Source organism: Equus przewalskii, chromosome 32 (genome assembly GCF_037783145.1).
Source record: "Equus przewalskii isolate Varuska chromosome 32, EquPr2, whole genome shotgun sequence".
NCBI classification, from domain to species: domain Eukaryota; kingdom Metazoa; phylum Chordata; class Mammalia; order Perissodactyla; family Equidae; genus Equus; species Equus przewalskii.
This window is the reverse complement of record NC_091862.1, coordinates 257,911-312,260: the sequence shown is the minus strand read 5'-3', so window position 1 is coordinate 312,260 and position 54,350 is coordinate 257,911. Positions and strand designations below refer to the sequence as shown.

Genomic DNA, 54,350 nt, shown 5'->3' with positions numbered 1-54,350 from the left:
TTACACAGAGAATCCTTAATTTTTTAAAGACACGTGGGATGATGGGTTAGAATATCCCATAATTAGTCATTTACTTGATCTCACATTATACATGCATCAGTCTTACGATAGTCTAAAGCATTTAAACATTTTTTTGTTGTGATCTCTGAATTGTCAAAGGACGATGAGACGAGCACTCGACATCTGAAACACAAGGACCCGTGAACGTGTTGCTCTCCACAGTAGGACAGCTGTCTGGGCAGGCAGCGTCTGGGCCCAGCGGAGGTTTTGGGTGTCAGTGGAATGCATGATCGGCAGTGGTGACTGAAGTCCTCTGCAGGAGCAGTTCCTGGGGGATATGTCAATCATTCTGTGGTGTTTTTAAGATTGTCTTGCCATTTCAACAGGCAGCTGAGTTGCTTGATGTATTTAATTATTTTGTGGGGTTTTTTGGTATTATTTTCAATATAGTTTCTACTTTAGTTGGTGCTCTGGCATTTTCTTTCTGGTGATCTGGACCAGTCTGTCTCCAAGTGGAAAGGCCCTGTGAACTCTTGCCATCATCTCCAGAGCTTGGTGAACACACCTACCTAAAGGACAGTGTGGCTGGTTACTACCAACATGCCTGCGAGAATGTCCACATCATCTGGTGATGGCACCAAATAGACACACCCTATGAATTTGCTTAAAAAGTCCTTAGCAGTCAGGATGCTGTTCTGCTTTGGAAAACTGACTATAACGTATCCTGACTACAAGAGTTACGATTTGGGATATAAAGGTCCCACTGTTGAGTTTTGCAGAAGCCAGAGCTTCCTACCAAGTGTGTGACTCTTGCCACTGGTTGATAACTTTTATTGTGTCCTCCAGTAGTCCCGGGCTCCATCACCAGTTTTAGGGGAATCTCACTAGTTTTGTGCTAACTATCTTATATGTACATTTTTATGAACTACATATACATACACACAAGACGTGGACTAACAGGCTAGGACTTTCCGATATAAAAGTATAGTAAAATGACCATGTAGTCAGTGACATTAGCAAATGATGTTACCTTCAAAAAAGATGTGTTTGCTGGCAGTGTATTCCAGGGTTAGCAGGGATGTGAATGGGAGGATGTGAGCCCATGTAGATTGAAGACATAATCATGAGAAAGTTACCAGAATTAGCTGTTGTCTTTCAAGCACTGATCAACAGCAGTGTCTCTTCAGATTTACCTTAGTGCTGGGCAGGCAGCGCTGGTGTTGAGAATTGCAAAGTATCACAAGATGACTGTTAAACAAACGCTCCAGGCTGGAAGGAACCTCAGCATGGTTAACAGCACAGATTTAGGAACCACTTGCATAAACAGATGCTTCAGAAACAGAATATCCCACGCTTGAAAGCCGGCCTCAGGGCCCGCCCTCAGGCTGCTGCCTCCTGGGCCAGATGGTCCTGGGGCTGACCTAGGGGAACTCAATGCTGATTCCTGCATCTTTACTCAGGTTATGTCCCTCGTGTATAGCAGTCCCCCATGTGTAGCAGTATGAGATGCAAAGGGAAGACCATCAGTTGCCTTTCAGTCTCTCCTCTATAAGCAGCACCACCGGCTCACCCAGATCAGTTTTGAAGCAGAGCTGCTCTTCAGGGTCAGGTTTTCTGATCACAGATCTACTGTTTTTCTTGATCCAGCCAACTGTGCTGCTGCTGCTGCTTCAGAATTATTGGGTATCCCATTCATCGTCCTCACCAGCCTAGTGGGGTTCAGAATGTTTCTCATGTTCTTGGCTTCTATGTATGCTGGAGCCTGTGATAATGACCTGATAATCAGACAAGTCTCTTGGGGTTTACCCAAATATTTGTGTCAACTTTGCAAATTTCAGGGGAGAAATGCTGAGTGATAGTTTGACTCAATTAGGCACATAACCTATTTTTATTGTAGAAATGTGTATTTAAGTAAAAACATCAATTTTCTTAGTCCCACCATTCAGTTAACCCCTTCACACCTAGTGTGTATCTTTCCAAATTTATTCCTGTGCACATACACATGTATAAATAGTTACAAAAATATGATCATACCTTGGTGTCAGTTTAAATCTGTATCTTATTTGGTATGCATATAAGTCTATATCATTAAGACTGCATAGCCTTCTGCTGTATAGGTCCACCAAAATTTACTTAACTCCTTGTCACTGGTCATTTTTTTCCACTAATATTTAGATGTTTTAAACAACACCTAAAACAACATCTTTGTACCTCTATCTCTGGTATAATTATTTCCTTAGGATAAAGTCTAGAAATGGAATTGCAAGGTCAAAGAGATTATGAGCATTTTTAAGGCTTTACAACATTGCCTTTAGGGTGTATCTGTTATATCTTGCTTCCAAACAAACTCTTCTGCATAGCCAGTGCCCAGCCTACAGCTTTCAGCACAGGTGAAGACAGCCAGGACCCCCCAGTCGACGCTCCTGCCCAGTCTGTCAGCCTTTAGGTAGTTGAGCAGCTGTGGCATGACCTGAGAAAAGGCAGACACAGTTAGAGCCCTGCTTCAAGGCAAGGAGCACTGTCTGCTCCCTACAGACCTTCCCTGCCGGGGCAGCTGTAGGGAGCCTGCTCTTTCAGTCTCCATATCACACAGGATTATAGACCCAATACAGTTTACATAATTAACAACCTAAAAATATTTTGCAACTGTTTCTTCAAAACTCCTCTCTACTTCATTGTGTGTCTTTCCATTTGAGAAGTTCCCAAGTATAAGAAGATCAGCTGGTCTATTTGGTCTGCCTGTTACCTAATCTTTTAAAAGTATTAACATGCTACAAAATAGTGCTAAGGCTTCTATTTGATCAACTTTTATTCTCTGTGGTATAAAACCTGAATAGCAGATGCTATTACTATGACTCTGAAGAAACACTATCCAGTAGTAATGAGGATAAAAAGGAAACGTACCGATTTATCTGTACAGAAAGGGATGGTGGAAGTCAAGTGGTCTAATAGGAACTGCCAGCACAGACAGGAAGTCGCTTTACACACACACTGTCGGCTCCTCTCAGGGGTCAGGAGCTGTGGTACTAAAGTAACCAGTGCTGGATACAGTCCTCCCAATTCCTTTTTTACTTTAAGAAACGAATGTTACCTACCACTCTGCGAGGTTATGAATCCACAGCTTAAGAGCATTTCCGCGCAACCCAAATCAATTTTGACGCTAACGCTTTTCTTTTGAAAAAACATTTACCTTAACGATTACATCCATTTGTTTTGTTAACAAATCTACAAACCAAGATGAACAGAGGAAGGGTTCTAAAACACTCCTCTCACAAAGTACAGTCAAAAACCTTAATTAGTGGAACTGAAAGGCCTATTATAATCACGCTGGGAGGTGGGGGGTGTTCTAGATGGTATAAGCAACTACATTTAAATCCTTATTATTGCAGAAGTCAGTCAACAGATAATGTCTAAAAACGAGAAAACTGAGAAATATCAGGAAAAGCATGTTATTTACAGAGAGAAGTAACTACCAGAGAAAGCAGTAAAAGACAGTGCCCTCCAGGGAACAAGCCCTGAGATGGGGCAGGACACTGCTGCTCATTATAGGGCACCCTTCCTGATACCAGATGGACCCATATGCATTTATTACTTTGGTAAAGTTTCTTAATGTTTAAAAACAAAAATCTAAGGGTGTTTTATTTACGGTCATACCTGGAATTCAAATATTCTCTTGGCACCACAGGGGCAATCTGGAACATCCTCCTCTTGAGGGATATTTTCAGCAGAGATCCAGATGGGAGCAGTCCCTCTGCCATATCTGAGAATCTGAAAGCAGTCAGGATCACGTTCACATCAGCTCCTTACCTGCAAGTTTCCAGTGGAAGCATGTGACCTACACTCGTCTGGAGAAGCTCTGTCCATGCGCCTACACTGGATAGAACACCATTCCCCCTCAGACCCGACATTTCAGCTTACCTGACTCAGGATATAAAAAATACATTTCTTAGATGATAACATGGTCAGAATCTAAACCTATGACTATTCTGTGAAGGACTAACAATAACCCTGTTTCCCCATTACTAGGTTCTGAATCCAAAATGCAGCCTAGAGTCTGTGCTTACCTTTACACAGACAGAAGGAAGCTCAGTTAAAACTTTCAAAAGGCACAAATACCAAGTGAAGCACAGTGTCGAGATAAATACTAGACAGTTAGATCTAATATAACAAGTGAATGAGTTTCCTACATTTTGTTAAAAGCATATGCATTGCTAAAAACCACCTTCTTTGTCTTTAGGACCTGGATGTATTCTTCCTCTAAGCCCGTGGATGTTTATTTCATCCAGTGACTGGGTTATGGGAATTCAGCTGCGTTTTCTTTAGCGATCATGTTTGTGGCGAGGGAAGTTAGGGGGAAAATGTTGGTGGCAGAACAGAGATGAAGGAGGAAAACATTTACTGAACACTGTGCCTAAGTCTCCGTGCTCCTCACCACCACCTGTTCTTTTCACTCTAGATGTGCTCACAGCAGAAGCTCATCATGTAACTCAAGGATCCAGGGTTCCTCCCAACACCAAAGCCCAATACTCTTTTCACAAAACCAGTATCTTGTGTTAACATGACATATTGGTTTTACAAGCCAAAGGTCCCTGTTGGAAAAAAGGGCAAAAATATCTTTTTTCTTTTTCTTTCTTTCTTTTTGCTATTGGTGCCTAAACTCCAAGTATCACAGGCAATGTCTTACTCATCTGCTATCACTGAGGCTTTCTTTAGAAAATGCATTCTCTATAGTAAGTGTTAGTCTTTCAATGAAAAGGATCAGCACCTAAAAAACGCCTTTCCACAGGGACCATCTGTGTGAAGCACTCTTTATTATAAAGCTTAGTACAAAGAGTTACTTCTTCTCAGGGATTATACCCCTGAAGCCCCACCTGAAAAGAACACAAGGAGGAGCTATGTGAGTTCTGTTTTACCTGTTCTGGTTCAAGGGCTACTTTAGTTTTAAACTTCTGGAAAACTTTATCTTCCCTGGATTCATGTTTTGCCATGGAATCCAATTCTTCCTCAGGTGCTTCACCTGAAAAATCATCAACATAACTGTTAGGGCTTGATCCCCATGATCTGACAGTTCACGCGTGCTCAGGGAAGACAATTTTAAACAACCAACTTAGTGTTAAATCAGATGGTGAAGGCCAGACGTTTGCACAGCTTTCCCTGTCTGACTTCACTAAAGTTGAGGTTTTACGACCATGTGATTTGCAAGTACTCATGAAGCGTTATTTACTACACAGGCTTCAAGTGAGCGCTTCTCTTCAAGGCTTCAAACTAAAAGAACAGGCCCAAGTCTCGAGCTCAGGACTCGTGCCCAGCACTTGACATGACACCCAACACACGTGAGCCCTTATCACTGCTGCCCTTATGCCGTCCTGCACTCCTATTGAGATCTCTCCGTGGTGCAGACATCTCTCTCCCCACCTGGCACCAGTCATCACACACTGTCTGGGGACCGACCAGCCCGTTCCTTGTCCACACTCATGTCCTGGAATTTGCATTTGATACTAAACCCATTCCTTCAAGTGATATGTTTAATCACTTAATCAGTGAAGTTCTGAACCTGACTCCTTACCCATGCTCCCTATAATCTCTGATTCTTCCTCTTTTTCTACAACTTCAGGCGTAATCTCATCTTCTGTTTCTATTACAATTTCAAATTCTGGAAAAAGGAAGTTGTGGTCTGGAACTGTATTGTCCAAATTATCTGAAAAAAAGAAAACATGACATCCTTAGTAATCTTTGAGTTGTGAAGATGGTCTAAGAATTTCCTGTTTCTAAAGTATACTACATGCAGTAAGTTTTCCACAATAAATTAATATATGCAGCTTTAGCATTTTGGGTTGCAGGTCATGAATTTAATGCCTATCTTAAGTCAAGGCTGGGACATAACCGAGTGGGCAAGATCTCACAGCTCCTCTTTCCTACAGGTGTTCACGTTACCAGTTACCAAAACTTTAGAAAGTATTATACCTTTCCTAATTTTAATTTTTATCCTCAAAAGATTTGGGTTGGTAGACACCATGAAACTGAGCTGAAAATTAAGAAAACAAGAACTGACCTGCTTGCGTACAAGCCTGCTTATGCCCCGACCTCCAGTCGAGAGTCTGATGCTCCTTACTGCAGTAATGTGCCCTGTGACACCGCGAGCACGTTTTGGGGCCTAAACAGCCGCACACCCTGCAGAGACGAGCCCCGGACTTGAGCTGCAGGCACACGGGGTCTCCTGTCGCCGCAGGCGGCTCCTCAGAGGGCGGCTCATACGAGTAAAAGTCATTTTTCCTGGGTAGCTGATTTCTAAAAACTGAGACAGTAAAAAGAAATGAAAATGCCTGAAACACAACATAGCAATTCAAATCTTTGAGCCTCGCTCCACACAAGACTGAAAAGACATTTCTTAAAGACAAAAACAGAGGAAAGTTTCTGCTTTCAGGGAGCTTATTTTCTGGAAGGGGAGTAAAGAAAGAAAACAAAAATTAAGGGAATTTCAGAGTCCAGAAACCGGCTTGGTGCCCACACCGAGTGGGCTCTTCGAGCTGGTCCACGGTGACCACGAGGGAAACGCTGAGGCCGGAGGCGTGGACAGGCTCCCGGACCAGCTCTCTGAACCCAACACCGGCCCGGTTTGCGGGCGGGAGGGCGCCCTGGAGACGCCGGGGAGCGCGGGGCACGGGCGGGAGGGCGCCCCGGAGACACCGGGGAGGGGGTGGCAAGACAGGGGGAGAGGGTGCCCTGGAGACGCAGGCAGGGCGGAGGGGGCGCGGGCCCGGAGTAGGGGTCGGCGTCGCCCGGCCGCCCGGTCCCGCTGCCCACTGCCGGGCGTGCTCACCCCGCAGGCCCGCGCAGCACGGCGGCGCGCGGCAGCAGAAGAGGAAGAGGCCGCGGTGGAAGGCGTCGGCGCGGCCGGGCAGCGGCGCGTAGAGCTGCAGCAGGAAGGCCAGCGGGCGGCCGCACAGCGCGCAGGACAGCTCCGCGGGCCCCGGCAGCCCGGCCGCGCTCAGCCACGCCGGCCGCCCGCCCACCTTGCTGGGGAACTGTTCGCTGCGCAGCCGCCACGCCGGCGCCTCCTCGGCGAAGCCCAGCTCCACAGAGCCCGCGCAGGCGGCCGCCATGGCGCGCCAGAAGTGGGCGGTTACTTTCCCGGCCGGAAGGCGGGAGTCGAGCGCCGCAAGGCGCGGAGGACGACGGGCCGGAGGCGATTGGACGACAGGGGCGACGGGGCGGGACTAGTGGGGGAAACAGCGGCTTTGCCCCGACCCCACGTCCTGCCTTCCGGCCCCGTGACTGGGGCGGGGCGGGGCGCGCCCACCCACGTGGGGCCGCAGCCCGCGTGGGTCGCGGGAGGGCCAAGTGCGGGGAACCGCTGGCTCTCTGGCTTCGGGACAGTCTGGGCCATCCCGTGGCCGCCACGCTTCCGCTGCCCTCGACGCCGACGACCCCGGGCCACTCTGCGCCCTGGGGGTGGGGCTCTGCGGTGGCGGGGCCAGGGCTGGGGCAGAGCTGCTCTTGGTCCCTAAGTGTGCACAGTCCACCGCATGGTTGTTGGGGTGAGGGGTGACGTGAGGGGCGGTTAGGATGGGGTTAGGGCGAGGGGGTTAGCAGGGTTATGGTTTGGGATTTGGGCTCCCCATTAGGAGTTTGCGGCTCACGGCTAGGGTTTGGGGGTTGGAGAATTGAGCTTAGAGGATGAGGGGTGAGTGGATCAAAGTCAGGATTAGATGGTCAGAGTTAGAGGCTCAAGGTCGGGGTCGTCTGGGCTGGAGTCAGGATTGGGGCTGTCAGTGATGAATAAATGAAAAGCAATGCGGATATGGGAGGACATGAGGAAGCAATTTGGTTTAAAACTTATTCAGCCTGACCTTGTTTTTCCAAAAGGCCTGACATCTCTTGTAGAGCATGCGTTGTACATCTGCTTTGTATATTCACAATGTCCCAAAGACAAGAATGATGCACAAAGATAGGGATATAGCTTCCCCCGTATCATTTCTTGAAAGGTAAGCATTTCTTCCCAGAAACAAAGGATTAATTACTGACCTGCTTTAACTCACCTCATGACTGCTGACCTGCTGATCACCAACTTGCTGTGCTCACGTTGTGACACTGACCCGCTCTGTTAGAAAAGCACTTATAGACTGTAGTGAGATATTCTTGTTGTATGTGGTGGATGCTCTTTATTACGAGCCCATTTGAAGACTAACTCCCTGGAGAACTTTTCCACCAAGGAAGGAAGCTCTCTGAAGAAGTGGGGTGTACAGAATGGTTATATACCATCTTGGAACAAACTCACCCCGATTTTGACTTATAGATTGATCGTGGATTATTTGTGTCGACATCGACTTAAAAAGTAGATTGGCCAGTTATTTTACCTGCAAAACTTGTTAATTTGAGAATGGAAAAAAGAATTGCTATTCAGGATGTGCATGCTGTGGCTAACCATAGTCAAGTCTGTGACAAAATTTTGCTCCTCTTCGTGGTTTGATTATACCTTGTTTACCAAGAAATCTGAGCTTCCTATGAGAAGAGGTCGAGATAGTGCTCACCTAGATAAATACATACTCTCAAATTCCAAATTGAGTGACAATTGTGACTTCATCAGCTTCATTCCAACTGGCAACTGTTGCAGGAGAGCATACCAACATTATTGCAAGGCTTTAAGCTTAGCAAGAACAAATTACAAAATGGGTGACTGAGAAATATGCAACTTGCTGATTCTCATAAATTACTGTTAGATTGTTTGTGGTTTGGAATCAAAGGCTGGAAGGTAAGTATCTTATCAAACATGAAGGCAAGGGGCTTACGAATGCTGGGCCCTTGCAGGAACGGAATGCCGTCTGCATAACTTGCCAGATTGTTTGTTCCCAGGATACTCCGTCAGAGAATGACCTTGCATAGGGCCGGGGTACATTGAAGGGGGGAAGATTAGAACTGCTGAGCTTTGACTTGCATATTCCTGCTGGCATGAGTTCCTGCTATGCTTGTACTTCTTGGCCTGCAAATAAATACGTGGCGATCAGAGGGATGTCACCTCAGTCCTAGAGGCTGATGGTCCCCTGTCCCATTAAATAATGTAGAGTGTGTTGTGTCTATTATATAGACGTGTTCTGTATATTCATTCCATCCGCCCCTTCACCTGGCTGCCCAGTTGGTCTCGGCAGCGGGCAACCTGGTTCCAAGCTTATCACTAGAACTGGTCTAAATCCTAGAATGCAGCCAGATTCTATTTCCAAAGCAGTAGATATGATGTTTTCAGTTTGCAGAACTCTTGAGAACTAGAATCTGTTATTGAAACAAATGGCCATTTATCACCAACAGATATAAAACCAAAGAAGTTCCCTGCTCTTGGGTCACTGCTTTTTAAGTGAGATTAATTTCTGTTAGTTATTGTATGTTATAGGCAAAGGAAAACAAATGGGTGGGGCTCATTGGAAATGGATAAACAAAAGAATTAGACTGCTGAGGAGCAGAAAGAAGAGTGAAGAAGAGGAGAGAAATGGTTGGGTTCTTGGCCACAGCTCTTTGTTTTCACAGCTGCACATCCCCCCCGTCACTTCTGCCGTCCAAAAATCTGTCAGTGACTAGTTCAGACAGGACATAAATACCAGGAAATCCAACCCCTACTATCAGTGGCCTTTGGCTCTCTCTATAGAATCCTAGGGTAGTTGTCACTTTCCTGCTTCTGGAGGAAAACAAATTTACAACACTCTCCTGAACCTCATCAAGAGCTGAGTTCCCTTCCAAGTCACCTTATTTTCCACTGGAAGGAGATCAGAGTAGGGGGGTGATGAAGAAAGTGTCTTCTGCTCACTATTCCAGCATGGAGAATGAGATCCTGGAGTCTAGTGCTCCAGGAGACCTAATGGGATAAAAGAATGGGATGGGACATAGGCTATTTGCAGGAATTGTAGAAGTCGTCCAAAGAATTGTAGAATTCATCCAATGCAACCTCCCACCAAATAAGATAATCTTTGCCAACAACAGAACCAACAAAGCAAATGGTAAGAATTCATATGAAACATTAAATAACACTAGAAATACCACAAATACTAATTCAAGAAATAGGTTTATAATGTTAGTACTCTTTCCATTTTGCAGAAGTAAAACATAGGCACAGTGAGGTTATGTAATTTCCTATACAGCTATCAGGGAACAGAGGTTTCAAACCAGGACTGCTGGCAGCTCCACAGCCAGGCTCTGCTGCCTCTCAAATGCCTAAATTATCCCGGGGATAATTTACTTCTTATAAATTGCCATCACAAGGGCCCACAATGTGAAGAAACATCAAGACAGAAGGGTAGGAAACTAAGGTTCTGGGAAGGTAGGGTGTGCTACGGGATGGTTAGAAATAGCAGAGATATCAACAGTGGTGCCCAGGGTTGGGAGTGCAGGAATAGGATGGTGAAAACAGACACAGCACTGAAGTGGGACAGAAGTAAAATTGGAAAGACTGCAGAAATATTGATAAAGGGCCTTAATACATGGCTGAAAGAAGGAGTGATTGTGCCTGCCAATGTGAGAAATCAAGAGTTACCTAATATTTACATAGAAGTTAACAGCTTTTAAGCAGTCCTTTGTAATTTTTCATTATTCTCACCTCTTTGAATTTTAATTTCTATGAGTATATTTGTCTCCACCACTAGCCCATGAGTTTCTTGAGTACTATAAACATGTCTCATACCTTCCTGGGACATAGAAGGTACTAATAAATGACTGAAGAATGAATAAAACACAACTCTGTAAAAAATCTCTTTTCTTCAAAGAAAGTGATGCTGAGGGGCTGGCCCCGTGGCCGAGTGGTTAAGTTCGCGCGCTCCGCTGCAGGCGGCCCAGTGTTTCGTTAGTTCGAATCCTGGGCGCGGACATGGCACTGCTCATCAGACCATGCTGAGGCAGCGTCCCACATGCCACAACTAGAAGAACCCACAACGAAGAATACACAACTATGTACCGGGGGGCTTTGGGGAGAAAAAGGAAAAAAATAAAATCTTTAAAAAAAAAAAAAAGTGATGTTGAAAGATTCAGAGATTTGCCCAAATTTTGACAGAAGTGAAAAAAAAAATAGGCCTGCATCAGACTAAAAAGCTTCTGCAAGGCAAAGGAAACCATCAACAAAATGAAAAGATACGTGTGTGACATATCCTGAGTTCGAAGAAGCCCCTCTCCATGATGAGGGACACCTTTCTCAACACAAGAACGGCAGAAGACCTTATCAGGAACTCCTCTGAGGCTTGGAGGAAGGGTGCCAAAAGAGGTCCAAGAAGGTGTTCACGTGTCTGATGCCCCCGCTTCTGATATGGGCCCTGACATCAGTTTCCCTACATCAAACTCAGCATATATGGGGTTAAAACCAAAACACTCATTCCCTGCTTACTTCCTGGCTCCAGAATCCACTATGCTCCATGGAGACAGACACTGTCAAGGACAAGCACCTGGATTCATTATCTCCTCCCCAAAAAGAGATACAGGCTGGTGGGAAAGCTGCTTACCAGCAAGGTCACAGGCTCCCTCCTCTCTGTAAGTAGTCTCAAGGCCAAATACAGGCTGGTGGGAAAGCTCCGACCAGCAAGGCGGTATGCTCCCCCTCCCCTACATAAAACCCCAAATAAAAACACTTCCTTTTAGCTTTTTGGGGAGTTTGGGATTTCAGCATTAGCTGCCCTCTCTCCTCGCTCAGCACTGTGCAATAACAAAATTCCTACTTTCTTCCACTGCACCTGGTGTCAGAGATTGGCTTGCTGCGCAACGGGTGATCGAACTCACTTCAGGTTCAATATCACTTCCCTCAGTGCTAACATCTGATCACCCCGTGGTCCCATGATCAAGAGGAGGAAAGTCAATTTTGGGACAACAGGACCCACTCAATGAAGACTGGGTGGGAAATTCATCAGTGATCCACATGCAGTTTAGCGGGCTTTTTTGGCCTTCCAGCGTTTCATCCTCTGGCTCCCACTCTTTTGACTGGGGAGTAGATACCCCGGCAGCGGGATACAGTGGAGGGACTTCAGGACAAGGGGTGCTCCTTGGAAGGCCCTCTCTCTATCTTACTCTCTTTCTTGGCTTTTTCTTACTTCTTATCCTGTCTTGAAGCTTCTCAGACTTTGGAGTGGCACTCAGCACATTTCCTTTGGTGGTGCCAGATAGGATATTCTTTTTTTTTTTTTTAAGGAAGAGTAGCCCTGAGCTAACATCTGCTGCCAATCCTCTTGTTTTTGCTGAGGAAGACTGGCCCTTAGCTAACATCCGTGCCCATCTTCCTTTACTTTATATGTGGGACGCCTATCACAGCATGGCATGCCAAGCGGTGCCATGCTTGCACCAGGGATCCGAACTGGCGAACCCCAGGCCGCAGAAGTGGAACGTGTGCACTTAACTGCTGCACCACCAGGCCAGCCCCTGGATAGGATATTCTTGATAGTGACCCCTCTGGGGGTTCTTCTTGTGGTCCAAAACATGGCTTGGGGTCACTGTCAGTCTTGGAACTTCCAAATAGTGCCTTGGAAACACACAGTCTCTCTCTCCATCTTTCCTTGTCAGATGCAGACCTGCCGGTGCCTGTCTTGATCTTTCTGTTCTCGGTGCTCGTGTTTTCTGCTCACTCTTTTCCGTGATTCTCTCCTCCTACTTGAGGGTGCATGTGTTGTAGGGCACTGGGTTCAGTTTTCCTTCAGCAGTGCTTCACCTCCTCTTAAGCCCTTCTGCTCGGGTCGCTGCTTCCATTCTTTGGAAATCAGTGTCTGGACCTGCTTGTCAACTCTGGTCTTGGGAGGAGACACACACTACCCCTCTGACAGCTGGTTCCACACAGGCCTCATTTCTTCCTCAAAATACAGGATCTCAAATCACAACATGAACCGTTCATGTCCAGATGAGAAAAAACCTTGTCAAGTCAGAAGGGTGAGAAAGACGTGCCAAAGGAGTGTGGCCAGACTAGGCAGGCCACCGAGGGACTGAGGAAGCCATGAGGCAGCCTCTTCCGTCAGCTGGCAGGCCCCACCCTCTTCTCTGAAGTCAGGAAAGCCAGGCCTTCCTACAGCCCAGGACACTCTTCTGGGGAGAAATCCACCACTAGGGGCTTGAGAAGGCCCCCTACCCATCTCCCTAAGTGCACAGATGTGGGACAGAGAGAGAAGAGCACTCTACTGCTTGCTGCCTTGTCCAAAGGAGGATGGCCATCACTGCCCCTGTGGCCAAGACTCTGTCAGTGGGACAACCATGGAGGAAAGAACCACGAGTCCTGACAGTTTTCTGGGAGGCATCATCGCCCCTCTGTGAAGGGGCATGCTGCTGGGCTACCTGTGTACCCAACCAGGGAGGATGCATGCTTTGTATCCAGGTCCTTGCCCAGCAATGCCAATGTACCGAAGGGAGGATGATGATCCCGAGAGTGGCTGGTGGAGGGACACCATCCAGAAGGGGGATATTCAAGATTCCTGGAAGGCACTGGCAGAAGCAGGGACCCCTGTGTTGTGGTGCCAGGAACTGGCCCTCCTCTGCCCAGGTCTAGTGAAAGGACAAGGATCAGGAGATAGGACTGTCTGTGTGCTTCTGGGTGGCTTTGCTCAATCAGGGGCTTCAGTGCCTGGAGCCACAGCCTGAGCCCCAGGAGCTGCCCCTGCATGTGCAGGGATGGGATTTGCAGGCTTGGCTTGGGCCTCCCTGAAGTCCCCATTCCACCCGGTGACCTTGTGTCTGTGTGCAGCTCTCTGGCTTTTCTTCCCTCGGTGTTGTCTTTCCTGGGTGTTCTGAAGGTGTGCCTGTCTTGGCCACGGATTCGGACCACCAATTGGAAGAAGCCCTTCTCCATCTGGAGGACACCTTACCAAACACAGGAACTCCAGAAGACCTTATCAGGAGCTCATTTGACACTGGGAAGAAAGGAGCCAAAAGAGGTCCAAACACGCTCATGACAGTTCTGCCCCCGACCCGCCTTCCCCCAAGGCTAAAATCTGACCTCGCCTTGGTGCCATGATCATGAAGAGGAAAGTCACTTCGGGACGACAGAACCGATTCAACTGCTACTGGACAGCAGATTCATCGCTGGTTCTCTTGCAGTTTGGCTGTCTCTCTCCTCCTTCTGGCTTCAACATCTGGCTTCCATGCTTTTGACTGTGTGTTCCGTCAGACAATTATCAGACAAATACTGTATGATCTCACTTATATGTGGACTCTTCAGAAAAAGCAAAGCCAAATCAATAAAATTAGATATCAGATTTGTTTTTACTGTAGTTTGGTGTTGGGGGAGAAGGAATTGGAGGAAGTTGGTCCAAGGGACAAGGGATGTAATGCACAACATGATGGTTATAGTATACACTTCTGTACGATGTATTTAAAAGGTGTCAAGAGAGTAAATCCTAAGAATTCTCATCACAAAAAACCTGTTTTTTCCTTTTATTAGTTTTTAAATCTATATGAGATGGTGGATGTTAACTCAACTGATTATGGTAATCATTTCACAATATATGTAAGTCAAATCATTCTGCTCCACATCTTAAACTTACACAGTGCTTTATCTCAATAAAACTGAATAAAGAAAGAAAATATTTTGATATAATAAAAGTCAGGAAAGTTGATGTGGTAGAAATAATGACACAAACAAAACTTAAAAGAGCAGAAAATGTAGTCAGTACATTATAATGTGGATAAAATATTAAGTTATTTCCATAAAAATTATTGACTGATAAAAATAAATTCGTTGAACTAAAAACAAAAGTGAATAAACTTGATTTTTTTACTGTTCTATATTTTAAAAAATTGATCAATGAATTAAAATGTCTAATTATCTTTGAAAAATACATTTTCAACAAATGTTTTTGGTGTTTTGTATAATTCTGATTTCAAGGTTTTATTAGGCACAGAATCAGGAGATTTTGTTTGCTCAATTTTGTGTCAGGTAAAATGACAAAATATCAGGGTCAAAATGGAAGAGTGATAATGGCAAGATTAAATTGTCCTCTGCTCATTTCTCTGTATTTACACTTACTGAATAAAATATATTTTTATTGATGTAAAATACTCACAATGTAAAATTTACCATCTTAACCATCTTTACATGTACACGTCATTAAACACATTGTTTATGAAGTACATTTTAAATATATTAAATACATTGATATTACTGTGCAAGCTCACCACAATCCATCTTCAGAACACTTTTTGTCTAGCAAAACTAAAACTCTATGCACCATTCAATAAATTCCCCTTACCCCCTCCTCCCAGCCCCTAACAGACATCGTTCTACTTTCTGTCTCCCTGAATTTGATGCTTCAGGGTACCTCCTATAAGTGGAATCACACAAGGTTTATACTTTTGTGGCTGGCTTATTTCACTTAGTGTAATATCCTGAAGGTTCATTCATGTTGTAGAATATGTCAGTATTTCCTTCCTTTTTTTTTTTTTTTTAAGATTTTTTTTTTTCCTTTTTCTCCCCAAAGCCCCCCAGTACATAGTTGTATATTTCTTGTTGTGGGTCCTTCTAGTTGTGGCATGTGGGACGCTGCCTCAGCGTGGTCTGATGAGCAATGCCATGTCCGCGCCCAGGATTCGAACCAACGAAACACTGGGCCGCCTGCAGCGGAGCGCGCGAACTTAACCACTCGGCCACGGGGCCAGCCCCTTCCTTCCTTTTTAAGGATGAATAATATGCCATTGATTGTATATTCCACAGTTTGTTTATACATTCATGCCTGGACAGATATTTGGGTTGCCTCCATGTTTTAGCTATTATGAAAGAGGATAACTTTGTTTTTTTTAATTAAAAACTTGGGCACTAAACTACTTGACTTCATGACAATTTTGCCAAAATAATAATGAATTTCATACTTACGCCTCAAATTCACAAATGTCATTAGTTCTTCATTCTAAAATGGTTATTAATTATAAGAGATACATTGAGATTTTATGCACCGTAGTCTAGCTTAGCACATTAAATGTATGGTCTGCTTTAATTTTTAGAAAACTTTAATCTACGAGGTGTTACTTTTATGAACTGCATTCTCCATTGTAGAAATATGACTCAGAGGGATTCAATAGTCTCCTCAAAGACATAAACCAAGTAAGGGATGGAGTCTGAATTGGAATTCTGTCAGGCTGCTTTTAGGTCTCAAACCCTGGGGCAGGGGTTCTCAACCAGAAATAATTTCTCTCCTGAAAATATTTGGAAATGTCTGAATGGACGCTACTAAATGCCTATAATCCACAGGACCGCATCCAGCACAAATAATCACCCAACCCCAAATGTCAACAGTGAGGAGGTTAAAAAACCTATTTTAGACCAACACTCCCTCAGCTTCATTGTGCATAACAGATTACCAAGGTTTGTAGTTCAAATGGAAATTCTGTTTAACCAGGTCTACAGTGGGCTCAAGGATTCTGTATTTCTAACATCCTCCCAAGTGACGCTGATGCTGCAGGTTCTGGTCTGTGGACCACACCTTAGGTACCAAGTCTGTGTTCCTGTGTTAGAGTCAAGTGCAGGTATTTCCAGGTCTCAGTTGCCAAGAAACATCTCTACATATAACTTTGAAAGAAAAATTTTCACTCTAACTAGAGGCTGTAGTAAATCCTGTCTTCAATTTTTTAAAAATATAATGGCTCTTGAGTGAATTCAAATTATATACAGCTGAATAAGACTTTACACTAGGGATAATAAAGGTCTTCAAAGGATTTCCACATCCTAATCCCAAGAACTTTTGAAAATGTTAGCTCAGTGAGCAAGGGCAATAATACAGTAGATGGAATAAATTTAATCATCATTTACCTTAAGATCAGTTTAGGTTGGATTATCAAGGTTAGCCTGAGGTGATCCCTATGATCCTCTAAGTGTGGAAGGGAAAAGATGAAGAATTGGAATCAGAAGGATATTTGAAAAGGCACACTGCTGGCTATGAAGATGGAGGAAGGGCCCTGAGCCAATGAACACAGGTGTCCTCTAGAAACTGAAACAGGAAAGGAAATGCATCCTCCCCTGCAGCTTCTAGAAGGGGCCCAGCCCTGCAGACACCTTGACTTCTAGAGCTTTAAGATAGAAAGCTGTTTGTTTGAAGCCACTAGTGTAATTTGTTACACAGCAATTGGGATCTAATACAGACATTTCTAATAAAATTCTATTCAAGGGAACTGAGTCTTAGCCTCTAAATTCATTCAGTTAGTTTTCCTTGGAGATTTTGTTTTGAAATTCCACCTTAAATCCTTAAATAGAAAAAGAAAAAGTCAATTTTTAAAAAGAATAAGTCAATTTGGAGATTATGGTTCCATTAGCTGGTACAGTGAATTTCCCATCACCTGAACATAAATGTCTTTCCTCCTTTGATGTTTTTGAGGCATTAAGATAGAAAAAGTAATTCATTATTAAAATGAAGATCACCCATTCCACTCTAAATATTTGTCAAAATTCCTACATTCTTTCAAATTTTTGTTAATTCAAATGTTCATTCTTTTTTTTCTATCCTCTCCAACTTTCTCTCAAGTTTCGTTCCAAAATGAAAGGTGAAATTATTACTGTCTGTTTACATATATGTGCATGAGTGTATTTATTTGAAAGAAAATCACATATAAATACAGACACATACATATACATACACACACAACTCAACTGTGGAAGAGTTTTTGAACTCAACAAGTCTTTGCACACGTTTCATTTATTCCTCACAACATCCATCTGGATTAGTTTTCTGATCCCACATTACCATCAGAAATAAGGAAAAGGAGGCTCAGGGAGATTCAAATTTTTTGATTACATAACAAAGCAATGAAAGATTTTTGTGCTTTCTTGAATTATATGTAAATGGCCTCATGCAGTATTTATCCTTAAATTTTTCATGGCTCCTTTAATTCAGCAAATTTTAGGTTTTATATTTTTTGGCATTGGTAAAAGCTTAATTGGATAGATTAATTCTTATTTAGTATTGATCTTGTAGGTAAAATTTGCTTGACTGTATTTATTCAGAATCTATAGTGAGTAAAACAACCCCTATTCCAGGGCAATTCAAGACACAGCCATACCATAAGAAGCTTACAGGTTTTTATTTCTTGTTTATTTATTTTTCACATTCTTTTAATGAGGTCCTATTGGCTTATAACATTGTGTAAATTTAAGGTATACACAAATTTTCCATTTTAATATGTGAAGTTTATTGCATGTCGTCATACTCCAATAAACTAGTTTAAAGGAAAAAATATCAGGTGATTCAAATCTCAAGGTAAGATCTAGACCACAGGGAGCTGAGTCTCAGCGTAACAGGGGTGGGAGATACGTCTTCTCACTGGGTAGAAGCATGTTGTATATAGAATATAAAATCAGTGGAATTAAGACCATTCCTATTTGATAAATTGTTTTTTTGGTAAACCATATGATTAACCTACATAAATAAATAAACTGACATAAATTGGTTCAAGACAGAGTTGCACTACAGTCTCACTCAACATCTTGGATGAACTACAGACACACAACATAGGGACTCACAGCTGACTACAGCCTCGTGAGTATCTGAGCAGAGTTCAAAATAACTCCCCATCATGTAATCCTATTCAATAACAAAAGCATTATTTTGAAACATTTGATTTAGGATGGCTTGTTATGCAGAAAAAGCTAACTGATAGAATAATCAAAGCAAACAGTAATAGGGGCATTTGTAATAATCTGCTGCTTTTTATTTTTGGCACACATTCTGATACTGAAAATAGCATTCATGATTATTTTCTTATTCAAGTTTATTTAAGATAACAGTATTAGCAAGCAGCTATACTGAGGCTCTATTCTGCAGAATTTGGAGAAGTTGGAAGGATTTGCGTGTTTGTGCACAAGAAAACTTCTCACCCTGAGTCACATCACAGGGTGGAAATCCAAGCTTTTTTGTGAGTCATCCTTTGTGATGAATACTGAAGAGATTCCCGAGCATGAAGCAGATATATAATGAATGACCTTGGTACTGCTCATTCACTGCCCCTTTAGTGGTTATGAATAAACTTAGAAATGGGGAGATATTTCACAGAGCAATAGAAAGAGTCCTATTTGTAGGCAGCACTAGAAGTTTTCAAGCAAAATCAGGAAGGTAATTAACAGAACATGAACCCCCCCACTGGTGGACAGCAGTCTTCCACGCTTCAGAGAGTCTATGTACAGCATGAAAAATAAATATTTTGCATAGTAACAAAATTTGCTATTTAAGATCTAGCTTCCTCATTTTTTTTTTTTTCGAGGAAGATTAGCTCTGAGCTAATGTCTGCTGCCAATCCTCCTCTTTTTGCTGAGGAAGACTGGCCCTGAGCTAACATCCTTGCCCATCTTCCTCCACTATATATGTGGGACGCCTGCCACGGCATAGCTTGCCAAATGCCACCATGTCTGCACCTGGGATTCGAACCGGTGAATCCTGGGCCACCAAAGCAGAATGTGCGAACTTAACTGCTGTGCCACCGGGCTGGCCCCTTAGTTTCCCCCTTTTTAAGGTCATCTCTGACTCTGAGACCATAATAGGTCAAACTGCATATGTAAATTTGTCTTTCCCTGTAGACTCCACTGGGAGATATATATTTGATATTAACTTTTTGCCAGTGACTATCATAGTCATTGCGGACACTGAGCTGAATAAGACAAAAGCCAGGAGACCAGCTACAAAACACAGTAACATATTAAAGACCATGTTATCTGTAAGAGCAGTTAAGGAAGAGAAATAGAAAAGAACGATGGGCCCAACATGAAAAATATGATTTCATATTTTGCTGAAATGAATTACATAAACAGCCTTGGTTGTCATGTATGCTGTTTTTTAATGAGTAATACAACTCATGACTAATCTCTCAGGAAAACTAGAGGAAAATTACTTGCATTGTTACATAATTTGCGAAGAAATTATTCTTGGGTAACCCAAGTTCCCCCAAGAAAAAAATGAGAATTTCCAAATATTTATGACTTAGGGTTGGGAAAAACTTTGTGAAAGTAGGAAAATGGACAAAGGGGAGACCTGCCTATACATCAAATACAGCAGAAAGCTTCCCAAAGTGAATTACGTAAATGATATAAAGATTGGAAATCAAAGAAATTGAAATTCCAGGAAATAAAGTGAAAGAACATGTTTAATACCCAGAATCTGATCAAAGAATAGTAATTTCTGCTTCTGAGGCTTTAAGTTCTGCAATCATGGGCACTTCTTCAGCCCTAGAACAATTTTCTTTTTGATACATACCATCTGAACGACTCTTTTCAGAGCCCGCTGTATGTCTTTGTTCCTCAGACTGTAGACGAAGGGGTTCAGCATGGGCGTGACCACAGTGTACATCACTGAGGCTGCAGCACTTGAGCGTGAACTGTGGGTAGGAGCAGGGAGAAGGTACACTCCTAGGCTTGAAAAATAATATAAGGAGACAACTGAGAGGTGAGACACACAGGTGGAAAATGCTTTATACTTCCCCTGAGCTGAAGGGATTCCACATATGGAGGAAACTAGCTTTGAGTACGAGTAAAGGATACCAGCAAGGGCACCCCCAGCCAGCAGCACTGCTGTAACATACATAACCGTGTCACTGAGAGAATAGTCAGAACAGGCAAGTCGGATCACCTGTTTGATTTCACAGAAAAAGTGGGGGATTTCCAAGTCAGTGCAGAAGGACAGTCGCAACACCATTAAGCTTTCTAACAAGGAATGCAGGGCACTTATGAGCCAGGATATCAGAACTAGAAGTTTACAGAGCTGGGGGCTCATCATGACTGTGTAGGACAAGGGGTGACAGATGGCCAAGAAACGGTCATAGGCCATTACAGCCAGATGGAAATCATCCAACACTGCAAAAAGTATGTAAAAATACATCTGGCTGATGCAGCCTTTGTAAGTTATCACTTTGCTCTGCGTCTGTATATTCACTAGCATCTTTGGGATGGTGGTGGAGGTGAAACAGATGTCTACAAAGGACAAATTGGAGAGGAAGAAGTACATGGGTGTGTGGAGGTGGGAGTCTGAGACAGTGGCCAGGATGATGAGCAGGTTTCCCAATATAGTTGCAAGGTACATGAAGATGAAAAGCCCAAATATGAGGGGCTCCAGTTCTTGTTCCTTTGATAATCCCAGAAGAAGAAATTCTGAATTTTGTGTACCATTGCCTGGTACCATGTAGTAGTGGTTAAGACTAGGAATGAAAAAATGACATGACTAATTTTCACACAAATAGTCATTGCTAACACAGTTCAAATGTTACAACTTGTATATTACAGTTAAGAAATCAATACATATTCTTTGTATGGATCTAATAGATTTTAAGGGATCTCCCCTGACATTTCTGACCAGAAATTCCTGTCTCACTCAGATTTTTCCCCAAGAGGCCATATATTACACAATTTTAAGTAGAAATTCTTTGATGATTTGAAGAATATATGTTGAGTACTGACCATCTTCTAGGCAAAAATGATAGGATTCTGAGAAACAAAAGCCCAAAAATATAGTGATGGTGAAAGAATATAAGCAAATAAATATTATATATCATGTCACATGGTGACAGATGCTATGAAGAAAAACAAGTACAGATAATAAAGAGTCAGTAGAGCTGGTAGTTTTCCCTGGTAATTCATGAAAACCTGTGTAAAAGGAAGACAAAGTGGGAGACACAAGGGTGTTTTGGAAAGTGTTTGCCTTGTAGAAGAAAGAGGCAGAGAAAAGACCCTGAGATAGGAGCAATACTCTTGTCTCAGGTATTCAACATTCAAAATGGAGCCAGAGTGGTGAGGGGAATGAGCAGAAGGAGAGGGATGAGAGACAGTGTCCGAGGATGTTGAGAAATGAGATGGCCTTCTAGCTGCACCTGAAGCTTCAAGACACAGGGAGTCACTCATTTACATTGTTCCTTGCACTTCATTGATTTTGTTTCTAAGGAATCCTCTGAATAGAAATAATCCCTTCATTTCTGTCTGCTGGCTAACATTCTGGCATCTGTTATCTTAGAGTCACATTTTGGAGCATATGGGCTAGATACCACTGCCCTAAGTACTGCTCTTGTCCCACAAAATACACAGGCACACACACGCAGTGCACAATGACCTCCTGGAGACATGAGACTAGCAGGTTCTTCTCACTCCAGCCACAATAATTAGGAAATAAATGATACAAGGAAGCTGTCAACATTAGGTTATTTTTACCCTAAAGAATGTAGAAATAGTACCCAAATTCCAGTTAGTAAGCCTCAAATGAATATGTATTTATGTATTCATGTATTAGCCTCCATATTCATATGACTATTTTGTGCCCTGTATTTAAAGAAACACAAAAAGCACTTCCAAAACAGAGAGAGGATCATTTAGATATGAGTGGGATAAAGGACCTAAAATGCTCAGGTGGTCCCTGAGAGGTTGTGATGAGGAGAAACCTTCCTTGGTTCTGGCAGCATTCCAACCACACGTATATTCCTTTGAAGCCCAGAATAATTAACATAGCAGAAAAAAACACAATTTATTCTTAGGAAAAAGGAAAGATACCTTACAACATTAAGACGCTTTGTGCATCCTGCTATAAAAATGAGGAAAAGGAATAAACCCTTAATTTACAACAGAAAATATACAATGTGCAATGATAGTGGGAGATTTTTAAAGATTAAATGGTAAAAACACTTTGTAAATGACATTAAATGCAAAACATTGGAATCATAAAATGGAGATTTGACTTTTGGATCTACCACATATTAGCTGTTTGTCCATGGAGAGTACTTGAACCATTCTGAATGTTAATATTCTCACTCAAAAAGTAGGGATAGTGGTATCCATTGCCTGGAAATTGTCAACAGATTTAGTCAATACATGTGAAATGCTTAGCAAAGTTAATGATTGTTAGTTAATGAAGGAATATCACTAGTGAGCAGCTGAAGATAAATTTTTTCTTCTACCTCTGCAATGTCTGTTACTTACCGACTTTTAAGTAATTAACTAATTTTAAAGTAAATCTGATTAGCATAACTTTTTGCATATTAAGTACATTTTTTATGTAAATCCCCAGCATGTCAGAGAATACTGTGAAATGCATGTCTCAAGAACTGCTGTTGCAATGTAATATCTATTTCTTTGGTATGAGATTCATAACAAATACAGAACATGGTCAAATACACCCCATCTTGTGCACTTTAAAAAATTTCCCTCAGTTCATTGCACAGTTTTCCAAACCTAATTGTCTATTTTACAATGCCTTAGGAGCAAAAGTCCTCTGACAGGTTCTAATTTTACCGGAACCACCATTCCTTTTTTTGTTCTCATCCAACTGGATGCCCTTTCCCATCACTGATTTATAACAATAACCCTTCTATTTCTGAGACCAAATGACATTTCTCTTTTTAACATATTAAATAAATTAATTATAAATTATTTAATCTACATAGAAAATAACATGACAATCATTCAGCTCTGGCCTAGGTTGCTTTGGCTTTCAGCTGACCTAAGGTAAATGTTCTCTCCCTTTGTCTCTGAATCTTTCGAGAAGTACCTACTGAGCTCTCACCTGGATGAGGTCTCTGAGAGGAAGATCTGTAAATTCCTTCCTGGATGTTTGATGAAAGAGACTTAAGCTCTGTTCCCAGAAGGAACAGCAAGAAGTAATGAAATATCAGTTGCCTAGTGAGACTTAGGATTCCAAAAGCAGCAACCATGTCGATCCAGCTCAATGTTGCGCACATAGGAGGCCTGAAGCAGAAGTGATATTTACAGCTCCCTATGTAGGCTAATTAAGCACCTTCTCCATTGTCACTCACACCTGTGAGCAGATCATTTCCATGTGGGACACTGGTTTGGATACAGAAGAAATTATTCCTGCTGATTCTTTCTTCCCAAGAGACCAGATTAGAAACCATGGATTTCCTTGTCTTCCAGAGGACATTGTGTCTTATCCCAATCTTGAGTTAATGATGTCTCCAAATCTGAGACTAATGAATCTGTTTTGACTAGGTCCTTTGGGCCTCAAAAGTATTGAGTTGTTGCAGTGAACTCTTCCTGATATCAATAGAAAATTTCTATCCACCTCTTCCACAGGGGAAAGATGTGTGTCCCTTTGGTATAAAACTATGAGTACCATAACCTTTGGCTTCATGATGCTTTTAACAAATAAATTAGGAGTTACATACTTTCAACACAAATCACCACCATCTTTAAGTCTTTTCTTTATAAAACTTTGGTTAATTACTAAACAAAGCCATCAAATCATAAGGGAAGAGAGCAAGAGAAGAAGAAATGAACAGAGAACTACTAAAGCACTCAGAAAAAAAGTAATAAAACGGCAATACGTACATACTTTGTCAATAGCTAATTTAAGTGTCAATGGACTAGATCCTCCAATCAAAAGACATAGGATAGCTGAATGGACAAAAAAGAAAGACAAATAGATATGCTTCACGCAGGAGACATGCTTCAGACTTAAAGGCATTCATGAACTGAAAGTGAAGGGATGGAAAAGATACTCCATGCAAACTGAAATGAAAAGAAAGCTGGAATTGCAATACTTATATCAGACACAGAGATTTTAAAACAGAATCTGTAACAGGAGACAAAGAGGTACACTACATAATGATTAAGGGGACAATCCAACAAAAGGATATATCATTTGTAAATATTTGTGTACCCAATGTAGGAGCTCATAAATATATAAAGCAATTACTAAGAGACACAAAAGAGGAAATAGACAGGAACACAACAGTAAGGACTTTACCATTCCACTTACTTGATGGTCTCTTTACTTCGACCTCTTGCTAAAAGCTCTACTCTTTTACTCTTCTCTTCCCATATTTTGTGTTTTTTATATCATAGACAACCTCTTTCTTTTGCATGTCTATCCACTACCCACTTATGGAAATAGATCTTTTTTTAGTACTTTTTCTTTTGACCTTCATAGGTGGTTTATCTGCTCCTTTTATTGTTTATTGGCCTTTACCAGAGATTTTATTGCTTTTTTTAAAATGATTTTCTTATTCCTATTTGTGATCTCTTTTCCTCTTAAATGAATTCCTTTAGCATTTCTTGTAAAACTGGCTTCTTGGTGATAAACTCCTTTTGATTTTCCTTGTCCGGGAAACTATGTCTCCTTCCCTTCTGAATGATAACTTTGCTGGCTAGAGTATTCTTGGCTGTAGATTTTTTCCTTTCTGCACTTTAAATATATCGTGCTACTCCCTTCTAGCCTGTAAGGTTTCTGATGAGAAGTCAGCTGATAACCTTATGAGATTTCCTTTATTTGTAACTTGTTGCCTTTCTCTTGAAGCTTTTAGGATTCTCTCTTTATCTTTAATTGTTGACATTTTAATTATAATGTGTCTTGCTGTGGGCCTCTTTGGCTTTACCTTGTTTGGTGTTCTCTGTGTTTCCTGTATGTGGGTGTCTGTTTCCTTTCTCAGGTTAGGGAAGTTTTCAGCTATTATTTCTTCAAATAGGTTCTCTGCCCCTTTGTCTCTCTCTTCTCTTTCTGGGACACCTATAACACAGATGTTAGTGAGCTTGATATTGTCCCAGAAGTCCTGTAGACTGTCTTCATTCTTTCTAATTCTTTTCTTTTATCTGTTCAGCTTGGGTGATTTCCTACTGATCCATTCTTCTGTATCATCTACTCTGCTATTGAGTCCTTCTAGTGAATTTTTCATTTCCAGTATTGTATTCTTCACTTCTGATTGGTTCTTTTTTATATTTTCCAGTTCTTTGTTTATGTTCTCACTGTGTTCATCCATTCTTCTCCCAAGACAGTAGATGAAAGAAGTCTGACATGAAAGGATATACACCCTATGAGTCTGTATATATCAACATCTAAAAAAAAGCAAAGATAAGCTATAGTGACAAAAGGAGAGCAGTGGTTGCTTGGGTCTAAGGTAAGAAACGAATTGAGTGCATGGGGCATGAGGAAACTTTCTGGAGTAGATCCAGAGTGCTTTATTTCTTGATTGTGGTTGTAGTTACCTGTGTGTATACATTTGTCAAAACTTATTGAACTCTATATTTTTTCATCAATTCTATTCATATTTCTTATTAATGCAAATTTTTTTAGTTGAATAAATTTTTTCCTTAAAAAATTATTCAACTGAACTCTATGTTTTTAATGGGTGTATTTTATATGTCAATTATAGCTCAAAAAGTTTATTTTAGGTTACTTCCAAGTCTTGGCTATTGTGAATAATGCTGCAATGAACATAGCAGCTCATACATATTTTCAAATTTGTGTTTTCATGTTCTTTGGGTAAATATTGATGTACACCTGAGACTTACATCATGATGTAAACCAATGTGACGTCAATAAAATAAAATTTTATAACAATTTATTTTAAAAATTATTTTCTATTGCCTTTAAGACAATGATTCTCAGTGGGACCACTATTAATGCCTTGTGTGGGGATTTGACACCCCCAGATAATAGCGTTCTTCATGCTCATGTCAATACGTGCCACCAACATCCCATGTTCCCTCAAACAAACTGCCTCCACAAATTTTCAGGTTATCTCCTGGTCCCTTCCCTTTCTTAATGATTATCACTGTTTTACAATTCCTTTCTTTTTTGTGTAAATGTTTGATCCACTTGGCATTTACGTACAAGGATTGAGGTTTTTTAAAATTTTCTTTTACACATAGGCTAATTTTCACAAACAATATGTTGAACAAAACATTATTTTCCTTCACTAATGTGAACAAGCTCAAACTTATATTCAAATTTCTCTTTTCACCACACATTTGTGGAAGTCATCTAGAGTTACTTTATTCGGTCACCTAGATTGTCATTCTCTTCTTCTTTTCCCCCAAGGTTTGTCAGCCTTTCGTGCCCTCTGCACATATTCACTACGCTCCTGAAATGACTCAATCTCAGTATCTGCTACCTTGTTTTGCAAACACACTTCTAAATGTCTTTTGAGTTATTTGCTGTAAAGAGATTTTATGCCTGTGTTGTTTTTTGTTTTGCTTGTTTTGTCGCTCTATTATTATAAAGGAAGGCTTTTAAATGCTGATATAGTGTGTACTTTGTATGCTGGAGAATATGATATTCTGACCATGCTTGTAGTGGCTGAAATACTGAGGGATGCAATTCTGTGATCATAAATGAAATGGGAATACCATGGGCAGTGGTAGCTAATGCAGCCACTTCTAAGGCTATTCTTTTTGTCCCTGTGTAGACATTTCTGCTGCTTCCCACACTTTGTTCTTCTTCTAGTCCCAAGGGGAGAGTACTTTAATTCTCACCAAAGAAACATCCTCAGAGAATCTTTGTGGATGTCCCAAGTTAGAGGGCAGATCTCCAAGGCTCCAGACTGATGAAATCACAGTAATTCCCACAAAAGGGATTTCAGACCATGTCTTTCCTGGCATCCTGCAAACAGGGGGGAAAAAGTGAGGTAAAAAACAAACAAACCCAGGGGATTTGGTGCTATCTGTAGCATACATGGCGTAGGACAGCCAACGACATAGCAGTGAGGAGAATTTTTAGCTTATTTCTTTTGTGATCCAATTGCATGCAGGATGCTCCAATGCATGATATTTTGAAAAGGTCAGTTTAAAGAAAATTTAACTACCAGTATTCCATTACTAAGAAATAACCAAACAGAATATAGGCTGTGAGTATATCTAGGGGGATATAATCCATGTTATTTATCACTGTCTGGAAAGTAGTGAAGTTATATAACAGTACTTTTATAATTTGGGGTGTTTTTGTAATCAGAGGAAATATACTTCTTCTGGCATTTCTTTGGCATCTAAGAGGAGTAATAACGGCTTATAAATTGAAAACAATAAATATATAAAAATCACATGTAAGTTCTTTTTGTATTTAAATGTTGTTTTAGTTTTATAAAAGTATTAATTAATTTAAAATTAATTTTCTCTAACTTCCAGTTCCCTCCCAGCTGAAGAGTGTAGAACTTCATTTTTGCTAAAGGCAGAATTAGACAGCTGTGATATATTTTAGGAAAAGAAAGAAGATTTTCTCCTTGAGATGATGTTGGTTTGATTCTGTTGCCAAAGTTCTACTGTTATTCTTTTCAAATTGTTATTTTTTCCTACTAATATGAAGAGAAAATTAGCCGTGCAATATTGTTTTTATTATAGCAATATAGATACCTTAGACCCTTGGTAGTAAATTAGTAAAATAAACGGCAATATTTTTCTAATGGAACCAGAAAAATTAAAATCATAAAATATATTAAAAATTATTCCAAATACTTTCAGCTGAACCATTTTCTTGTTATAAATTCTATGTAGTTGCTAATCATAATATTTTTCAAAATATTTTGAATAGTTATATACCCTGCAGAAAGTACAATATATTTTTGTTATTCAGAGTAAAATGGCAAGAAACTGACCCTGGTCTTTTTAGGGGATTTCTACCTACAGTTTGATGTAGTGGGACAAATAAATGTCTCCTGACAATACTAACTTGACTCTTTTTCCATATGTAACCGATAATTTCTATGATATGTATCTTGGAAAATTCTCTACTGTATCAACAGTGCACTATGCGGACCATTAATGTTGTGACATAAAACATATATATATTTTTTAATAGAGTTTTATGGTTCAAAAACTCCATAAGGGCTTAACACAGAAATCCATGGACATGGACTCGGTTACCTCCACATTTCACTTATTTTTTCATTGTAATATAGGAAATATCAAGTCTTTACTGCAGGGAATTTTGAAAAATAGTAAAAAAGTATGTATTTTATGTATACAAGAAAGTTTTTTAGTATGTGTAGTAAGAAGTTTTTTTCTGCTATACTTTATCCTCTAGCTACTTTGGCACTAAAGCATGTGTATACATGAATATGTTCATTGGAAATCTATCTTTCTTTCTTTAAAGATGAGATTTTTGACTTTTATTGTGGTAGGAACACAACATAACCATAGTTAGCAATACTGCATTGCACATTTAAAGATTTGGAAAGTGGGTAGATCTCATGTTTTATTCTTATACAACAAGTAAGACATGAAAATGACATTACTGTCCATTGGTAGACAAATAAATTTCTGACACTTCTAAAGATTTATTTATTTGACTACTACTAACAAATGCAGGAAAACAGGTGGATGCAATAAGTCTAAAAACATACAAATCAAAGATTAGGAATGTTAAAAATATTTATTAAAAATATCTTCCATATAAATTTTGAATCCTATTCTGTTTGTTTTCTGGAGATAGGGTACCAGTACTCTATCCAGTACTCAGTACCAATCTCTCACCAAACCCTAACTGACGGAGTAAATCAGAGATCTGGGGGATAAAATTGAAGGCAGCACATTATCTTGACACGGCAACTAGCATGGCCTGGAATCTCCATTCTGGGTGGCACCCCATCCTCCCCCATGATCTACTCGCCTCTGATCTGCACTGCCTGTAGATACATTTACAATCCTCTCATGTCTAGGATGTGAATTCTATTCTTGCTCATCTACTGTATACTGGGCGTCATTGGTTCATTCCAGATCAGAGAAGATGAGATATGGATGCAATAAACCGAACAACGGTGACAGAGTTCATTTTTCCTGGGTTTTCTGGTGTTCTCTCTCTGCGCCTCACTTTGTTTGTGATGTTTCTCGCTGTCTATCTGCTCTCCCTCATGGGAAACACCCCCATCATTTTCATTGTTGTGATGGATTCCACACTCCAAACGCCCATGTGCATTTTCTTAGGAAATTTGTCCTTCCTGGAGCTCTGGCACACCACAGTCACAGTGCCTAACTTGTTGGCCACCTGCCTCTCACAGGTTGTCACCATCTCTGTTGCTGGTTGCATAACTTAGTACTACTTCTTTTTCTCTATGGGAGCTACAGAGTGCATTCTGCTGGCAGTGATGGCCTATGACTGGTACCTGGCCATTTGCAGTCCTCTACACTGCTCACTCCTCATGAGTATTCGAGTGTGCCTGTGGTTTTCAGCTGGATCTTGGATTGGGGGCTTCATTGCCCCTATCTTATCTACCATAGTCATTTCTCATCAAAACTTTTGTGGCCCTCAGAAGATCAACCATTTCTTTTGTGACTCAGATCCCATTTATAAACTCTCCTGCTCAGATACATATCTGGCAGAGTCCTTGAGCTACACATGTAGCTCTATCGTGATTCTAAGTTCTTTCCTTCTCACCATGTCGTCCTACGTCCACGTTGTGGTCACAATAACGAGACTGTCTTCCCGGGAGGCTTGGAAGAAAACTTTCTCCACCTGCACCTCCCACCTCACTGTGGTCACCATCTATTACGGCACCATTATCTTTGCCTATGTCCGTCCTCCAGCCAAGTACAACTTCACCATTGGTAAAGTGGTCTCAGTGTTCTACTGTGTGGTCACCCCACTGGTGAACCCTCTCATATACACCCTGAGAAACAAAGATGTGAAGAAAGCATTTAGGAAGGTTCTAGCACAAAAGAGATGGCTGTTGACCAGAAACATGCGGGCGATTTGAGAGATTAACAAAAATGAACAATTTTAGATGGATTCCCCAACCACATTTGAAAATGGTAAGTATTGAAAAACATTTTGTGAAATTGATACCACCTATTATGGACATTTCCTTCACTTTACATTTTGTTTTGAACACTATTGAAATAGTTACCCTATAATTGCTGTATTTAAGAATGCTTTAGATTAATGCCATAGTGATAGAGAGATAAATAAAGGTCCTTGTCCGCAAGGCATTCACAATAGGAAAATAGGTTGTTTTAGTCTCATATAATATTTATATGTTATTCATATAATTACTCATATAACAATTATTATAGAATAGAATATTCCAGTTGAATGTTTTCACAATTTATACCCTAAGTAACCATTGGCCAAAAATTGTCTCAGTTAAATGAAGAAGTATTAAAATTCCATCTGGTAGATAGACTGATATAAACTTAGCACTCTGTGATTAAAATGATTTAAAAATGATTAAAAATCATTTATTAAACACATACGATGAGTCAGTACTCTTCTTAAGCATTGACGCAAAATATAGACATAGTTAGAAAACTGTGTTAGGTAATAGTAGGAACATATTAAATAATTAAGATTTTCCTGAATAATATAAATGGATTTCAAAACATTAGCATCTGTAACAAGGTTAGTAATTGGAAGGGAGGAAAAAAGGAAAACAGAACTGGACAGTATAAAAATGGGCTAACATGGAAAAACATATATCAACTCTCTTAGATCCTTATGTAATATTCAAATAGGCAATTATTTCAGCATAAACAAATTCAATTCAGAGTGAGAGAAGAAAAGGGATGGACAACTTTTCCATTATTATGTATGACCCGCTATGGGAATGAAGATGTTTTACAATTTTCAGTTACTTCAGGACAGTTAAAAATCTGTGGGGATGGCAAGGGTGATGGAAGAAGTGACTTTCATCAAAGCTTCTCAGGAGGAGTGTTCTCTCCTAAAATCTCCCTATTCAAAGTATGGTTGGTGGACCAGCAGCATCAGAATGATCTGGGAGGAGGTTAGAACGAGAATGGGCATTGCTCCAGGATCCTCAGTTGATCGGTGTTCAGATTAAGTCATGAGAAGTACTATTTCAGCCAGTCAAGATTTTAAAGAGTCTATTTTTAATGACAAACTATTAAAAGAAAATCAAGAGTCTGTTGCACATGCCAATATTTGAAATTTTTCTTAGTTTAAATTATGACCTGTCATTGTCTGGTATAGTTTAAAATTATAATATCTTTTTCTGAATGTCTGATTAGTTTTCATTTTAAAGCAGTACATATTTATGGAAACTCCTGTCAAAATTACATTTATATGTAAATATAAAACTTACGCCATACATAAACATTTTACTGACTCTTCCTTTTCTACCAGAATGTCAAAAGCTAGATACAAACTCTCACAATAATAGTGAAACATTCTGTATCAGCACATGGCTAAATCTGTACGCCATCCCACTGGAGGCGAGTGAAAAATCCTTCTACCCACTTAGGTTCTGCGGGTGAGTCTAAGTATTAAAGTGACATAACAAGATTAACAGGAGAAAAGCATATAGACTTTATTCAGTATTTTTATGTGCATATAGGAATCTTCAAAAGAAAAATGGGGACCCAAAAAAGCTGTTAGGCCCAAAACCTTGTAGATATTTTTAAACAAAGAATGAAAAATTATGGGGACGTGCCAAGACAAGCGGGCTTAGGTTGGGGCAGTAAATTTGGGACATTCACTAGGAAATATACAGAGGAAAGTAAAGGAAGGTTAGTTATTTTAGTAGGTTTTGTTGTAAGGTTCACTTCAGCATCAGTGCTGGGTCTCCAGTGATACGAATGTCCTTTTCTTCCCAGCACAGGCAGGGCACCTTCCTCATGGGAAATATTACTACCTGATTTTAGGAACAGAAGGGAAAGTCAGGGATTCCTTCCTGCATCTGCTCTTTCTTGAGTGTCTTCAGCTCAAAATAACCAATATGCCAAAGTGGCATATTTTGGGGTGGCATGCTCATAAACTCTTTATGAGCGAAGACAGATTTCCTTATCCTACAAATATCAGTAATATTTCCAAAATCCATTCCTTGAGAAAATGTATATCTAAGTTTTCTTCCCTTTGTCATTCCACTTATGCATTTAGTTTATTAGTTCCTTTTCTTTTCTGGCCAAATGAGGAGCTGTGTGTGGTTTTGCGTAGTTTATACAGGAAAGAGAGGGTCACTCACTCCTACTGCAATTTAAAGGCACACAAAAGAAGCTCCACTATGTCACTCACTCATTTTCATACTAATGTCTTATTTTTGTAAATTATTAGATCTTACTTTCAAAAAGTACAATAAAGGTGATTTCACTGGAAAGGGACAAACTCGCTAATCATAATAAGTATCACACTTCTTTTAGACAGGCTGCATTAAAGCAGATTATCATGGGATCTTAGAGTCTATGCTGCTGGAGGTCTTCATAAAATAAAGTAAAATGGCATCAAAGAAAATGAAAATGTGAGTGTGCAAAAATCCCCTTCTAGAAAAATTCAGAGTGAAAGTAAAATAATATTTAGTTTTACTTTATAATAAAACTAGAAGAGTATTTGAAGAAATTTCACAGAAGGAGACTAGAAATATTTATAAGGAGGGTAACATTTACTTACAGCTGTTTTCTAATCTTAACAATAATTTATACATATTTTTATCAACTGTTCCTGATTAAGAAAATTATTTGTAAAACTTGTCTGTTCCCTTTTCTGTGGTGTAAATTTTCTAAAATGAATGTTACAATTTATATTTTGAGTAACAACCTTGTACTCATGTGTCCCTTTGAAATACTACAGTACTGAATTTCCAAGTAAAATATCTATGTGCCTCACTTATTATTTCTTTGTGAAGCAAGCCTGAATTTTGGGCATTTTTACGTGGAAAACTGAGCTTAGTATTATTCCATCATCTTTATTGGAAAAAATCCCACAGCTATCTTGTATAATGCTCTCTAATTATTTAAGGTGGAAAGACTGGCACCCTAAATTTTCCTTGTCTTCCCCTGCTCCAACATTATTCATAGCCATCCACTACCAGTTCTTAATTTTGCTTCAAATTCTTTTTGACTGCATCAACATATTTTCATTTCCATAGACAATAACGGAATCTGAGCTTTAACTGACCTTGAGGGTATTATGATAAGTGAAACAAGGCAGAGGGAGAAAGTCAAATACCATATGATCTCACACATAAGTAGAAGATAAAAACAATGACAAACAAACACATAGCAACAGAGATTGGATTGGTGGTTACCACAGGGGAAGGGGGGAGGGGCGAGGGCAAAAGGGGTGATTAGGTTCACATGTGTGTGGTGATGGATTGTAACTAGTCTTTAGGCGTCGAACATAATGTAATCTACACAGAAATCAAAATATAATGATGTACACCCAAAATTTATTAGTTTTTGCATGGTGAACATGATGTAATCTACACAGAATTCGAAATATATTACGATGTACATCTGAAAGCTCTATAATGTTATAATCCAATGTTACTGCAACAAAAAAAGAAAAAAATTCTCATATTTTTCACTGTTTATAGGCTGGCATAATCAGTTATCATATTAGGCTTATTTTTTATGAACTTAAAATATTCATGGACAGCTGAAAGTGTTAGGGGAGGATTTTATTTAAAATAACCATAAATCCCTTGATCTCGTATATTTATTTGTAAATATTAAAATTACAGTTGAGAACTAAAAATATTAATTCAATATTTGTATTGTTTTTGCTTAAAATTTAAAAATACTTATCATATTTTAGTAGTCTAACATTTATCATATCTTGCATAAAAATACATGGAGAAATTCTGAAAGAGATATTTTGCTTCATCTTCCAGTTTTGGTAAAGGATAGTTAACCAAGCTTCTTATATCCTCACTCTCCTTAATAATTTTGTTTTTCAGGATTGATTCAGATTTGAACAAACAGAGGCCATGTTACTGTCAGAGAAATAAAAATGGGCCCATGTTCACTTTGTTGGGCTTCTCAGACACCCAGAACTGAAAATCCCCCTCTTCTTGATTTTTCTGGCCACCTACAGTGTCACTGTTGTAGGGAACATTGGGATGATTGTAATAATCAAAATTAACCCCAAACTACACGCCCCCATGTACTTTTTCCTCAGCCACCTCTCTGTGGATTTCTGCTGTTCCTCCATCATTGCTCCCAAGACCCTGGTGAACCTAGTTGTAGAAGACAGAACCATTTCATTTATAGGATGTGTAGCACAGTTCTTTTTCTTTTGTGTCTTTGTCATAACTTAATCCTTTTTATTAGCTGTGATGCTCTATGACCTGTTTGTGGCCATTTGCAACCCTCTGCTCTACACAATTGCCACATCCCAGAAACTCTGTGTCATGCTAGTTGTCAGATCATATGTGTGGGGAATAACATTTCCTTGATACTCACATGTTTTGCTATAAAATTATCATTTTTGGGCTTCAACACAATCAATCACTTCTGTGAGTTCTCATTGCTGTCCCTCTCTTGCTCTGATACTTATGTCAACCAGTGGCTGCTTTTCACTTTTGCCACTTTTAATAGGTCAGCACACTGCGTATCATTCTCATGCCTCATGTATTTATCATCCTCAAGATGCATTCAGCCAGTGGGCACTGCAAAGCCTTTTCCACCTGTGCCTCCCACCTGAACGCCATCACCATCTTCCACAGCACCATCCTCTTCCTCTACTGTGTGTCCAACTCCCAAAACACCAGGCACACAAAGTGGCCTCTGTGTTTTACACAGTGATGATCCCCATGTGGAATCCTCTGATCTACAGTCTGAGAAATAAGGAAGTCAAGGATACAGTCAGCAAACTGGTGGACACTAAAATCTTTTCTTATTGAGCATATTATTTTAGTGGAGTTTGTCCTTGACACGTAAATAAACTCTGTCCATAAAGGTTGATTTTAAAGATATGTTTAAAATTAATGAAGAGTTAATGTTGTGCAATGGAAAGGACATGGATTTTAGTTCAAAGAGACAAAACATCGCTGTTTCTATCACTGGAAAAAAAAGTCATCTCTCTAATCTTTAATTTTCCATGTAAAAAATTGAGATAACATAAACTAGCTCCTAATTGTATTGTGAAAATTAAAAGACTCTACAGTTAACATGTGTAATACCTTGTACAGTTTCAATAAACATTAATTTTATCTTTCTTATAACATACTTAGACTAGGATTTCAATAAAAAACATGAATTTCTCCTAAAAAGTATAAACAAGACATAATATTCATCCTTCAAGGAATGCAAATTCCAGTGTTGACAGCAGGGTTGTGAAAAAACTGACTATTGTGTAAGGTAGAAAATAATATCATAGAGGGTTTGAGAAAAAATAATGTTCAAATCCACTTGGGCATTTCAGGGAAGTCTTTCATAAAGTAAGTATTGTTTAAACTTGTCATTGGATAACAGGATGGACAGAATTTTAGGGACACATTTCAAAAAGGAGTTTCATTCAGGAGACAAAAGCATGAGAATATCAGGGAGGCCAGAATGTAATACCAAGTCAAAGACCCAACAAATTTTTTATTGAGCTAATATTGTATAAGGTGTGTGTGTGTGTTTGCGCATATGTGTGTTGCGTATACAGGCTACTTGGCATGAATGGAAAGTTGGTAAGACATGGTCTATATTCTGAGTGTGTTTTCAAAGGAACTCCAGTGTGGCAGGATGAAAAGCAGGCTTCAACAGAAGCTGAGAAATAGATTGGATCTCAGAAAATCTTATATGCAAAAAGTAAGCATGATGGGTGTCTACGCCACCTGTACTTCATGCTATCATTCTGCCTATGAAGACGTGAAAAGTATGACTAATTCTTTACGATGTTTTTCTGAACATGAGCATAATCTTTGAGTCCTTTTCAACAGAACTTCCACCTATAAAAAAAGGTTTGGAGTTGCATTAAGTGTTGAAAACTAATTGCCTATATAACCTCATTCAAAATAAAATAAAAACAGGGCAATCATTCACATCAAGACCTATTTAATCTTGCAAATTAAATATATCAGATCTTTCTAACAGGAACTCCAAATTGTAATGGAAGAGGCGAAACTCTCCCTGTTTGCTGATGACATGATTCTATATACAGAAAACCCTAAAAAATCCACCAGAAAACTATTAGAAATAATCAACAACTACAGCAAAGTTGTAGCATACAAAATCAACTTAGAAAAATTAGCTGCATTTCTAGACACTAATAACACAGTGGAAGACAGAGAAGTCAAGAATGCAATCCCATTTACAAGCACAACAAAAAAATTAAATATCTAAGAATAAACTTAACCAAGGAGGTTAAAGATCTGTACACTGAAAACTATAAAACGTGCTTGAAACAAATCAAATAAGATGTAAAAAAGAGAGATATTCCATGCTCATGTTTTGAAAGACTATAGTTAGAAAGGCCATGTTACCTAAAGCAATCTACGCATTTAATACAATCCCAATCAGAATCCCAATGACATTCTTCACAGAAATAGAACAAAGAGTCCTAAAATTTATATTGAACAACAAATGACCCCAAAAAGCCAAAGCAATCTGGAAGAAAAAGGACAAATCTGGAGTTGTCACAACCCCTGACTTCATAATATGCTACAAAGCTATAGTAATCAAAACAGCAGACACAGAGATCAATGTAACAGAATTGAAATCCCAGAAATGAAACCACACTTCTATGGACAGCTAATCTTTGAAGGCGCCAAGAACATACAATGGAGAAAGGAAAGACTCTTCAATAAATGGTTTCAGTCTCATTTACTTGTAATTGGTCTGTTCAGATTCTCTATTTGTTCTTGATTCAATTTTAGGAGGTTGCATATTTCGAAGACTTAAACCACTTCTTCTATGTTATCCAATTTGTTGATGTATAGCTTTTCATAGCAGTCTTTTATAATCCTTTGTATTTCTGGGGATTCATTGTAATTTTTTTCTCTTTCATTTATGATAGTATTTATTTGAGGCTTCTCTTCTTTAGTGAGTCTAGCTAAGGATTTGTCAATTTTGTTTATCTTTACGAAGAAAAAGCTCTTAGTTTTATTGATCCTTTCTATTGTCTTTTTACTCTATTTCATTAATTTGTGATCTGATTTTGTTTCCTTCCTTCTACTGACTTTGGGCTTTGTTTTCTCTGCTTCTTATAGTTCTTTTAGGTACAGTGTTAGATTGTTTATTTGATATTATTCTTATTTGTTTAGGCAGGCATATATTGCTATATACTTCCCTCTTAGGACTGCTTTAGCTGCATCTCATAAGTTTTGATATGTTGTGTTTTCATTTCCATTTCTCTCGAGCGATCTTTTGATTTATCCTTTCATTTTTTCATTGATCCAATAGCTGCTCAATAGGATGTTGTTTAGTCTCCATATATTTGTGAATTTTCCAAAAAGCTATTCCTGTAAGAACAGGAACAAGATAAAGATAACCACTAACAATACTCCTATTAAACATGGTATTGGAAGTCCTAGCCACAGAAATTAGGAAAGAAAAAGCAATAGAAGTCATCCAAATTAGAAAGGAAGAAGTAAAACTGTAACTATTTGTAGATGACATGCTTCTATATATTGAAAACCCTAAGAATCAACCAAAAGTTATTAGCAATAATTAAAAAATACTATAAACTTTCAGGGCACAAAACCAACATAGAAAAATCAATTGCATTCTATACACTAAGAACAAACTAGCAGAAAGAGAAATCAAGAATGCAATGCTCTTCACAATCATGACAAAAAGAATAAAATACCTAGGAATGAATTTAACTAAGGAGGTGAAAAACCTATACACTGAGAACTGTTAGACATTATTGAAAGGAATTGATGAAGAAATAAAGAAATGGAAGTATATTCTGCGCTCATAGATTGGAAGAATAAACACAGTTAAAATGGCCATATTATGTGCTAAGGGCACTCCACAATGAACTTCCTGCATGTCTAAATCTATCTCAGAGTCTAGGCCCCAGGAATCACCAAGCGTGACCCAGAGGAGTGAGGAAGGCAAGAGTAGAGTAGTATTTATTTCCCTTGCTTCCTGCCTTTGGCTCTGCACTCTGGCCAGATAGGAGCACTTGGTGGCAGCCTTATCTTTTCCACACAGTCTGCCTATGTGAAATCTAGAATCTACTCCATCCCCATGAGCCTTTAAGAGGAGGGGTCATCAAAACTTCCTGTTCTTGCTAAAATGGGAGTGTGGTACAACTTCTCTTTGGTTTCCTTCAAGTATGCCCACCTATTTATAAATAGTCTTAATCTCAATTTAGACCCCCAGGTTCACTGCAATCTCAGTTTCCTGATGGAGTTCTGAGTGGTATGCTCGTTTCTCCTCTGACGTTGTTCTTGTCTGATCTTTATTCTCAGGCCTCCTGGGAGCCCACACAGTGTTGGATGTACGTTGTACAAAATCTACTTCCCCACCTGACAGTGGCAACACTGTGGTACTAGAGCATCATTTTGACAGATCTGTCACCTCAGGCACAGCAATCTTCAGGACGGGAAAGATGAAGGTTTATTGAAAATGATTATTACACTCTTTCTGAAGGTCTTACTCAAAGGCTGCCATACTACCAGTCCCCTTCTAAACAAACACACTGCCAGTTATTACAGCTTGTCTGGATTAAGCAATTACACTAGCTCGCTTTTGAACAAAGGCAGCTTTTCCCATCAACTATTCCATGAGAGAGGTAGTTTTTAAAAATTTTACAGATGTGGAAAGTGCTAATTATATTTACTCTTAGACAAGCCAAATTAACAAGAGTGGTAAAAAAGGAGCCAAGAACCAAGATTTGACTGGAAACCTAAAATATAAATCACAATGAAATAATTATTAAAATGAACCCAAATAGAATCAAACTGCAAAGTGCTTGGCACAATTAATGCAACCTCCTGTGACTTGTTGTTATTATCATGGATTTTATTATATAGATACAAACAAATACATAAAATAAAATAAAATTATATTACATTGTTATAAACAAACTGAAATTTATAACATACAGCGATTCTATCAAATTAAGTTCAAAAAAGAAAAGAAAATTAGCTGAATTCTACCATGAGTTTCATCAGTTTAATTACAACCTTTGACATATCTTGTCATTCAATAACATACTCTTTAATCTTCCCTCCTTATCAAAGTGCCAACAAGTGATGCTGGAATCATTAATTTACACCCTCATGTATTTTTAAAACATCAAATCTTTCCAAGGACATTTATTTACATTTTACTTTTCTTTGTAATTGATTTTCTTATTTTAATGAATCACAGCTTTATTAAAGGATGTCTGGAATTATAATGAAGCTCTGGGAATCTAAAACTCCTGAAAATAAACATCTCTGACATCCAAAGAGTCAGACTTAGGCAGCTCTGGCATATTAATAAGATAGGATTTTTAGCATAAGATGGCAATAGGCCACACCCCTTAAGAGGTCACTCTAGAGACTGATATGAGTGAGCTTGATGCTGCCCCTGGCTAGAGGAGCCTTCATCCACCCAGAGAGAGGCCTTGTCCTCATGCTGCTCAGAGGCAATGCTGATCCAGCCTGTTGGGGGTCATCATTGCTATCTTATGTGAGTCATGCTAAACTCTTAATATTTACTAATTTGCTCATGAATTTTATACCCCAGAAAAATCCATAGTAATACCGTTTTTCTATATAGTTTTACAAATAAAATCCACTCATTATCTATCTTACAATTTGACGAACTAAAATTCTTGTAATAATCTGTCAAATAAAAGATTTGGCTGTTAGTTTTTGAGTTTTTATGGAGCAGATTGATTAATCACCCCAGTATACTTGGGAAAAAGACTTATAGATTTAATGTTAACTGAGGGAAACAGGGAATCAGAAAAATAGAGAAGGAAACTTATAGGCAGTTTTATAAGTATTCTGGTTACTCTCTGAGAAAAAGGAAAGGATATATTTGTATCTTTTAGAAGCATTGCAAAAGAGGTGATTTTGTGATTTAAACTAAAGATATCAAAATTTTAGCACCATTCTAAGTGAAAGACTGTCAAAACAAGAAAAGGCAAAATCTTTAGCATTCTGAATGCATAGTGAAGAAAGTAAAGACATATTTTTAAAAACATATTAAATTTTCGTATTTCTGCATGAATCCAAATTAAGCTTTCGTTCTTCCATTTAATGTCATTGTAGATATTGTATTTGCAAAATGAGTTAATTCTTCAACTTAGATTTCTCCCACACTGTGTCTATAGTCAATTTTGGTAGAAACTATCCCTTAGATCCTTCTTGTGTAGGTCTACACACATTCTAATCAGAGGCAAATAGTCTCACCTGTGTAATACGAACAGACGCATAGGAACTTTAACTAAATAAATAAACATTATCACATCATAAGAAAATATAATTACCTACTATTCATGTAATTAATTGACATTTAGCTGAGTTTTCCATTAGATAATCTAAATACTATTAGCATGCTGACTAGTCAATTAGATTGATGATGACTGATTATTTTAATACAATGTATTTCACCTAAAAAATGCATAGATATATCACTTATTTCTATTGAAAAGTTAAGAGCTAATGATTTAATACTTGTTAAAATACTTAACCAGAAGTAGAAACTTCCTAATAAGAAAATGTATTTTATAAAATGAAAATTCATGTAAATTGTTATAATTATTCTCAAAAAATATGTAAACCTCTCTTGCATGAGGTAAGCAAAAATTTAGCTCAAAATGCTGCATTTTTTTGCTATGCATATTTACCTTACCAAAGTAGAAAAATATCATGTTATCAAAAATCCCATTAAATTGCTGCTTAAATACACAACTGGAGTGTAAGGAATACAAATGACCATAGATGGAATGAATTAATAGGTAATATGTAGCATATGCATGCAAAGGGATATTATTCAGCCTTAAAGTGGAAAGAAATTCTGACATGTTATGGCATGGATGAACATTGAGAACATTATTTTAAATGACATAAGCCAGTCACAAAAATCAAATACTGTACTATTTCACTTATCTGAGTTTCCTAGAGTAGTCAAATTTATAGAGACAGAAAGTAGAACAAGGGTTGTCAGGGGCTAGGGAGAAAGGGGAATGAGGAGTTATTATTTAATGGGTACAGAGTTTCAGTTTGAGAAGATGAGAAAAGTCCTGGGAATTAGTATTGGTGATGGTTGCACAGATATGTGAATATTCTTAATGCTACTGAACTGACAGTACACTTAAAAATAGGTAAGATGAGAGCAAAAAATAGTTTAAGAAACTTGCCCAACACCTTACATTTACTAAGTTACTTATTGATTTTTAAGCAGGTTTAAAGTTTTAACAATCTTCAACAATAAGAGAGATGGAAATAATGGACAATAATAAGACTTCAAGTCATAGACATGAGTTAGGAGGGTATTGAGGTCCTTCAGGAAAGTGAAACTAAGGGCTATAATTATGCATATAGCTACTAGGGGTACAGGCTGCTTGTTAGAAATATGTGAGTATGCAGATCACAAAGTCTTGGCAAATGCAAAAAATATTTGAGAAGGAGAAAATGTGTTTCCGCCATGGCTAACTTTGAGACAACCAGCTAAACCCCCAAGTAGAATTCTGCCAGTATGATGATGATGCTCAAGCAACAGCAATGGAGTTAGGGATAGAGGGAGCCTCTTTCACTGCCCTTCTCCATATTTACTGACATTCAAGTATGGAATGGAGGCATAAAGTCGGGGCAAAGGAAATGACCATAGAAGAGGTGAACTTCTGTCAAGTAGCCCCACTGAATTACACCATATCCTTGAGACTGAATTAGCATCCGCATCACTACATCCATGACTGTGTTTACTCAACAAGCTAGAACACTTTCAACCCCAGTAGATCAGAGATGAAAATACTTTTAAAGATTTAGATTCCCTTGGGACTGAAGAAGAAATTGTTTTATCTCTGTGGTTGGGTGAAGAACTAAAGAGTTTTATTTTCTCTTTTGTACACAGTAAAGATTGTGTTTCTGTGGCTTTAAAGGAAAACAGTTTCATTACAGAAAGTACTTATTTACAGTTAATGAAAGTTGCCTTAAGTATTATAGTATTGCATTGGGGGGAAATATTCTAAGAAAGTCATTACTGTTTTCACTCTATACTCAGTAAAGTTAAACTAAACGCACTAATAATTCCAAATTAATTTATGTTTCCATCTGCAGACTCAGTTCTTCCAGTTTCTAGACCTGAAAATACAAGTCCTCTTGTTTGGAAAGTAAAACTGCCTTCCTGGATTAATCAACATCACGGAAAATTATCTGATTTTTGTAGGTTTCAGTAAATTTTAACATGTTAGATATGTGTAACCCTCATTATCAAGAACGTGGCTTTTATATAGTTAAACACATTAATTCAGCCTCTAAGAATATTGACTGTGCATTATGTAAAGCAAGTACTAATATAAATGACAATTTATGTGAGTAATTTCCTTCTGTTCACTTATGTGGGTGTCAGGTAGCACAAAGAAACACCATGTTCTTGTAATTTATCAACAACTTTTGTTCATTATGCTAAGTAATCACTAAGGAAGCTGGGAGATCCTAATTTTGAAAAGTTTGAAAATGAGAGAAAAATTGAAATTAATTTTACACCCAAGTTAAAACATTTGAAAATGTCAAATGAAGGATTTGAAATAGATTTCATCATTTTCACATGTGTACTTAAAAATAAACACATAATTCAAATAGAGCATTGTAAATGGTGAAAATTCTCTCATCTATTTATCCATTTGCAGTGTTACTCTTCTTCGAAATCCTGGAAAACGGGAACACCACTTCAGGTTTCATTCTCCTAGGACTCTTTAACCACACAGAAGCCCACCCATTTCTCTTTGTGATGGTTCTGACAATTGCCTTTACCTCCCTGCTGGGCAATGCCCTCATGCTTCTCCTGATTCACCAGGAGCCCCACCTCCGCACAGCCATGTACTTCCTGTTGAGCCAACTCTCCCTCATGGACATGATGCTGGTTTCCACCATTGTGCCCAAAATGGCAGCTGACTACTTGACTGGCAAGAAGTCCATCTCCCCTGCTGGGTGTGGGTTGCAGATTTTCTTCTTGCTTACTTTGGGAGGGGGTGAGTGCTTCTTGTTAGCAGCCATGTCCTATGACCGCTACGTGGCTGTTTGCCATCCACTGCAATACCCTGTCCTCATGAGCCCGCAGTTATGCCTGAGAATGACTTTGGGGTCTTGGTTCCTGGGGGCAGCGGATGGGCTCATGCAGGCTGCCACTACCCTGAGCTTCCCATTTTGCAGTGCACATGAGATCGATCATTTCTTCTGCGAGGCCCCCACTGTAGTGCGTTTGGCTTGTGCTGACATATCTGTCTTTGAGTATGTCATGTACATCTGCTGTGTGTTAATGCTCCTGGTCCCCTTATCTCTCATCCTGACCTCCTACAGTCTCATCCTCACAGCTGTTCTCCAGAAGCGTTCCAGAGAAGCCTGCAAGAAGGCTTTTGCCACCTGCTCCTCACATTTGGCTGTGGTGGGACTCTTTTATGGAGCTGCCATTTTCACCTACATGAGACCCAAATCCTACAGGTCAGCTAACCACGATAAGGTCGTGTCAGCATTCTACACTATCTTCACCCCTGTGCTGAACCCCCTCATCTACAGTCTGAGGAACAGGGAGGTCAAGGGGGCCCTGAGAAAGTGTATGGGCCAGTGGGCTGCCTTAAGTCATAACTAAGATTATATTGATCTGACCCAAATCTCAAGACTGTACAAAGTGATTGTGCAAGGCGTCCTGGAGAAAAGTTATACATGCATTATATCTACATCTGAATTTCTATTTTACTCTGAAATGCAGACAGACTTCCATACTTTGTGATCATTTACTAAGCTGTCATAAACAAATTGTGGATTGTTAAAAATCTTTGAATCACAAATTTTTGTTAAAATGTTTCTATAGGACAGCTCACAATAAATATTTGTTCGAAGAATGAAATAAATAGTCAAACAATTTGAAGAGTTAATTGTTGATGTTTTCAAGTTGCAGTATAATTTACAAATAGTAGAATGCTCACATCTGAAGAGTATGTTCAACCAGTTTTGACAATATTTGCACTTGTAACCTGTACCCACCAGCAAGAGACACAGATTTCACTGGACCAGAAAGATCCGTCATGCTCTTTTCCAGTGAAATGCCCCAATCAAGATAAACCACTGGCCTGATGTTTATGTTTATTCTTTAGTTAGGCGTAGTTTAGTTTGTCACGTCCATGAAAATGTACAGTAGGTATTTTTTTTACGTCTTATGTTTTTATCTCCACTTTATCTGTTTTTAAAGATTCTTCTACAATTTTACATTTATCGACAGTGTGCTCTGTTTTCTTGCTAAGTAGCATTCTCTTGTCCGAGTATATCACCACTATTTATGCACAGTTTTGTTGACAGATATCTGGGCTATATCCAGTCTGAGCTGTTATGACTAAAGCTGCTATTCACCTCCTTTTTGTGACCATATGTTTTTACTTCCCTAATACGTGAATGATTAACTTAGTAAATTGTTTTATGAAGTGGACGCTCAGTTTTACCGCCACCAGCAAAGCGCGTGCCAGTTGCTCCAGTTTGGCAGCAATTGTTTGAGTATCATCAAGCTTTTTCATTTTATCTCTTCAATTCCGTGTTGTAATATATTTTGGTTTTAACTTGCATTTTCCTGATGTGTAATAAAGCCCAAGACTTTTGCATCAGCTTATTGCCTATTGGTATATCTTCCTTTGTTAACAATCCATTTAGGCTTTAAAAAATGTAGATGTTTTGAAAGCTAACACTTTTTGTTACTTGTTGTTTACTAAGAGACAATATATGGTGTTCAGAGGATTGTTTGAAATTTTTGACACAAAATTATATTCAATCACTTATTATATATTTTCTAACTTCTCTGTTTTCATTCAATTCTTGAAGATTAACTATTTCATAAAATTGAGTGTTTTTTTAATATATCTCTTCAACCACATCATATGGATTTGAAACTGTAAGTTTTTCTGTTTAATTATTAATTGTAACAAAATATTCCAATTCCATTGCTGGAATTATGTCATTGAAAATCTGAAACATTTTTTTCTAGCAGGTACAATTTGCCCAAAGAAGGAGGATAAAAAATAGGTTACAAAAGTTAAGGTTGGTCGTTCATTAAAACATATTTCTTATCTGTTGTTGATAAATGAGTATGTACCTACAATAATTTTCAGCCAAGAAATTTTGCGCATTTAGAGAGGCAATTGGATTTGCCAAGAAAAGAATTAAAAATATATATTTATTGATATATCTGTATATTTGTAAGTATGTATTTACATGCTGTACAAAGACAAAGCAATTAAATATAAAATCAACTGTAAGGCCATAGTTTAGAATAACATGTTTAAAATTTAATATTTTTTTTACTTTTGCCTTCTTTCCTTAATCTCAACCCTATCTTTTGCCCTTTTCTTTTTTGAATAGCATTTTAGTCAGAATTGTTTTCCCCATCTCAAGTGAATTAAAGAGAAAAATGGTCTAGAGAAGACAATATCATGGAGCACATAAGAGAAGCAGTTTTGCATTTTCCTGGGGTGTGTTGGAAGTGGAAGCCAGCAATTTAGAAGAAGGGCGGGTTGAGGAACTTGTTTTCAACCTGAATGCCACATTCAGAGTCTCTAGTGGAGCTCAGCCTTTTCTTGTATTTTAAACCTTGTTTGTTCCCCTAAACACAGTCATTCTTTGATCAAAGGGTGATTTCATTAAATATTTTATTTCTACAGTCTCTTTAAGGTGCATTAAGGGAATCAGATCTTCACTGAGATGTAGTAAATATAGTTTAATATTGTAAAATAACGAATAACAACAATAAGAATAAATATAAAATAACTTTCACTCATGAATTACATTATGATTGCATTTTGTCTCATGTTTTACTTTTATTTTCTTATTTTATTGATCATCATAACCTTATAAACTAGGTCCAATATTAGTTTTCATTTTTGAAAAATGGAGGCAAGTTTATTGGGGCAAAATGTATGTCCACTTTTACACAGATCTGAACTTAGTGGTCTGATTTTTAAAATCTTGCTCTTAGAAAAAGACCAACTCTAATAGTAGGACTGGACATACCCACCCACCCGCCCCCCCCCACACACAAAATACAGACCCCCAGGTGAAATAGCCATCCTTTCCCCTAAAGAACAATATGAGACATCACCTCACATCCATGAGAATGGCTTTGTTAAAAAGACAAGAAATAGCAAGTGTTGGAGAGCATGCGGAGAGAAGGGAATCCTTGTACACTGTTGGTGGGAATGTAAATTGGTACATGCACTATGGAAAACAGTGTAGAGATTCCTCAAATAATTAAAAATAGAATTACCATATGATCCAAATATTCCACTTCTGGATATTTCTCCAAAGTACACAAAAAACACTAGTTTGAAAAGATATATGCACCCTTATGTTCATAGCAGCATTATTTACAGTCACCAAGACTTGGAGAGAACCTAAGTGCAACTGATGGATGAATGGATAAAGAAAACATGGTGCATATAATGGGACATTACTCAGCCACAAAAAGATGAAGTTTTGCCATTTTCAACAACATGGATACACCTGGATTGTATTTTGCTAAGCAACATAACTCAGAAAAAGACAAATACCCTGTGATCTCACTGATGCATGGAAGATAAAACAACAACAAACAAACACGTAGATACAGAGAAAAGATTAATGGTTACCAGAGGGGAAGGGGGTGGGGGGAAGGTGACAGGGGTAAAGGGGGACATTTGTACAGTGATAGATAGAAATTATATCTTTTGTGGTGAACACAGTGTAGTCTGTGCAGAAGTGAAATATAATTAATACATCTGAAATTTATATAATGTTATAAACCAATGTTACCTCAATTGAAAAATTAAATAAATAAGTAAATAAAATACTCAGTAAGTTTTAGCTTTCAAAATAATTATGCATAAATTAAGTAAGTTAGCTGAACTTTTGTTGATGCATTCACTTACATGTTCAGTTTATTTGGTCATTATTTGACTCATGAACCTATCAAAAATGAAGATAAACAGAATCACTTTGGTAAAGTGAGTCCCTCTGCTTTATCTGCGTCTCTGTAACAGCTAGTCTGTGGAATAAGTAAGTTCATCCATTGACCCTTCAAACACCCAAGAGACACAACACTGCAGCAAGTGAGGTCCACCAAGTGGCCTTCCCTGGAGCTTCTTTCTAGTATAAGGGACAAGCCATAAACAGAGTCCTTAATGGAGAGTGTGTTCTAGCCTAAGAGTGGAGATAAAATATGCTAAGAAGAGAAGGAATAATGGGGAGGGGTTGGAGAAGGCAGTTTGTTTTCTTCAGCCAATGCTTAATCTCACTGCACACAGGTGGTACTGATACCGACCATCCCCTCACCCCCGTGATGCCGGAACTCTTCTGCTGCACCCTGAGAAAGCCTGGTCTGTCTCAGTGCCCCCACATCCCTCTATGCTTACTATTCCTGGCCTGAGCAAAGGCCAAGAACCATTGAGGAGGGTGTCTCTCGTAGCTTCTGAAGTGCCAGTGAGCCAGTATGTTAGATGTGAAAAGACTCAGCAAGAATGTCTTATCTAGGGTGGTGTGAAAATGGTAAAGTGAAATGGGGTGAGAGCTGTGGGCCTTGGGTGGATGTCAGGGGCCAGGTTAGGAAGGGGTGCATAGGTCATGTCCAGCATGCAGAGAGTACAAGTAAACATAGACAGTGAAGCAATAAATCAGATGTGATATCCTGACAGAACTATCTAGCTCTAAACAAGAAAGAGAAGTGAGGTCTAAAGAGAACATGAAATTCTCCATGAAATGAGGATTTAACATGGAATCACAGGGATTGGAAGACATCAAAACCCTTAGAAATGGGGAGAAAGACTCTTTATGTGGAAGAAAGAATATGAATGTGGGCAAAGATGCAAGAAATGTAATGGTATGTAAAGATAAATACTTCAGTTTTACTGGAAATGGGAACTAAACATAGGGAGATTCTGTGTGCTTTTTCTAATGTAAATGTAATAGAATGGACATGGAATGCAACCCAGTAGACTATTTGCTTTCTCAAATCTGTTCCAGGAAGAATAACCTAGACTAGGGCAAAAGTGTATTTATGTGGGGAGAAATTGGGGGCAAAAAAAATTACTTGAATTATCATTAAAATATTATAATTCTTTCAGTTCCTATCTTCTATAAGCAAGTGCTAAGCATTTTGAATAAAACATCCTAGAATTATACTGGATCCATTTTTGCCTCAATTTTATGATTCAATAGAAAAGAATGTCAAGGATAGCAAACAATTATTACAGTGCAACCTCTTGCCTCTTCCCTTCCCAAATCAATTTTTTGAACAATTTGGTAAGTTATTTCTCATTAATATCCCCACATTCTCATGATGAATAGTAAGTTGCCTATTGGCTTATGGCTTTCTGCTCCTGAATCCTTGGGCTTGGTTCTCTGTACGACTCTTCCAGGAAGAATGCAGAACCACACATCATCACATGCAGATGCTGGCTAGCAGGATGAAGGAACAATAAGGGTGTGTGCCTCCAGTCCCAACGCTCTTCTCTTGTTTTTGTCCAAAATTTACTTGACTGGACACACTCCACTGGCTTCAAGAACAGATGAGCACGTGATTGTATGTGGGTTGTGTGGATCCCGTACAAGTCTGTTCAATTGATAGAGAAATGTCGAATGGACACCTTAGAAACACCACAGACATTTCACAATGGTATATTTTCTAGTTTTTTTTTTTTTTTTTTTTTTGGTAAAAAGAAAGGTTAGTAATGGAAAAACATATAACGTATGTTGTGCTTTTTTTTGAGGAAGATTAGCCCTGAGCTAACATCTGCCACCAATCCTCCTCTTTTTGCTGAGGAAGACTGGCCCTGTGCTAACATCCATGCCCATCTTCCTCTACTTTATATGTGGGATGCCTGTCACAGCATGGCTTGACAAGTAGTGCCATGTCCACACCCAGGATCTGAACCAGCAAACCCCGGGGCCACCAAAGCAGGATGTGAGGACTTAACCACTGCGCCACTGGGCTGGCCCCTACAATGATTCTTTAGGGCAGGACGCAGTGCCCTGAAAAGTCAGAAGGGGAAAAAAATGGTTAATAAAAACATCAGGGGCCAGCACTGGGTTGTAGCGGTTAAGTTCAGTGTGCTCCAATTCGGTGACCCAAGTTCACAGATTCGGATCCTGGGTGTGGACCTACAGCACTTGTCAACCATGCTGTGGCAGCAACCCACATGCAAAGTAGAGAAAGATTGGCACAGGTGTTAGCTCAGGGCAAATCTTTTGACTTGAAGTCTATTTTGTCTGATACAATTATGGCTACACCTGCTTTCTTTTGGTTGCCATTTCCTGGGGTATCATCTTCTATCTCTTCACTCTGAGCTTGTGATTTTCTTTATAGCTGAGATATGTTTCTTGGAGGTGTCGTATTGTTGGGTCTTATGTTTTAATGCATCTCATCATTCTCTGTCTTTTGAATGGTAAATACAGTCCATTTACACCTAGAGTGGTTATGGATATATGTGGGCTTAATTCTGTTATTTATCTTTTGCTTTCTCGTTGTTCTCTGCTTCTATTGATTCATTTTCCTTGTATTTCTACCTGCCATTTTAATTTGGGGTTTTCTGCGATGTGTTTCTCAAGTTCCTCTTTTTTTTGTTTTGTGACTCTGCTCTGATTTTTTGTTTTATAGTTACCATAAGGTTTGCATTATGTCATAGATGAGAGAGTTTTTTCATGCTTATAACATTTTTCTCCCTTGACGTTTTTGGTTTTGTCCTTCTCTCTTTCCCTTCTGTTTTTCTTGTTTATTTTAGAATATCAAACTCTTTGGTGAAGTACTCCTTCTGATCATTAAATTTGTATTGTGAGCCTCTTACCAAGTTAAAATGGTTATAGTTCTATTTATGCTTTCTTTCTCTTTAGCCTCGTTGTTATAATTAAGTGTTTACTAACCTGTTCTGATATAGAGTAGTGATTTTCTGATTCTGTCTGTGTATTTATCACCTCACTCAAAGCTTCGTGTCCCTGTGTCTTTTTGTTTCAGGTAGGTGGGCTCCTTTCAGCATTTCTTGTAAGGCATGTCTGGTGGCAATGAATTCTCTCAGCTTTTGTTTGTCTAGGAAAAGCTTCATTTCTCCTTCATATCTGAAGAATAACTTCGCTGGATAGGGTCTTCTTTGCTGATAGTTTTTGTCTTACGATGTCTTGAATACATCATTCCACTCTCTCCTAGCCTGTAGAATTTCTGCTGAGAAATCTGCTGACAGCCTAATGGCAGTTCCTTTGTAAGTTATCTTCTCTCTTGCTCTTCTTAATATTCCTTCTTTGTTACTGACTTTTGACAGTTTTAAAATAGTATCCCTGTGAGAAGGCCTTTTGGTATTGACATAAATAGGTGTTCTATTAATTTCACGTACTTGTATATCCAGTCTCTTCCCTAGGTTTGGGAAGTTCTCAGCTATTATTTCTTTATATAAGCTGTCTGCCCCTTTCTCCTTCTCTTCTCCTTCTGTGGTACCCATCATCCTTATGTTGCTTTTGCTAATTGAGTCACATATTTCTGGTAGAATATCTACATTTTTAAAATTTTAATTCTCTTTCTTCTCCCATCTGAATCATTTCTAAATTTTTATCTTCAAGCTCACTAATTCTCTCTCCCATATATGGTATGCTCTATTTCTAATGCTGTCTACTTTATTTTTTATGTCATTAATGTGTTATTCAGCATCAGAATTTCTGGGGTTTTTTTGTTTGTTTATTTTAGAATATCAAACTCTTTGGTGAAGTACTCCTTCTGATCATTAATTTTATTCCTGATCTCTTTGAATTGTATTTCTGAGTTTTCTTATAATTCCCTGAGTTTCTTTGTGACAGCTATTTTGAATTTTCTGTCAGTTATATCACAATATTCTGGTACTTTAACTTTGGTTTCTGGTGAATTGTCATTTTTTCGTGTGCTGTCCTGTGACTGTAGCTCTTCATGGTGCAAGATGAGTCATTCCTCTCCTGACACATTTGTGGTAGTAAAGCCATTTCTTATTTTTGTAAGGCTCTGGTTACTTTGGTTCTGACCTGCTTTTGGTAGTATTTGAGAGTCTGCACTTTCCGTCCTCCACTGCCTCTGCCAGCGGCACTGTCAGTGCCCTCCTTGCACTGCTGGTACCTCCAAGGTTGTTGGTGCCTTGCTGCTTACCATGTCCTTGTAATTGCAGGTATCACCATTGTGGTTCCCAGGCTGTGAGCACCTCTGTTGTTTTTCAGGTTGCCTGGGTCTTGTGTTCTCCCATTGGCTCTGTGGACTCTCCGCATGCTCAGATGCTGCTTCCACATGCACCACCTGCACTGCTGCTTGCAGGTTATCTCAAGGTGCTGACCTGCTTCTGCTGGGGCTTTAGATTAACATATTTGGCTGCCACTGCAACAGGCCCAGGGTCTGTATGCCACCCCCACTGCTGGTAGGGTTGGTGTTGGGGGTGCCACCACTGGTGGTTGGATCACAGTTATTGCTGCAGCTCCTGAAGCCTCAGGTTGCCAGCCTCACATGCCAAAAGTGAGAGAGGGTTGGGAGCTAAGCCAAGAGAGCAGCTGTGTTTCCTGAAATCTCAGGTCACGGGCACTGCTACTACAGCGGGGCATATTTTGCATTTTGGATGTAGCACTTGCTGCCGAAAGGGCTGGATTTGGAGGATTTGCCACCAGGGGAAGGTGAGGAGGCTGGGTCACAGATATCTGATGCTCCTTGGAGTCTCCAGTCACAGCCCACAGTGATTCCTGGAATCCCTGGGAGTGGCGGTTGCCTGGATTTCTGGGTCCTCCATTCATCAGCATTACCTCAGATCTGGGGCCTCAGTTCACAGGCTTGGCCACAGATCTTGGAACTTCCAGTCTTGGGAGCCACTGCTGCTGCTCCCCTGATTCCACCGCTTCCAGGAGGTCCAGTTCACCCACCGTCAGATGCACAGACAGATGGATCTCTCAGGCATTCTCCTGTGCTGTGCAGAGTCTTTGGTTGGTTCAAGGATATCCTACTGGCTGTAACTTAGAGGGGAGAGGCAGAAGGAGCAACTCAATACACCATGATGCTGATGTCACCTCCCTCTTACTTTACTTATTTTTACTTTTGAGCAGTTAGAAAGTAACGTTCAGTTCAGAATTGCCTCAAAATGTTTGAAGGATAAGACAAGATATATCTTTAAATAAAATTTTAATATGTAAATATTTATAGCTATCCAACTAGCATCTAAATCTCTACAAGATTCAGGAAAAGTCACTTAAAATCTCTGAAACTTAGATTATTATGTATAAAATGTCAGTGCTTATATCAACCTCAAAATCTATTAATCAGGGTTAAATTTCATTTAATCATGGCACAAATCTTGACCCATGTCAGGTTTCACCCAGTGGAGATGGTCAATAAAAGTTTATATCTGTATCTTTTCTTCCATATATGGACCTAGTCCAGGTCCAAGGCTTGTTTCTCCAACTCACTAAGACACAATCTGAGAGTTCTTTTCTTCTGTATATATTTTCATTAATGCTCATGTCCAAACCACAAACTTTTATTGGAGTTTAATAAGTCAATACAGGTGAAAATACTTTGTAAATGGCCTATAAATTCATTACTTAATATTATTTCTTTATATAAAAGGAAAATGAAAGGGAAATAATCTAATTTTTTACATAAGAAAAAATGATCTCTTTTGATCTTGAAAGAGAAATTCAATGGCTGAGGTTTCTTCCCTTTCAGATACAATATTTCTTTAAATGATATCATATGACAGGTTATTAGCAATAAGAACAGGGGTAACAGATATTCAAATGATGCTGCATTGGGAGTTATGTGACATGGCATCAACGTACAGATCTGACTTGCCATTTATTATTTCTGTTCTGTGTTGCTTTTTCCTCATTAAACTGGGATAATATTAAGTACCCCATGGAATATTTGTCATATTCAACCCTACACAAAATACAAATGATAGAAGTTCTTGCAATGTTAATTTCATTGGTAATTACAAATATTACAGTTTCAATCTTGTCAGTAATTGAAAATATTAATATAAATTATATTTTGTGATACCAGTCTAGTATGCTGGTCTTATGTTGAATTCAAATACAAATTTTTAAAAAGCATTGCTTTCTCTGTTTTTCCTCTGCAAGTTATCAGCAGCCACACAATAAGTACAAATTGGTGGCTCCTTGCAGGCCCAGGATCCTGCCATAGATGTTTTACAATTTATTTGGAGAGTCATATGAGCAATAATTTGAGTACATGCAAATTATTAAGTGTAAAGTAATTTTTATGTCACTTTAATGTTTTATTAAAATAATGCATCAACAATGCACAAGGTAAAATGATGACCTCTTAACCCACTCTTCTTGACCCCCAAGGCAAATACTTCAAATTATTTTACAATTTTCTCTATGTTTCTCTGCCATCGTAAACAATATGCTTATCTTCTAATGCTTGATTCCTAAATACCAAATACCAGACTGTGAGCTGTTGCTCGACTGCTGTGGATGGGGAGCTGCTGCCTCCCTACACCACCACGGTCGCCCTCTTCCCTCCTCCCGTGCTCTCGGGATGGTTACATCCACCTTAGCTGGGACGTGACTTGATGGCATTGTTCCATCTTCTACAGTTTATCGGCTGTATATAAAAAAATATAACATTATTGTGAAAACTGATACTATTTATTGGCTATTAATGCATATAATTCTTCTCATTATATTACTATAATTTCTCTGAAGAAGCTGTGAGGATCTTATTTACACAGTTGATATTGAGAGTTGACAAGAAATTGTTTTCAAGAAGACAGATTTCAAGAAAATATCCTTTCATAAATTATTTCTCACTTATTTTTCTATTTGCATATTATTTGAATATTGTAGCTCACATATAACAGTTATGAGGAAATGTTTCTGTTTGATAA

General features: G+C 39.0%; 4 protein-coding genes and 1 pseudogene across 7 annotated transcripts; 3 read left to right on the top strand and 2 right to left on the bottom strand.

Annotated features, from left to right (window-relative positions):
* Positions 1 to 1,869: 1,869 nt before the first annotated feature.
* PDCD2 (programmed cell death 2) lies at positions 1,870 to 7,162 on the bottom strand. Of its 4 annotated transcripts, none has more exons than XR_011535611.1 (6): positions 6,821 to 7,145; positions 6,053 to 6,295; positions 5,567 to 5,698; positions 4,914 to 5,017; positions 2,566 to 3,807; positions 1,870 to 2,522 (listed from the first exon to the last, which is right to left on the bottom strand). XR_011535611.1 is itself a non-coding variant. In XM_008540602.2 (6 exons), the coding sequence occupies exons 1-6, from the start codon at positions 7,101 to 7,103 to the stop codon at positions 2,312 to 2,314; spliced, it is 1,035 nt and encodes a 344-aa protein (XP_008538824.2). In that variant the 5' UTR covers positions 7,104 to 7,162; the 3' UTR covers positions 1,870 to 2,311. The 4 variants fall into 4 exon arrangements, 1 of the variants encoding a protein (XP_008538824.2); XR_011535610.1 differs by having other exon boundaries at positions 1,870 to 2,470; positions 3,655 to 3,807; XR_011535609.1 differs by having other exon boundaries at positions 2,566 to 3,768.
* Positions 7,163 to 20,123: 12,961 nt separating this feature from the next.
* LOC103564705 (olfactory receptor 7A17-like) lies at positions 20,124 to 21,092 on the bottom strand. The gene has a single exon (XM_008540601.2). The coding sequence runs from the start codon at positions 21,090 to 21,092 to the stop codon at positions 20,124 to 20,126; it is 969 nt and encodes a 322-aa protein (XP_008538823.2).
* An 8,320-nt stretch (positions 21,093 to 29,412) lies between these two features.
* LOC103564704 (olfactory receptor 5F1-like) lies at positions 29,413 to 30,372 on the top strand. Its single transcript, XM_008540599.2, is given in 1 exon segment — positions 29,413 to 30,372. A coding segment is annotated over 1 exon segment (960 nt).
* Positions 30,373 to 31,202: 830 nt separating this feature from the next.
* LOC103564703 (olfactory receptor 5D18-like) lies at positions 31,203 to 35,247 on the top strand (annotated as a pseudogene).
* A 7,843-nt stretch (positions 35,248 to 43,090) lies between these two features.
* Positions 43,091 to 44,086, top strand: LOC103564702 (olfactory receptor 2T8-like). The gene has a single exon (XM_008540598.1). It carries the CDS (start codon positions 43,091 to 43,093, stop codon positions 44,084 to 44,086), a length of 996 nt encoding a protein of 331 aa, XP_008538820.1.
* Positions 44,087 to 54,350: the final 10,264 nt, after the last annotated feature.

Bases quoted from the DNA above. Each gene is read 5' to 3' on its own strand.
- PDCD2 (XM_008540602.2), bottom strand. From the start codon at position 7,103: ATGGCGGCCGCCTGCGCGGGCTCTGTGGAGCTGGGCTTCGCCGAGGAG. The intron at 6,296-6,820 runs GTGAGCACGCCC...TTACTGTCTCAG, and splicing joins GTGCTGCGCGGGCCTGCGGG to TTTTTAGAAATCAGCTACCC. The intron at 3,769-4,913 runs GTAAAACAGAAC...GACTGCTTTCAG, and splicing joins TAGCCCTTGAACCAGAACAG to ATTCTCAGATATGGCAGAGG.
- LOC103564705 (XM_008540601.2), bottom strand. From the start codon at position 21,092: ATGGTACCAGGCAATGGTACACAAAATTCAGAATTTCTTCTTCTGGGA.
- LOC103564702 (XM_008540598.1), top strand. From the start codon at position 43,091: ATGGTGAAAATTCTCTCATCTATTTATCCATTTGCAGTGTTACTCTTC.